This window comes from Herpailurus yagouaroundi, unplaced genomic scaffold, assembly GCF_014898765.1.
Source record: "Herpailurus yagouaroundi ecotype Mexico unplaced genomic scaffold, PumYag 355, whole genome shotgun sequence".
NCBI lineage: Eukaryota > Metazoa > Chordata > Mammalia > Carnivora > Felidae > Herpailurus > Herpailurus yagouaroundi.
In genome coordinates, this window is record NW_024412572.1 from 136,432 (window position 1) to 198,164 (window position 61,733).

Here is a 61,733-nt window from a genome sequence, read left to right on the forward strand (position 1 = left end):
AAAAAAAAAAAAAAAAAAAAAAAAAAAGTTAAGCATATACCTACCATGTGATCTGGTCACTCCACCTCCTAAGTACTTCCTCAAGAGAAAAGAAAGCCTGTGTCCCTACTAAGATTGGTTCCCCAATCTTCATAACAACTTTATTTTTATTATTTTTTTAATTTTCTGTATTTACTTTGAGAGAGAGAGGGTGTATGTGTGCACGAGCAGGGGAGGGGCAGAGAGACAGGGAGAGAGAGAATCCCAAGCAGGTTCCACACTGTCAGTGCAGAGCCCACGGCAGGGCTCAATCCCACGAACCGTGAGATCACAACCTGAGCAGAAATCAAGAGTCGGTCACTTAACCAAAGGAGCAACCCAGGCACCCATAACAGCTTTTTTTAAACAGCCCCAAACTGAAACAACCAAAATGTCAATCAATAAGTGAATGAATAAACAAATTATGGCACACCCATATAGTGGAATATTAGCAATAAAGAAGGGTAAACCATTGATACGTACGACACTACACGAATGAATCTCAAAATAATTATTCTGAGTGAAAAAAGACAGGGGAAAAAAAAAAGAGCACATACTTAATGACTCTGTAAAACTCTATGTACTGTAAAACGCTAGATGTAATCTCATCTATAGTGACATAAAGTATACCAGAGTTTCCTGAAGATGGGGGAGTGTTGGGTGACAGGGAGGAGAGAAAAGGCCTGAGGAACCTTTTCAGGATAGTTGCTATTTCACTATCTTGATTACGGTGACATTATTTTCATGGGCATATACATATGTCAAAACTGATCAAATTTTACTCTTTAACATGGGGCTCAAACTCACGACCCCAAGATCAAGAGTTGCATGCTCCTCCAACCGAGACAGCCAGGTGCCCCTCAATAAAACTATTTTTAAAGGGGGTAGGAACAAAAGAAGCTGTCACAGTCGTCTAATGAACAATGACAGAGGCTGGGACTGGAGTTAAAAGTGGAGATGGAAAGAAGAGATTAGATTTAGAATATAGTTGGCTGGTGGAGGTGATAAATTTGTTGGAGGTCAAAAAATAAATAAATCAGAAAACTCTCCAGTTTGAGAAAGAAAGAAAGAAAGAAAGAAAGAAAGAAAGAAAGAAAGAAAGAAAAGGAAAAAGAAAGAGACAGGAAACAAGACAAGAAAGGAAGGAAGGGAGGGAGGGGAATAGGAAGCGAGGAAGGAAGGGGGAAGGCAAGTTCTTCAGGTTGGAACCTGAACAACACAATGGACGCAGGGCCATTTCCTAAGATGGGGAAGACTTTGGAGGAGGGATATAGAAGAGAATATCTATCCCATCACTGTGTTAGTGGGGAAACAAAGGCAAACCGGGTGTCCATCATTAAAAGAATGGATATATAAAATGGGGTTCATGTGCCACCTAAAAGGATGCACTACATGTACATAGTTCAACATGAATAGATCTCAACAATATAATGCTCATGGAAAAAGTAAAACAATGAAATATATACAAATAATTATTTAAATATGAAACAAAGAACACTACATAGCTTCTACGGGTATGTATAAAACAAGCTGAAGGAATATATCAAACATCAACGTATGTTCCTGTGGAGGAAAGATAAATGAAAGTAGGGATGCAGGACAAAGGGGAAATGTAAATGGGCTGCAAGAGAGGCAAATATGGACTAATGAAGATGATGACCTTTGAACCGAGGAGTTTGAGGGACTCTAATCACTGTCCTCTAAACTGCAAGACACTGATGAAATAAATTGAAGATGACACAAATGGAAAGATATTCCATGAATTGGAAGAATAACTATTGGGAGCACCTGGCTGGCTCAGTCAGTAGAGCCATGTGACCGTTGACCTCAGGGTTGTAAGTTCGAGCCCCACCTTGGGTGTAGAGATTACTTAAAAATAATAAATAATCCAAAAAAACCCCTCAAATATTCTTTTTTAATTTTTTTTTCAATGTTTTTTATTTATTTTTTTGGGGACAGAGAGAGACAGAGCATGAACGGGGGAGGGGCAGAGAGAGAGGGAGACACAGAATCGGAAACAGGTTCCAGGCTCTGAGCCATCAGCCCAGAGCCCGACGCGGGGCTCGAACTCGCGGACCGCGAGATCGTGACCTGGCTGAAGTCGGACGCTTAACCGACTGCGCCACCCAGGCGCCCCCCCCCACAAATATTCTTAAAATGTCCATGCTACCCTACAAATCTGCAAAGCAATCTACAAATTCAGTGCAATCCCTATCCAAATACCAACAGCATTTTCAAAGAACTAGAACAATCCTAAAATCTGTATAGAACCACAAAAGACCCTAAGTAGCCAGAGCAATCTTAAAAAAGGAAAACAAAACTGGAGGTATCACAACCCCAGATTTCAAGATATACTACAAAGCTGTAGTAATCCAACAGTATGGTACTGGTACAAAAACAGACACATAGATCAATGAAACAGAAGAGAAACCCCGGAAATAAACCCACAATTATTTTGTCAATTAATGGTCAACAAAGGAGGCAAGAATATTCAACGGGGAAAAACATCTCTGCGATAAATGGTGTTGGAGCTAGCGTTAAGTGGTTATTTCTTTCGAGGATGTTTTTAGTTCTTAAATGTTATGCTTGTATTTGATTATAGACATTAGTGACATTTCATAGATTGAAAAGTCCTTGCTGCTCTGAGAAGTATAGATTCTAGTGAAAATTACACAGTCATAAGAGAAATGTGTTCTGTTTTTGTTTCCTTTTCTATTTTTTAAATCTTTTTTAAGTTTATTTATTTATTTTGAGAGAGAGAGAGAGAGAGAGAGAGAGAGAGAGAGAGAGGGATAGAGACAGAATCCCAACAGGCTTCACACTGTCAGCACAGAGCCTGGCACAGGGCTTGAACTTACGGAACTGTGAAATCATGACCTGAGTCTAAACCAAGAGTCAGACGCTTAACTGACTGAGCCACGCAGGTGCCCCTTGTTTCCATTAAAAAAAAAAAAAATTAATGTTTATTTATTTTTGAAAGAGAGCACAGCAGGGGAGGGGCAGAGAGAGAGAGGGAGACACAGAATCCGAAGCAGGCTCCAGGTTCCAAGCTGTCAGCACAGAGCGTGACGCCCGGCTCGAACCCACCAACCCGTGAGATCATGCCCTAGGCCAAAGTTGGACACTTAACTGAATGAACCACCCAGGGGCCCCCCCCCACCTTGTTTTCTTTTTTAAAGGTTCTATTATGGGGGGGTTGGGGGGGGAGAATTTTTTTTCAAACTTTTATTTAAATTCTAGTTAATTAACATATGGTGTAATATTGGTTTCAAGAGTGGAATTTAAGTGATTTATCACTACAACACCCAGTGCTCATCACAAGTGCCCTCCTTAAAGCCCATCACCCATTCAGCCCATTCTCCCCCACCTCCCTCCATCAACCCTCAGTAGTTCTCTATCATTAAGAGGCTTACAGTTTGCTTCTCTCTCTTTTTTTTCTCCCTTTCCATATGTTCACACATTTTGTTTCCTAAATTCCACATATGAGTGAAATCATATGGTATCTGCCTTTCTGTGACTGACTTATGTTGCTCAGCATAATACATTCTAGCCCCATCATTGCAAATGGCAAGATTTCATTCTTTTTGGCTCTTTGTTCTATGTTCCCTGGAATATTACTCCTTTGTCGAAGTCCAGACTGAACACAGTACCCTGTGTCGAAGTCCAGACAGAACACAGTACTGAACACAGTACTAAACACTAGTACATTTATAGACCTGGATCTCTCACTACTTAATATTTTGGAATTAGTTAAGACAGAAATTTGATAGCTTGGTTAGAGGAAAGGGGAAACCCGTGGCTTGATATGTCTGAACTGAGCGCCATAGTCGTCTGGGTAAGAGTTGTGAAACAATCTCTGTGCATAAAAAAAAAAAAAAAAAACTAGTTGAACATCACACAGACAACAATTAAATCATAAGAAACAATTGATATGTGGAGAAAGATCTTTGGTACAGATTGAAAAACATCTTTTCATGGCGATATCTATATGATCAAGAGAGTTAATTTTTTGTTTTTGTTTTACTACTGCCGGAAACTTGCCAGTGGTAACTTATTCATCCCATTTAAGGTCACTCTGTAGTTTCCTTTCCCAGGTCTTATTGTTAAATACCAAAAGACATTTTTGAACCGTACATTTGATCAGATCGCTAGCTTTTCCTGCTTTATTTGTCTTGAACGCCTTTGAAGAAAACAAAACACCTGAATGTTTTTAATAGTGTTGGGAAAACTGGACAGCTACATGCAAAAGAATGAAAGTGGACAATTTTCTTACACCATATCCAAAAGTAAACCCAAAATGGATGACAGACCTTAAAGTGAGACCTGAAACCAGAAAAATCCTAAAAGAGAGCACAGACAATAATTTCTTTGACATTGACCACAGCAACACCTTTCTAGATAGGTCTCTTGGGGCAAAGGAAACAAAAGCCAAATGAACTATTGGGACTTCATCAAGATAAAAAGCTTCTGCACAGCGAAGGAAAAAAGAAACCATCAACAAAACTAAAATACAACCTACTGAATAGAAGATATCGTGACGTATATGATAAAGGGGTTAGTATCCAAAATACGTAAAGAACTGATACAACTCAACACCCAAAAACCAAATAATCCAATTTAAAAATGAACAGGAGACATGAACGGACATTTATTTCTCCAGTTAAGACATACCGATGGCCAACGTCAATCATCACCAGGGAAATACAAATCAAAACCACAATGAGATGGGTATTGAGCAGGGCACCTGCTGGGATGAGCACCGGGTGTTGTATGGAAACCAATTTGGCAATAAATTTCATATAAAAAAAACCCACAATGAGATATCACCTCACACCTGTCAGAATAGCTAACATCAAAAACACAAGAAACAAGTGTTGGCAAGGCTGTGGAGAAAAAAGAACCCTGTTGGTGGAAATTCAAACTAATGAAGTCACTGTAGAAAACAGTATGGAGTTTTCCCAAAAAGTTTAAAATAGAACTACCCTGGGGCGCCTGGGTGGCGCAGTCGGTTAAGCGTCCGACTTCAGCCAGGTCACGATCTCGCGGTCCGTGGGTTCGAGCCCCGCGTCAGGCTCTGGGCTGATGGCTCCGAGCCTGGAGCCTGTTTCCGATTCTGTGTCTCCCTCTCTCTCTGCCCCTCCCCTGTTGATGCTGTGTCTCTCTCTGTCCCAAAAATAAAATAAACGTTGAAAAAAAAAATTTTTTTTAAACAAAACAAAATAAAATAGAACTACCCTATGATCCGGCAATTGCACTACTGGGTTTTACGCCAAAAATACAAAAATATTATTCAAAGGGATACATGCACCCCAATGTTTATAGCAGAATCATTTACAATAGCCAAACTATGGAAGCCGCCCAAGAATCCGTCAACTGAGAGATGGTATGTATATACACGATGGAATATTATTCAGCCATAAAAAGAATGAAATCTTGCCATTTGTGACAACATGGATGGAGCTAGAGGGTATAATGTTAAGTGAAATAAGTCAGCCAGAGAAAGACAAATACCGTATGATTTCACTCATATGTGAAATTTTCACTCATATGTGGAATTTAAAAAAACAAATGAGCAAAAGAAACAGAAAAGAGGGGTGCCTGGGTGGGTCAGTTGATTGAGTATCCGACTTCAGCTCAGGTCATGTTCGCACAGTTTGTGGGTTCGAGCCCCATGTCAGGCTGATAGCTCAGAGCCTGGAGACTGCTTTGGATTCCTTGTCTCCCCCTCTCTCTCTGCCCCTCCCCTACTCATGCACGCGCTCTCTCTCTCAAAAATAAAAAATAAAATAAAAAATGGGGGTGCCTGGGTGGCTCAGTCTGTTAAGCATCCAACTCTCCATTTCGGCTCAGGTCATGATTTCACGGGATTCACGGGTTCAAGCCCCATGTCAGGTTGCATGCTGACACTGCAGAGCCTGCTGGGGATTCTCTGTCTCCCTCTCTCTCTGCCCTTCCCCCACTTGTGCTATCTCTGTCTCTCTCAAAATAAGTAAATAAGCTTAAAAAAAATAAATTAAAAAAATAAAAAATAAAATAAATATGTATTTTTTTAATTTTAAAAAGAGGGGCTCTTGGGTGGCTCAGTTGGTTAAGTGTCCAACTTCAGCTCAGGTCATGATCTCACTTTCATGGGTTCAAGCCCTGCATCTGGCTCTGTGCTGACCGCTCAGAGCCTGGAGCCTGCTTCGGGTTCTGTGTCTCCCTCTCTCTCTGCCCCACCCCTGCTTGCACTCTGTCTCTCTCTGTCTCTCAAAAATGAATAAACGTTAAAAAAAATGTTTTTTTGCTTTAAATTAAAAAAAGAAAAATGTTAGTTTCTAATAGTTTTACCAAACTTTATTTCACAAGGCAAGGTAGAGGGATTGCGTTAATAACTGCCCCATGGCCCCTCATGAGTAAGATTAGGGAATAAATAAGTAAGTTATTTCTAATGTAACATCCTAAAGGGAGAAAGAGCAATGAACTAGATCCAATTCTGATGAGAGGTGGTGAGAAATCTTTGCAAGAACACTGAACCCTTGTCACGGAGAAGAGTTGCCCACATGCTTCCTGCTCAGGGGAGAATTCAGGAGTGCACCGGCCTCCTTGGTTTGTCCTTGAATAAGTCAATGAGATTGTGCGCCCCTTAGGAGCCAAGCCATGGGGGCCCAAGTGGAATCATTATCATTACATCCTTAACCAAGTGGGATCACTACCATCACATTCAGAATCAAGAGACACGCCCCTCCAACCCAGAGCCAAAGGTAAGAGATCATAAGGAGATGGGAGTTTGTTTCCACCACTTCCTTCTGTGAACAGTACATCTAGATTAACCTGACTCTTTGCCCTTTTCAAGTCAGTTACCGAATGCACACCTGGGGGGGGGGGGGGGGCGTTAGGGAAGGATTAGAAACTACTGTTTCTTGCCCTTAATTCTTCTAATTAACTCATGGGCTAACGCAAACTACCAGAAAAAGAATATCTTAATTTTTATTTTTTATTTGTCCATTTATTTATTTAATATTCACTGGTACAAGCACTATTTTAGGTGTGTGGGATACAATGGTGGATGAGATACAGTCCATTGCCCCCCCTCCCCCCAAAAAAGACTATGAAAGAGAAAGACAAGAGATTACAACTCGGTGTCATTGACAGTACAGACTGATGGTCCCCTTCAGTATTCCCTCCTACATCTTTTTTTTATTATTAAATATAATTTATTGTCAAATTGGTTTCCATACAACACCCAGTGCTCGTCCCAACGGGTGCCCTCCTCAATGCCCATCACCCACCTTCCCCTCTCCCCCCACACCCTCTGTCAACCCTCAGTTTGTTCTCAGTACTTAAGCGTCTCTTATGGTTTGCCTCCCTCCCTCTCTGTAACTTTCCCCCCTCCCCGCCCCCCGGCCCCTCCCCCATGGTTCTCTGTTAAGTCTCTCAGGATCTACATATGAGTGAAAACATATGGTGTCTGTCTTTCTCTGCCTGACTTATTTCACTTAGCATAATACCCACCAGTTCCATCCGCGTTGCTACAAATGGCAAGATTTCATTCTTTCTCACGGCCAACTAGTATTCCGTCGTGTATATAAACCACATCTTTATCCATTCGTCAGCTGATGGACATTTAGGCTCTTTCCATAATTTGGCTATTGTTGAGAGTGCTGCTATAAACATTGGGGTACAAGTGCCCCTATGCATCAGCCCTCCTATATCCCTTGGGTAAATTCCTGCATCTTTAAACAGCACCTTCTCTCCTCATCTATGTCCAAACCATACTTAAGAGAAATAATAAAGTTTTTCTTTATTTTTGAGGCATTCGTGCCTAATTTGGGAGTCAAGCACATAAACTGCTTCTGTAAATTTTCCTCTATCAGACTGACCATGATTGTGAAATTAGCATGCAGATCATGCACTCACAATATGGAAAAATATGCTCATACATTGGTTTATTCATCCACACGTACGCATACCCAGAACAATGAAATTCAGCCAAGGCCAAGTCTCTAAGTGGTAGAGAGCTGAGAAGCAGAAAGCATCACCCTGTTTTTATCCACTTTCTACGTGTCACTATTGGCAGTATTCTTTAGAATAAAGCTTTATTTGCAAAGGGCCATTGTTAGGAGAAAAACATATTATCAGGGATAAGTAACATGCCAGCCTATTAGCACACATCAAAACTCTGTAATACATTAGCAATAGTATATATTTGCATGGATATCGTCGGACCAGTTCAGACCATAACACAGAAAAGGTACATTTTTGACAGAGATGGTGGGAATGGGGGTGAAGAAGGCAGCATCAGTCACTACTGTGAGAAGTACAAAAACAATATTTTCTTTCACAAATTTTCCTAGATCTGATCTTTAAATTGTTAATATCTAACTGTTCTCAAAGAGAGTCCGGCAATAAACCATCAGTCCCAGGGAAATCGCATTAATCTTACATCTAATGCCATGTTCTAGAAGCTTCGGCTTTCACTAAATATACACTCATGACTATCCCAGCACCCAGAGGCTGGCTCCCCCTTTTTAGGGAGCCATATGACAGATCCACCCATCAAAGTCTGACCTTCTTACAGACCCACCGTAAAAGAGCCTCACAGCTAGAGCCTAGGAAACCACTTTTGCTGAAGGTACCACACTTCTGTATCAAGCTGTTTGAAATAATCCTGTAAGAAATCAGAAAAGCCAATCAATTAAGGTAACATGAGAGTAAAGGACTAGCAAGACATAAGGGATGAAAACTGAGCAAGTTCTTTCTCCCTATTCAGTTCCCACTTTTCTCGACTCCCAAAACAGCAGAATAAAAATTGTTCATTAGCCTCCCTTTAAACTATCATCTCTGATATGCGCCTGGGTGACTCAGTCGGTTAAGTGCCCCACTTCAGCTCAGGTCATGATCTCGCCATTGGTGGGTTCGAGCCCCGCGCCGGGCTCTGTGCTGACAGCTCAGAGCCTGGAGCCTGCTTCAGATTCTGTGTCTGCCTCTCTCTCTGCCCCTCCCCTGCTCGCGCCCTGTCTCTCTCTCTCTCTCTCTCAAAAATAATAAACATTAAACAAAAATGTTTTAATAAAAAAATTAAAAAATAAATAAAATGTCAACCTTTTTTTTTTTTTGCTCTTATCCACTGTTCATTTCCTTCCTTGTTCCCTATTTCCTTTCCTTACCCTTTCCTCTCCTCTTCCTCTCTTATCCTTGATCTATTTCCCTAGTCACATAATTTTTCTTCCCCTTTTCTCTTTTTCTTTCATTGTCTTGAACCCCCTTACCTTGAAAAGTTTAGGGTTGACCCATCTTCCCATCTCCAGCCAGAATTGTTCCTCAGACCAATCCAGTAAAAGTCCTCTTTGAGGAGAGGTTGAAGCAGGCTCTGAGAGAGAGATTCAAGGTGATGGAAAAAGATAAGAAAACGCAGAACACCAAAGAGGAGATTCAGTGTCATGATCAAACAATTATTCCTTATACACCCTCTCATTACATTATGGACTGAATATTTATTGCTCTCAAAATCCGTATGTCAAAGCTCTAACCTCCAACATGATGGCACCTGGGGGTGGGGCCTTTGGAAGGTAATTAGGTTCAGATGAGGTCACGGGGCCCTCACTACTGATGCAATTAGCGTCCTTGTAAGAAGAGGCCAGAGTTCAGTCTCTCTCCACGAGGAGAGGCCACAATGAGAGGGCAGTTGTCTGCATGTCAGAAAGAAGGTTCTCACCAGAAACCAAACCCGTCAACACCTTGATCTTGGACTTCCCAGCCTCCAGAACTGTGAGACGTAAATGCCTGTGGTTTAAACCACCCAGTGATACTCTGGTTAGCAGTTCAAGCTGCTTAAGACCACCACCTACTCCTAACAACTAATCTCTCTTTTAAATTCTAATTCTAGGGGCACCTAGATTCAGCTCTTGATTCAGCTCAGGTGTGATCTCACGGTTCATGGGATCGAGCCCCGCATCAGGCTCTGCACTCAGTGCACAGTCCTTCTCCCTGTTTCTGTGCCCCTCCCCTGCTTGTGCCCTCTCTCTTTCTCTCTCAAATAAATAAATATATAAATATTTAAAAAATTTGATAAGCCCTTAATTCTAGAGATGTGTTGCAAAGTGGAGCATTTCCTAGAATTAAACTTTATGTCTGTACTTGCATTCTTATAACATGAAAGATAATATTGGTATTCGTGTAATGAATATACTTTACAATAAATAAACAACACCTCGGCTTTGCAAACTGCTCTTGTTACAGAGGTTTGTCTTGTGATGCTGAATTTTCAACGTGACGTTAATGTTGACAAGTATTATGTTTCTTCAGGAGCAGGAAGGACAAAAGTGTAAGTCTGACCAACGTAGCTGTAAGACCAACCTACTGACAGGAAAGTTACCTATAAAATAAGAAGCTCAAGAGTTGTGTATGTTTCAGAGTACGAATGAACATGCAAAGGTATTCATATGTGTCTTAACAGATACCAAAGCGTCTGGGTTACAAGCGGTGGGCAAGTACAAATGTGTGCAGTAGCATCTGGGGACATCGATAACTGATATCTCTGTGTGTCCAGAAAGTATTGCATGTATAGTGAGATGATTACCTGGCATCCTCTCTATACTTCTTTTTTTTTTAAACATTGATTTATTTATTTAGGGGAGACTGGCGCAGAGAGAAAGGGGGAGACAGAGAATCTGAAGCAGGCTCTGAGCTGTCAGCACACAGCCAGATGCGGGGCCTGAACCCACAAACCATGAGATCATGACCTGAGCCAAAGTCAGACACCCAACTGACCGAGCCACCCAGGTGCCCCTCTATACTCTACTTCTTATTCTTAATCCTTGAGGTCACTACAAATCCTCGGTGAAAGAAAATGCAAAACTAATAAGAAGGCTTCAGATGAGACCTCCCTTCTATTTTGTTCCCAGGAATCTTGTGTTTTAGTGGTTTTGTTGGGTTACTTGGTTGGTTTGGTTTTTCTGAGTTAGAGTTTGACCTGATAGATGTTAAAGAAAAAGGCCGTATAACTTGTTCCCGTGATCACGTATTTCCTGACTGATCATTTGTCTCAAGCCTCCTTCCTCCTTCCTATTGTAGGAAGGTTTGAGATAACCTGCCATCGGCAGCCCATCAACAGATCACATCATATTCTCAAATTCAGTGGACGTGCTTTGATCCCTCACCTCACTCTGTAAACCTCTCCCCTTTGGAAGTACAGAAACTCAAAACATGAGCAGTGACAGATGTTATTCCACAGTAATTTAGTGCTAGAATTTGGACCAGAACCCAAGGTCTTGCCCTGGTACCCAAGGCCTTGGCATGACCTCTACTAAGATAATCCATCTCTCTGCAACTCATGTCTCTCTTTAAACTGTGCTTTCTCGGGGCGCCTGGGTGGCACAGTCGGTTAAGCGTCCGACTTCAGCCAGGTCACGATCTCGCGGTCCGTGAGTTTGAGCCCCGCGTCCGGCTCTGGGCTGATGGCTCAGAGCCTGGAGCCTGTTTCTGATTCTGTGTCTCCCTCTCTCTCTGCCCCTCCCCCGTTCATGCTCTGTCTCTCTCTGTCCCAAAAATAAATAAACGTTGAAAAAAAAATTTTTTTTTAAATAAATAAATAAATGAACTGTGCTTTCTCAGGGCACCTGGGTGGCTCAGTTGCTTAAACAGCCAACTCCTATTTCGGCTCAGCTCATGATCTCACAGTGCATGGGATCAAGCCCTGCACCAGGCTCCACGTTGATAGCACAGAACCTGCTTCACATTCTCTCTCTCTCTCTCCCTCTCTCTCACTGCCCCTCCCCTGCTCACACACATGCACTCTCTCTCTCCAAATAAATAAATAAACTTAACATAACATAAACTGTGCTTGGCTGGCTCAGTTGGTAGAGCATGCGACTCTTGACCTCAGGGTTGTAAATTTGAGCTCCGTGTTGGGTTTAGAAATTACTTTAAAAAAATAAAATAAAATAAAATGTGCTTTCTCTAGCCCTGAAAAAACCATGAGACTCCTAGGATGTGCCAAGAAACATGTACATTCAGCATGCTAGGCAACTGGACATTCTCTTTGATAAAATAGGCCAAGAAGACCGCTTAAGCTTATATTATAACATTAGATCCCAGTATGATTTACTTTCTTGGGATCCCAATGTTGTACAGAACGAGCTGATGTATGAATAAGAATGTTTATTAAAGCTAATATATCATGTTTGTTTCTCATGATACATAAAGGCAGATATCCTAACACCTGGGCTTATTTATATATATATATATATTTTTTCAACTTTTATTTACTTTTGGGACAGAGAGAGACAGAGCATGAACGGGGGAGGGGCAGAGAGAGAGGGAGACACAGAATCGGAAACAGGCTCCAGGCTCTGAGCCATCAGCCCAGAGCCCGACGCGGGGCTCGAACTCACGGACCGCGATATCGTGACCTGGCTGAAGTCGGACGCTTAACCGACTGCGCCACCCAGGCGCCCCCACCTGGGCTTATTTATAAGCCCATCTTGGGGAAGACCCAAGATGGCAGAGTACTCCTGGATTTCCTTCAGGCAATCTGAAAAACCTCCCCTAGATATCTTTGAAACGAAATCAAAGAAAATTACATTCTGCTTCAGGTTTCAGGAAAAAAAAACAACACATTTTTAAACTTCTTAATTTTCCTCCAAATTAGATATATAAATTTTTTTCATTTAAATGTATCAATAATTTCTAATCACAGCTGAATTCGATGAATGCTTTTTAAAGAAAATATGCTTTCTTTATCCAACAACTACGAAGACACCAGTTTCTACTAAGGAATTTCAACTCTGTGATTCTTACTATACTGCTAGATGTCCCATTTTGATGTCCTTGTTTTTATTCGAAGATGGTTGCTAAGGAGTAAAAATTCAAGGACTCTGCTCTTAACTGGGTCTGGATTAGCCCCCTTTACTTACTTGGAGACTATCACTGGCACAAATAAAGAGTTTCTCTTCTAAAAGCAAAGAGAAGCATAAGGTTCCTTTGCATTCCCAGTAAAAACATTAAAAGAGATGGTCTATAACAAATCACTATAGCCTGGGTGGCTTAACCAATGGGCATTTAATTCCCACAACTCTGGAGGCTGGGAAGTCCAAGATCAAGGTGTTGGCAAATCTGGCATCTGGTGAGGGCCTGCTTCCTGATTTGCAGATGGGCATCTTCTAGTTGTAGGCTCACATGGCAGAGAGCAGAGAGACAAGATCTCTCAATGTTCCTTCTACAAGGGCACTTATCCCATCATGAGGGCCCTACCGTCATGATCTAATTGTCTCCCAAAGGCTACATCTTCAAATATCTCCACGTTGAAGATTAGTATTTCAATGTATGAATTTTTGAGAGACACAAACATGCCGTCCATCACAGACAGAACGAGGCCATCGTGCTATTTCCCGCTTCCGAATAACTTCTAATTTCTCTTCATTGGATTTCGATCTTAGTTTCCACTGAAGAAACATGGTGGTGGGAGTAGCTTCTAGATGAAGCGCTTGAAAAATCTGTAAAAGTTGTTTCTCAACACTTCCTTCCCAAATAATCCATCTCCTGTGATCACTTTTTTCTCTCGGGGCAGAGTATCCTGAAGACAATTATGTCCTATATTCATACGGTACTTTAAGGTTTACAAAATACCTCTGCATTCATTCGTAATTCACTTGCAAGGTTCAACATGCAGTGCGGCATTTAGGAAAACAAAACAAAAACAATACACTACCGCCAGCTTTGTCCCTGCTCTCTGAAGATGAAAACTTTGCTTAATCTGCCTGAGTTGGAGTTTCCTTAAGAGGATTTAGTTCAGGTATTCGCAAGGATTTTTTCCAGTTATAAAATAAAGCCCCGAAAGATACACCAGAATTATCCTGTTCTTCTAACCAGAAGGGTAAAAAAGTTCACATGGGTGAACGGGCTGACCCAACGCTCCTTACTGAACACGCGTCCAAGTTTTCTCTCCTAGTGCTAAACTTCCGCGTTATAGGAGGCACTCCCCTTCTAGTAATAAATAAGATCACATTGTGCCCCTGATTCATGCTCTCTGATGATTTCCTCTTTCACATAGAATAAAACCTAAAATCTTCACTATGCATTACAAGGTTTTACACGATCTAGATCCTGCCAAGCATTTATTCAATTACTAGCTTCCAGCCGCCTGAAGCTTTTTTCTATTCTTTTAACATGCCAAGGTCATTTTTACTTTAGGGTCTTTATGTAGCTTTTCCCTCTGCCTGGAATACCCTTTCCTTAGATTTTTACATGGCTGTCATTCAGGCCTAGGTCTCAGCTCAAATGCTACCTCCTTGGGGAGGCCTTCCTTAGTTGGCCAATCTAAAGTAGTACCTACATTCACTATCACACGGTTTCATTTTCTTCAAGGCATATATCACCAAATTTATTTGTTATCTGTCTTTCCTCCAAAAGTAAGCACTACAATAGCAAGAATTTTTATTGATTACTACTCTATCCCTGCTACAATATTCAAAAGATATTGGAACTGCCCATTGACAGAGGAATGAATTAACAAAACGTGGTATATCCATGTCATTGAACACCATAACACCATTTGGCCAGAAAAGGAATGAAATTCTGCCACATGCCACAGCCTGAAAGGACCTTGAAAGCATGCTAAGTGAAATAAGCCAGATATGAAAGGACATAATGGGCAAAGAACAAAAAGAACAGTGGTTCCCAGCGGTTGGGGGGTAGGGGATGGGGGGAGAGGGAACGGGGAGTTATTGTTTAATGGGTACAGAGTTTTAGTTTGGGACGATGAAAAAGTTCTGGAGATGCACAGTGGTGACGGTTGCACAACAATGTGAAGGTACTTAATGCCACTTAATTGTACATTTGAAAATGGTTAAAATGGTTAATTTTACGTTAAGCATATTTTACCACAATTTTGTAAAATGTTAAAAAAAAAAAAAAACAAAGATAGCGAGAGATATCTTAACTGTCTACCACACCTACACTTTTGGTATGAAGGTCACAACTGCTGCTCAATCTGTTTATGAAGGAAGGGTGACAAAAAAAATACAGACGTTACGAGACTATCGGCATCTCCAGAGCAAAACAGTTCTCCTACCATCGACCCTGTGTTTCCAGCCATTTCTTTGAGTCTTCAAACATATTTCATATCTCCTGGTAAGGAACATATTCAATTCAACAAGTCACAACTTACTTTGTGATACATACTTGTTGAAATTTCATGTCTTGGGAGGCAGAAGAGAAAAATAAAAGTTATTGTGATGCTGAGCTTTATTTTGAGTGACAAGGAGAATTCGTTAAAGAATTGGAAAAGAAAAAAAAAAAAACTAAAATTAAGTGACTCCTACTACGGTAAAGAAACTTCCACACAGATTTTCTCATTTAATATCGTAACAGTTCTGGAATGTTTTTCCTCTTTGTCCCTGAGGCAACTGAGAGTCAAAGAGGTTAAGGAAACTTCACACAGCTAGCAAGCAATGTAGTAAAAACGAACTCAAGACTGTCTGAAAAAAAACCTATTAAAAAAACTATAAAAAAAAAACTTTCCGGGGGCGCCTGGGTGGCTCAGTCGGTAAGCGCCCAACTTCAGCTCAGGTCATGATCTCACGGTTCGTGAGTTCTAGCCTCACATCGGGCTCTGTGCTGACAGCTCGGAGCCTGGAGCCTGCTTCGGATTCTGTGTCTCCCTCTCTCTCTGCTCCTCCCCCACTCACACTCTGTCTCTCTCTCAAAAATAAATAAACATTAAAAAAAATTTTTTTTAAACTTTCTGTTACCTGATTCTACTTTAAAATAGGAGGGAGAGTGCCCATGATATCATAGTGTTTGTACCGCAGTATCCAAAGAAGGAAATCTTGAGAATATTTAGATGCAAACCCTAAACATAAGAGAAGCTAGTATTAAAAGTTCGGGAGGAAGACAGACAATCTCAAAGTCACAAACCCTGAGAGGGCAGATGGTTAAAGCTGAATGAGAGGTTGTTAAAAGAATAGAGTCTGATGATATAATCCCAAATGATGGTAATGAGGGAGAAAGGTATTACAGGGTGAGGGGCGTCAGGATAGATTTAAAGAAACCAAAGTATTCCCACCGGGTACTCTCTAGTCAAAATATATTTTAAAATAACACACCAACAACCATAAGAAACAAATGCTAACATCCTAAAAACGGAGCCTAGTGAAAAAAAATCAAGAATTTGGATGTATCTAAAGATCTAAAGAGCAATTCAAAGAGCAAGAAAAAGAACAAAGAGGAAGGGGCGCCTGGGTGGCGCAGTCGGTTAAGCTTCCGACTTCAGCCAGGTCACGATCTCGCGGTCCGTGAGTTCGAGCCCCGCGTCGGGCTCTGGGCTGATGGCTCAGAGCCTGGAGCCTGTTTCCGATTCTGTGTCTCCCTCTCTCTCTGCCCCTCCCCCGTTCATGCTCTGTCTCTCTCTGTCCCAAAAATAAATAAATAAATAAAAAAAAGTTGAAAAAAAAAGAAAAAAAAAAAAGAACAAAGAGGAAGTGTCATAATGTAAACGGAAAACCGAATTAACAGAGCAATTCCATTTCCATTTTGTTATTACTTTCTCAAAAATAAAATGTTTAAGTGCAAGATAGAAAAAAGAGATAATAAGTGAGCATCTCACTACTTTAAATATATTTAAGGGGCCCCTGGGTGGCTCAGTTGGTTAAGTGGCCGACTTCAGCTCAGGTCATGCATGATTCACGGGTCATGAGTTCAAGCCCTGCATTGGGCTCTCTGCTATCAGCCCAGGGCCCGCTTCAGATCTTCTGTCCGCCCCCCCCCCACCTCTGCCCCTCCCCTGCTTATGCTCACTCTCTCTCTCTCTCAAAAACAAACATTAAAAATGTTTCAAATAAAAAAATAATAAAAATTTAAAAAATATATTTCAATCCTAAGAGTCATGTATTGTACGTTCTGGATTTCAAATTCAAATACTTTTCTGAATGTGAATAGAAAAGGCACAGAATGGGGCACCTGGGTGGCTCAGTTGGTTAAACATCTGACTTCGACTCAGATCGTGATCGCACGGTTTGTGGGTTGGAGCCCCGCGTCCAGCTCTGTGCTGACAGCTCAGAGCCTGGAGCCTGTTTCAGATTCTGTGTCTCCCTCTCTCTCTCTCTGCCCCTCCCCTGCTCCTGCTCTCTCTCTCTCAAAACTAAATAAACATTTTAAAAAAAAAAGAAAGAAAAAGAAAAGGCACAGAAGACAATTAATAGGAAGAGTCATCTCATTCTTCACACACAGGATGGATCCGAAAGCCATCCAATACGATAATCCCATAAGTGACTTCAAAAGGTTGGCTGACGTGGAGGTTAAAATCCGACTCTGAAAAAAACGGTGTAGGTCTGCCAGATTTGTAGCCTTCTACTTGTTCACTAACTGTTATTCATCAAGTACGCACTCATCAGTAAATGGAGATGTTGAACTTGACCTCGTAGGATGGGCTATGAAGCTTGAGAATAATATACACAAAATATCTGGCACTTGGCAAAGCCTCAGTATATGTTAGTTTCTTCTTCTTCTTCTTCTTCTTATTATTATTATTATTATTATTATTCACTTTGCTGTAACTGATCTAAGACAGAAGGGCAAGCCAGATTCTGGTTCTATAGAATCTGACAACAGCTGGGGCCAAGAAAAAGAGACCCGAGAATCAAGCAAGGTTCCACAGGAATGTCAGAAGCGAAACTTCCCGGTGATTGCTACTAAATCTGCTAGGGGCCTTCTACCCTCTCTAGCGCGGACCTGAAACAAGGGGCCTTAAGAGAAAATAAGCCAGTTTTGGAAAGGTAGCCCATCTAACTCTGCTCAGCTCACTCAACAGCAGAGGCAGGATTCAAGGAAAGTAAAGACAGACAAAAATCCCTCTCATACCCCCTCTATTCCTTCGGGGGAGCACAGAGAAATAGAAATATCCCGAAGCCCCAGATATTCCGTGCCTTCGCCCTTTTCCTCCTCGGCTCGCATTACCACAGTGTCTCGTTTATAATAGCTGCCATATCACACTTCTCGGTGGCAGGGTCTCGCATTATGACTCACTACTCTATTTACCAGTCTCTGCCCTGCAATGTTGCAAGCTCTCTGCTCACTTCTGCTATTGACTTTAGTCAGCTCGAGTCCTCCGCTGCAGCTATATCACGGTGAGAACAGCGGTTGCTGCAAGAGGCCCAGAAAGCAAGGCTATTATTATCAGATGCCATAAAATCTCCTGTATCTCACGAATAGACCCCGGTGCATTCTGCCACGTGGTTTGGCAAAGGCATACAAGAAAGGGAAGTCACAGAGCGGGACTGATTTGGAGTTAGAGTCCACGCAGAATTTCAGAGGAATGACAGCATTCCTCACTTGACGGAAAACAAGGAATCTAGATGCTTCCGTCTTTTCTCAAAATAGGAAAGTAGAAAAATGTAGGGACTATATGTTCTCTTCAACAGCGTCAGAATGATTACCTCCCTGAATTTCCCTAAAGAATGTTTTCGTTTTTGTTTTTTAACTTGAAGTATAGTTGACACCCGATGTGACATTAGCTTCAGATGTACAGCACGGTGATCGGACAGCTCTACGTGGTACGTGATGCTACCAAAGTAGTTAGCGTGTGTCACCACACAACGTTATTTCCACAGGTATAGCTCAATTCTGAACAAACTGTTCTCTGGGACTTGATTCTACCCAAAAGAGAATACGTAAAACGATTACCACCACACAAAACTCAGGGGCGCTGGGGTGGCTCAGTCGGTTAAGCACCCGACTTCGGCCCAGGTCACGACCTCGTGGTACGTGGGTTCGAGTCCTGCGTCAGGCTTTCAAGTTACCTCAGGATGTCAACTCCCTCTATTACCTGGAGCTGCTCTAGGATTAACAATGAGCTCTCCTCCCGGAGACTCCTGGGTGGACAGAAAGGATCTGAGAGTCCAGTAGGAAGTGGAGGTTAGCCCAGCTTAGCCCTGCAAGGAGGTTAAGATCCCCGCCCCACCCCCCTCTCCTTTCTTCTTTCCCAGCTTTCTGGAACTGCTTCCTCCCCAAGCCCTCCCCGTCATTCCCAACCGTCTCCTAGCCTGGAACTTACTGGATTCCGATGAATGAAGGGAAATTCATGAAAAAGGCATGTAAGCCCTTGCCACTGTCTCTTTGTCCCCCATCATCTCTCTCCCCCACTCCCTTCGAAATTCCACCAGCTCCTGCATAGGACTCTGATGCCTCCTGGGTGCTGGACCCATCTGTTTCTGGATCTAATGCGTTCTTTTCCTTCGACCTGTATTTCAGGCCTAATTCCTGTCTGTAATACTCACCATCCTTCCTCCTCCAACACACACACCTGAGTCTGCAAACATCTAGGCGTCCACACCTGAGGGTTGCTGGGTCAGGGAGAGAAAGGGTAAGGAATACGAAGGAAAAGGAGGGAGGCAGGGGGAGAGGAGGAGGAAGGAAGGAATAGAAAGAGGAGAGGGCAGGAGAGAGAAAGAGAAGAATGGTCCTTCTGTTCCTCAAAAGAGGAGACATGATACACTGGAGCAGCACTCATCGACAACAACAAAAAAACCCTACATTTGCTAAGTGTTTTCATTTACCATTTCCTGGTTGCCTGTAAGCATAAGGAGATGGGAGTCTTCAGCTAAGCAGAAGTCCAGACTAGAATCCCAGTTGTTTTTCTCCACTGAGAAGTAGTAACAGTGGTCGCCATACCTCACCCAGAAGTCTGGGCAACTAGGACAACTGGCATGAGTGGAACCTGGAAAGGAAGAGGACCTGGTTCACATCTTTATAGACCACTTGGCCCCGGGGATGACATGGGAGATAAATAGAATATGGCGGCCCCACTGTCTTCCCTGCCCCACCGTCTTTCAGACTAAGGTTTAGAGAAACACATGCCTCACATGCATGGCCTCAAACTACAAACCTCGCAATGCCCAACTCCATCACTACTCCTGTCCGTTCCACGACAGAGGCATGGGACTATGGCTAAAGAAGCAGGTAGGGAAACACATACAACCTGGCTGAGGACCGTGGACAGAGTACCTTACTTGCGCTAGAGGTCTTTATGCCCTCATGCCATACACACACCGTATAAAATAACGATGCATCCACATTATCTGTACCAGTGCCTGTCTACGTAGGTTCAGTGCACACATGGTGTAGCTGCATAATATACATGGCTGAAATCAGGCAGAATCTTCCAGAATGCCCAACCTCAACCTGATACCCCAGGTTGAGTCAAAAGAAAAGGACAGAAGCTAGAAAAGGCAAGCTTACCTAGAGTGAAAGATAGAGGTTTTCTCTTTTAGCACCAACGCAAATATTTGGCACAAATCTCCAGTGATCTATCGTCACTGGATATCAGACAAAAGACTTCTACTTCAGCAAAATAATTTATCAAAAAAAATGTTTCCAACAGAGATGGATATCAAGATGCGAAAGTGAAAAGTGAACGCAATTCTCTTCACAGGACTCTTAAAAATTGTTTTGACTTTTTTAATGTGTATTTATTCTTGAGAGAGAGCAGGGGAGGGACAGAGAGAGAGGGAGACACAGAAGCTGAAGCAGGCTCCGGGCTCTGTGTTCGAACCATGAGATCACGACCTGAGCCGAAGTCAGATGCTTAACCAGACTGAGCGACCCAGGCGCCCCTCACAGGACTCTTTTTTTTTTTTTCTTTTTAATTTTTTTTTTCAACATTTATTTATTTTTGGGACAGAGAGAGACAGAGCATGAACGGGGGAGGGGCAGAGAGAGAGGGAGACACAGAATCGGAAACAGGCTCCAGGCTCCGAGCCATCAGCCCAGAGCCTGACGCGGGGCTCGAACTCCCGGACCGCGAGATCGTGACCTGGCTGAAGTCGGACGCTTAACCGACTGCGCCACCCAGGCGCCCCTCACAGGACTCTTTTAAATACAGAACACTCTCACCCCTTTAAAATGGTTCGATTACATTTTAACCATTTAACCATTTAACCATTTAACCCTGTGAAAATGAAAGGGAACTGAGCAAGCTTTCAAGGTAATTTCAGCCAAGATTCCATAATTCTATGGATTTTCTACTTCCACGTAAGGCATTTGTATAAACTCTGCAGAGGCACAATTCCACAGTAGGCAAGTATGAGCCATTATGTCAAATGAGCACATGTGTGGATATATAATTGCTTAGTAGGTTACATATCTAGTGTAGATTTGGGGAGTTAAAAGTAGGGAAGGCAATACTTTTCAATGTCAGCATTAGACAACTTTTCTGTGGCTTAGCATGGGACCCATATAGGGTTCTGGGGATCAAGCTATAGATCCCCAGCACCTTATAGATTTGTGCTTTTTCTGCACAACTGTGGCATTTCCCAGCCTGAATGAGAAAATTCCCAACTTCCCTTGGAGTCTCTTTCTGTCAAAAGACTTGGGTCTGAGGTAGGGGTCCTAGGGATGAACTCTTAGAGTCCTAATGAATAAAGTCTGTATATAACAATCGTCTGTCACTAACGATCATCTCGATAACATAACCTAAGTCAAAACCCTGCACTGTGAAACAGTAAACCCAGGGCTTTCTGGATCAGCACAGTTAATGACCTAGAAGAATTAAATCTAGAAAATTCCATTTTAGAAAATGTGAAAGCACTCTAATTGGAAAAAAAAAATCAGAATATATTTAATTAAATTTTGATGGATATATTATGTCAAAAGTCAAGCACAATTAATACAAAATTAATACCCAAATGATATAATTATGATTTGATTCTCATAAATATGGCAGTAGGTAGGAAAGTGTTTATGATATAATATAAAATTAAGAAAGCAATATACGAAATTACAAGCATATAACGATCAGAACTACACCCAGACCTACTTTAAAAAAAGAAAAAAGGTGGGGAAGATTTTAGAGGACTTGACAGAAGTTCTGTTAAAAGAATAAACATTTACATAAATGCTTGTAGTCAAAGACTAGGGGACTGTACCCAGGAAATGTTGTTTATACAAGTGGTGATTTATTTTGTTGGCATTACTTTGCATTTTTCAAAATTTCCGCTATGTTATGTTGCTTTTATAACACAAAATAAGTCAAATAGGGGGACCTGGCTGGTTCAACTTGAAGAGCACGGAGACCCCTGACGTCAGGGTCGTTGAGTTCAAGCCCCGTGTCGAGTGTAGCAATAACTTAAATCAATAAACTTTTTAAGCAGTAGGTAAAATAAAAGATGTTCACTTAAAGTTAGTACTCACCTTGGCACAGAATCCACGGGACAATCAGCAAACACATAAGAAGGGCGTTCAGAAGTCCCAAAGCTATCGCCACACGGCGCGAGAGAGGGGACCTGGGAGAAGACACTGCAAGCACAGAACCCAAAACAAAATCCTGAGTTACAATAAAGGTTGAAGGAAAAGGCCAAGGAAGGATATCTGAAGTCTTGAACAAATCTGGCCTAGTTTCTTTGCTGGATATCAGGGACTTGCTCTAAAGTCTAGAGTAACAACCCACATCTTTATCAAACAACATACTACATTTGTTAAGTTAAGAATGCTTTCTTCTTGGGGTGCCTGGGTGGCTCAGTCGGTTAAGCATCCAACTTCCGCCAAGGTCATGATCTTACAGTCTGAGTTCAAGCCCCGCATCAGGCTCTGTGCTGACAGCTCAGAGCCTGGAGCCTGCTTAGGATTCTGTCTCCCTCTCTCTCCATCCCTCCCCTGTTCGTGCTCTCTGTCTCTGTCTCTCTCTGTCTCTCTCTCTCAAAATGAATAAACATTAAAAAAAAAAAAAAAGAATACTTTCTTCTTGGGCACCTGGGTGGCTCAGTTGGTTGAGCGTCCAACTCTTGATTTCAGCTCAGGTCACGATCTCACCGTTCTTGGGTTCAAGCCCCCAGTTGGGCTCTGTGCTGACAGCAAAGAGCCTACATAGGATTCTCTCTCTCTCCCTCTCTCTCTCTCTCTGCCCCTCCCCTCTCTTCTCTCTCAGAATAAATAACTAAACTTTAAAAAAAGAATATTTTTTTCTTTCGAAATTGTGGCTTACATAGTCTCATGCTTTAGCAGTGAAAATATTAATTGGTACAACCACTTTGAAGGGCAACTTGGCAATGTCTACAAAAATTGCAAAGGCATTTATCCTTTGGTCCAGCAAATTCTCTCGGAGGATATTTTCCCACAGATCCTCACCCATGTGCAAAATGTCGTATTTATAAGGCAGTTCATGGCAATAGTATTTGCAGAAGAAAACAACTAAATTCAATCTAAAGGGCTACCAATAAAAGACCGGTCAAATACATTTTCTTTTTTAAAATTTTTTTTTTCAACTTTTATTTATTTTTAGGACAGAGAGAGACAGAGCATGAACGGGGGAGGGGCAGAGAGAGAGGGAGACACAGAATCAGAAACAGGCTCCAGGCTCTGAGCCATCAGCCCAGAGCCCGACGTGGGGCTCGAACCCACGGACCGCGAGATCGTGACCTGGCTGAAGTCGGATGCTTAACCGACTGCGCCACCCAGGCGCCCCTACATTTTCTTTTTTAAAATACATTTTGATATATCCATAAAACGAATATTCTAAAAAAGGAATAAAGACATGCTTTGTTTACAGGTACGGAGTGATTTTCAAGATATATAGGTAAGGGAAAGAAATATTTGACAGAACAACGTATGCTCATATTTCTGAAAGTACACACAAGAATCTGATAACGTTGTCTGTCTCTAGGGAGGGGAATTAGGTCGCTGAGGATAGAAATAGGAGGGAGGCGTTTTTACCTTGTTTTCTTTTGCACCTTCTGAACTTGGAACCATGTGGGGTATTACCCAGTCAAAATTTACTTATTTATTTATTTTTAATTTTTTTTTCAACGTTTATTTATTTTTGGGACAGAGAGAGACAGAGCATGAACGGGGGAGGGGCAGAGAGAGAGGGAGACACAGAACTGGAAACAAGCTCCAGGCTCTGAGCCATCAGCCCAGAGCCCGACGCGGGGCTCGAACTCACGGACCGCGAGATCGTGACCTGGCTGAAGTCGGACGCTTAACCAACTGCGCCACCCAGGCGCCCCTACCCAGTCAAAATTTAAGTAGCTACAATTTAAATGAAAATAAAATAAAGTACATCTCAGAAGTGCTTTGTAAACTGTCGTTTCTGAGAGAACAATGGGTTGTGCTCGCTTCAGCAGCACGTATACTGAAAGAACAATGAGTTTAGGTTGATATGTTTAAGAACAGTGCACCACTCCATATTAACTAGGTTACATATAACCTATGTCTAGGAATGGTACTTTCCTCCCTTTGGAAAATGCAAATTTTTCTTAACCCAGACTTTTATCTCAAAATCGCAGCGGTTTCCTAGTCTGACAGTGTATGGGTTAGTGTAAAGAACAAAAATGTCTCAAGTTAGGAATTTAAGTGCTATGTTTGATCCCTTTATTTGGTCGTCTTTAAACTTGGAAATTTGGAAATTAACTCTACTTGGGGTCTCACTTTACCACTTAAATTTTAGACAAATTATCCTGTAGATGTGTGTATATCCATGAAGCATTCCGAACTTCTTAAAAGAAAGAAATTCATGGTGAGAGATATCTTTAAAATGAGAGGGTTCAGGGGTACCTGGGTGGCTCGGTCGGTTAAGCACCCGACTCTCGATTTTGGCTCAGGTCACGATCTCACAGTTTGTGAGTTTGAGCCCCGCATCAGGTTCTGCGCCGACAGTGTGGAGCCTGCTTGGGATTCTCTCTTTCTCCCTCTCTCTCTCCACCCCTTTTCTGCTCTCTCTCGCTCTCAAAATAAATAAATAAATAAATAAATAGCAAAAAAAAAAAAAAAGAAAAGAAATTTAAATAAACAAATAAAAATGAAATGAGAGAGTTCTGCATGATAAATATTTGGACGGACACACCCAAAAACACGAAAAAATACACTTGCACTATAGTAAAATACTTAATAAAATAAATGTTGATTTTAGATGTTATGCAAAATGAAAAATGGTATCAAAACACGGTTGTATTTGTGTAACCACAACCCAGTTCAAGAAATTAAGCGGAATTTAAAATGTGTTTTAATTTACTTTAAAAACATACATATTAAAAGCCTCTTAGTAGAGGACATAGAGTAGGCTCAGTATAGACAGGCAAAAATAGATCAAAATAGTAATCGTAACTATCGCCATGATGTGAAATTATTAGTGATGATTTTTATTTTCTATAATAAACATGTAAAATTTTGTACAGAGATTTTTAACGTCATTTGAAAGCTCCTAATCTATTATCCTATGGCCAAGGAGAGCACCCTGGAAAGCTAGGGTGGTAAGCAACACAGTGGCAGTAAATAAGAATGTGCAATATGTACTGTATATGAATAAAAAACCACTTGCCTAGAAATCAAGATAATTATATTCAGGTTTCAGCTTACCACTGTGTGACCTTGCACTCACACGTTAGTATATACATTCCTTTGCCTTAACATTTCTATTCCTTAGAAATCGGTACACATATAATCCAGAAGACAGAATTATATATACAAATGTAAAGGTTCAATGCCATATAATTTATAGTATGAGAAATAAACCTAAATGTCCAAGTATACTAGAATCGTTTAGCAAATTACAGCAATGCTTTCAAAGAACCACACTAAAAATTGTAATAATAAGAGAGAAAGTTTACTAAGCTCTGCTAAAAAACCTACTTTGTGGGAATTTATTGCCTAAGATATAAAGTCAAATACTAATTTTGGCTCTTACACTATTATCTGCCTGTCTCAGCGCAGGGCTCCACGTAAAAATGTCTTTTTCATCCTCAAGTCCCCAAAGAGTCACTGAATATTTATCGGTAGTATTCTCGATACCTTTTTCCTACCCCTGTCACCACTCGGGTGCAATACTGGGGGGGATGGGGATCTAGACATGTGAGTCAGTTTCTTTCCTAACAAACTCTTACTGCTATCCATTAGCAACATTATTGGTGTCTTTCTCTTGATTTCGTAGTCAGGAAACAAAATAGAGATGCTTAGAATTTAAACAGCTGGTCCAAGATTACTCCAAACATTACTAAAGAGATAAACTTCTCCCAAAGAAGTCCTTGCTTTAGTTCAGGAGCAATAAAGAGTAACAGAATTGCCTTAGCTTGGGTTTCACAGATGTTTCACAAAAGTGAACAGTTGGGGAAAAAAAAAAAATGTACCTGAGACCTAGCTAAGATCAGATCCTTGACCATAGAGCAGATTTTCATATTTCAAGTCTGCACTTCCAACTGAACCAAAAGTACCCTTCAAATTGCCCTCGATTTTTCTGCATCCTCAACTCTAAACCTACTCTGCATCCCATTCATTCCTTAGTCTAAGGTCACTTCCATGGTTTTGCACACTAACTTGATTAACTCACCTTTTTCCTGTGGTCTGTAGTCATTCTGGGCTGGAGGTTCAGTAGACAACTGTAATACAGAATAAACATCATTGTCAATCATCTTTATCTAATGTCATTCACATTCAGCTGAGAGAGTAAAATTATACACTTGATCTTGGCCAAAAGGCTGAGAAGCGATCGAGAGAGTACAATTATAGAAGTATGAAGAGGCACATGTCAATAAGGAAACAGCCCAATGTCTTAACTGCTAGCAGGAAATTTGGAGGTTTTCAAGTTGTTTTTTTTTTTTTTTTTTTAAAAAAAAAAAAAAAAGTTCAACATTAAAAAAACCCAATTAAATTTTTAAGAATATTTTAAAAAATTGGGTTTCGTCAAAAAATTTAATTTTTAAAAACTTGGTTTTTCTTTTTTTTTTTTTTTTTTTTTGTCTTACCATACGCTCTAGATACTCATTAAATACATATTAAATTGATTCCCATCTCACATAATTCTACAACAAGGAAAAGTTGCTCTGAAGTCCAGCAATTTCAGTGATGGAAACAAATGAAAACAAGAGCGGTTCTTAGGTACAGATGTTGTATTTGCTTTATTTCCTTTTGAGAAAATGGATGCATGCCAAATGGGACCAATTTCATTGTTTCTTGGAGTCTTTGGTTAGTGACATATGACAAGAGAAATGGACTGCTGGGTGTATGTGCCTGGCATCATGGGGAAAATGAACTACTTCCCAGATACATGTTTTGTGAAAATGCTGTACCCACCCCCCACGTGCCCCCAAACATCTTCCCACTTGTGCTTCAGTCTTTACGCGTCACAGGGTCAGAAATTACATTAAATTTTCTCTCCTTGTTCTCGTATTTTTATATTCAACAACAACTACAAAGGGGGAATGAATTACATAAATATATACTAAAGTGTGAATAACGTGTTTCTAATGGGTGAAACGTTAATAAAAAGTCAAAGTAGGGAAAACAGAAATGGAATTGAAACTCTACGTAAGAGTATGCCAAAACATAACGTATACAGAGAGAAGAAAGAGAAGAGAAGCAGGGAGAGGATATTAATAAAAACTGGTATAGCTGTGGGGCACCTGGCTAGCTCGGTTGGTAGAGCATGTGATTCATGATCTCGGGGTCATGAGTTTGAGCCCCACGTTGAGCACAGAGATTACTTTAAAAAAGAAAAACGGGGCGCCTGGGTGGCTCAGTCGGTTAAGCGTCCAACTTCAGCTCAGGTCATGATCTCGGGGTCCGTGAGTTCGAGCCCCGCGTTGGGCTCTGTGCTGACCGCTCAGAGCCTGGAGCCTGTTTTGGATTCTGTGTCTCCCTCTCTCTCTGACCCTCTCCCATTCATGCTCTGTCTCTCTCTGTCTCAAAAATAAATAAACGTTTAAAAAAATTTAAAAAAAAAAAAAGAAAAACTTTAAAAATCTAAAAAAAAAACACAAAAACTAACATAGCTCTGCTTCCCACAAGGGTAAGACTGGACTTGCTCTTCAGCCAAAAAACTATATATAACAAACTACACGAGGCAACTGTTTTCAGGCACAGGAGTACGGGCAGCACCGCGATCCCGGAGAGAACAGAATATACAAAGGCGAGCACTGGGGCCACCGGCATTCTACCCAGGGCCACCTTCCGGCACAAAGCAGGACAACGAATTCTAAACAGAGCAGCAGTTTAAGTGGAGGAGGCAGAGAGGCACAGTTTTGAGCTGTGTGTGTGGCTGGGGCGTGCAGGGCAGGGTAACTGGCAAGAGAGGGCTACAGAGCGAGGTGCCCCAAAAACCACATGGGAATTCACCATGGTCAAGGTGGGCCGCACAAACAGAGGACGAGACCCTGCAAGCCGCTGCTGAGGGGCGGTGTGGTGCTGACCAGAATCAAAAAGATCTACCAGTAATTTAGCTGCCTGTGAGAGCAAATTCGGACGCCCTGACATAGGGGGTCTATACATAAAATGGGATATAATTCAATCATAAAAAGGAAGCAGACCCTATCACACTCTACAGCATGGATGGACCTCGAAGACATTATGATGAGTGAAATATGCCCATCACACACACACACACACACACACACACACACACACACACACACAAAAGACAAATACTCTATGATTTTACTTATATGAGGTCTCTACAGTAGTCAATTCATCGAAACAGAAAATAGAATGGTGATGGCTGGAGTGACTGGGGGAAGGAGAAGTGGGGGACTGTTTAATGGTTCTAGAGTTTCAGTGCTGCAAGATGAAAAACGTCTGGAGATCTGTCGTACAACAGTGTGAACAGGCTTGCGTTAGTCTGCCTAGGCTCTCATAACAAAAGACGCCAGACGGCGTAGCTTAAACGACAGAAATTTATTTGCTCACAGTTCCGGACACAGGAAGTCCAAGATTATGGTGCCTGCAGAGTTGGTGAGAACTCCCCCCCGGGGGGGGGGGGGGGGGCAGCAGTGTCCTTCCTACCCTGGTCTCACATGGCCTTTCCTCAGTGCATGTGTGCAAGAGAGCTAGCAGGTAACCTTTCTGATGGCTCTTCTCATAAGGATGCCAATTCTCTCGGATCAGGGCCCCACCATGATGACCACATTTCACTTTAATTACTTCCTTAAAGACCCCATCACGAAAGAAAGAATAAAGCCACGCTGGAGATTAAGGTTTCAGCATAGGACTCTGGGGGGTGGAAGGGGACACAAATACTAAGTCCGTAACAATGAACATTTTGACACTCCTGAACCGCACCCTTAAAAATGGTTAAGATGCTTGGGGCGCCTGGGTGGCTCAGTCGGTTAAGCGTCCGACTTCGGCTCAGGTCACGATCTCACAATCCGTGGGTTCGAGCCCCGCGTCGGGCTCTGTGCTGACAGCTCAGAGCCTGGAGCCCATTTCAGATTCTGTGTCTCCCTCTTTCTCTGACCCTCCCTGTTCATGCTCTCTCTCTCTGTGTCTCACAAATAAATAAATGTTAAAAAAAAATTTTTTTTTTAAAAAATGGTTAAGATGGTTGAAGACGAAGAAGAAAGAGGAGGAGAAGGTGGCCGTGGCAGCAACATAAGAACAGGGCTTCTTGAGGAAATGACTCATTCTAGGGTCAGGGCACAGAAAATCCAAGATAAGCCTGGAGCATCTTTTAGTGCTAGAAAAGGAGGAGGTACTCAAAAACTAAAACCAAAAAAAAAAAAAAAAAAAAAAAAAAAGGCAAGATGAGGTCATGTCAGAAGGACACGGGAACCAACCTGACAATGCTCCCGATGGCCAAAAATGAAACAATTAGGGCAAGAAAACGAATAAACCGTATGGGATTATAACTCAGAGAAAGAAAACACAGCTATGAATTCATACTCACGGATTTTTAATCTGCATGTATCTTTAATTAAAATTGTATATACTTAAAGCATATATATGTGGAACTTTTGATATAAACATTGTGAAATGATTGCCGCAAACGAATTTACACATCCAACACTTCCAATAGTTACCATTCGTGTGGGAGGGCGGGGGGTGGTGAGAACACTTGAAATCTACTCTCTCAGCAAATTTCAAGTATACATTTTTTTATTTCATTTCATTTTATTACTTTTTGTAAGTAGGCTCCACACTGTACATGGGGCTTGAACTCACGACCCCCAGATCAAGAGTCACATGCTCTGCTGACTGAGCCAGCCAGGCATCCCCCGAGTATATGTTTTTATTTTTTTTTAATAATTTTTTTCATGTTTATTTTTTTATTTTGAGAGAGAGACACACAGCAAGAGCAGGGGAGGGGCAAACAGGGAGGGAGAGAGAATTCCAAGCAGGCTCCCTACTGCCAGCACAGAGCCCAGTGCGGGGCTAGAACCCACGAACTGTGAGATCATGTTCTGAGTCAAAATTAGGAGCCAGACGCTTACCTGACTGAGCCACCCAGGCACCCCTATGTTATTTTCTTAATAGCTTATATTTTTTTAATTTTTAAAGTTTTTTAATGTTTATTTATTTTTGAGAGACAGAGAAACAGAGGGGGAGGGGCAGAGAGAGAGGGAGACACAGAATCTGATCCAGGCTCCAGGTTCCGAGCAGTCAGCAGAGAGCCTGACTTGGGGCTCGAACTCACAGACTGTAAGATCGTGACCTGAGCTGAAGTTGGACACATAACCGACTGAGCCACCCAGGTGTCCCTGTTTTTTTAATTTTTTTTAATGTTTATTTACTTATTTTGAGAAGGAGAGGGAGAGAAGGAGGGGCAGAGAAAGAGGGAAAAAGAATCCAAAGCAGGCTCCTCACCGTCAGCTCGAAGCCAGATGAAGGTCTCCATCTCACAGTTCGTGAGGTCATGGCCTGAGCGGAAATTATAGGAGTCAGAGGCTTAACCAACTGAACCGCCCAGGTGCCCCTTTAATAGCTTTATTGATGTATAAATAACATACATGCATGCACCAGTGAAAACATCACCACCACCTAGGAAATAAACATATTCATCACCCCCAAAAGTTTACTTGTGCACTCTGTACTATTCCTCTGCCCCTCCCATTCACCTTTCTCTAGGCGTCCACTGATCTGCCTTTTTTATAAAAACAGAAGTTTATTTATTTATTTTGAGAAAGAGAGAGAGAGAGAGAGAAAGAGATTCCCAAGCAGGCTCTACACCATCAGCACAAAGCCCAATACAGGGCTCAAACTCACAAACCATAAGATCATGACCCGAGCTGAAATCCAGAGTCGGGTGTTTAACTGACTGCACCACCCAGGCACCTACTAATCTGTCTTTTACCACTGTAGATTAGTTTGCATCTTTCCCAAGTTGTGAATGAAAGGAGACTCATCCCTGTTGTAGTATATATCAATAATTCATTGCTTTTTATTGCTGAATATATTCCACTATACAGACAGACCAGTTTGTTTATCCATTCTCTTAATATATTAGTGTTAACCATAGTCACCGAGCTATATGTGCAATATGTCTCCAGAACTTAGTCATCTTATAACTGAAAATTCATACCCTTTGATCAATAATGTCTCCCCTTTTCCCGCATTCACTAGCCTCTGCTAATGACCATTCTACTCTGTTACGATGAACTCGACATTTTTTTTTAGATTCCACAATAGTGATATCATGAGAAATTTCTTTCTGGTCTGGCTTATTTCACATAGATAATGTCCTCTAGTTTCATCTGTGTTGTTGCAAATGGCAGGATTTCTTTTTTTAAGGCTGAATAATTTTGTATATCACACACACACACACACACACACACACACACACACGTTTGTAAAACTTTGGTTTGTGAGGATAATTCGTTCCAGAAATATGCTTGTAATCCAAAGCACTTGTATATCAAAGAGAATTTCCCCATAAGAAATCATGGAAACTCAGATGATTCCATTCCACAACCCAAAAAATAGTCATATAAAAATGATTACAATCCTGTAATAGAATACAAAATAATAAAGAACATACAAAATATAAAGAAAAATAAACAAATTAACCTGAACTTACCTTTGAAAACCTTCGTGGCTGGTGAGAAGGAGACAAGAGAGTGGAGGGTTATTGTGTAGGACAACTTTAACTACCACTAATGGAATCACTGCTATCTATTGGCTCAATGGAATCTTTCTTTCTGTGCCTCTTTAACAAGGAACCTATCCAATGACACTTGCTTTTGCCTCCTTTTGAGGATTTCGGGGAAATGTGATGCTGCATTGTCGTTAAACAGATACATCGCTCGCACTGCTCCAGCTTTATTTGGGTGGTGCTTTTCCACAAAATTTTGCACTGTTTCCCACATTTGACACATCTCCCTAATGTCATTGGAAGTGAGGGATTCCTTCCGCCTTTTCCTCCTCCTCCTCTGCTGACAAGATGCAGACATAGACTTCTTTACAAAGTCTTCCAATTCTGGCCACGCACGTACCTCGTTCATACTTCCCGATAATTCCCTTAACTTCCACCGTAATCATCTCCTTTTTCTTACCGCCTTTATTTCCAACCTTTTTCTGCATGGGGGCCACTGTATATGCTTGCATGGGTGTTGACTACAGGGCAGTATTAATAAACTCTTGTCACAGACTGTATTTAATGTAACTGACAATAAGGCAGCAGAGGAAAGGGTCTATATGTGCAGGCAGCCTGACCTAGGAAAAGCAAAGCATTCCTAAACTTACTCTTGGTATGGAAAAGTAAAGGACTGTCCATAGGTGCTTTGAAGTGACAAAAAATACACTAGTGTTCAGGTATGGGCACCTTCCACGTGCTGAAAAATCACTGAAAAACACCTCGGCCTGGAACTGAGCATCTGAGCACGGGACACCATCACCCATGATCCCACAGCAAGAGAGAGAGAGAGAAGAGCCATTGGCTCAGTTGTAATCATATGATATTGCTCGGTCATCAAGTTAAAATTTATTAGAAATGTTTGCTTATCTTGCAGAACACTTGCAGAATAAGTGACTCACCATCCAAGGTTATACTGTATATCATATTTTCTCTATCCACAGATACTAAGGTTGTTCCGTATTATGATTACTATGACAGTGCACTGTGACGGTGCAGATACCTCTTTAAAACAGTGATTTTACTTCCTTTGGATATATACTCGGAAGTGGGATTGCTGGATCATTTGGTAGTTCCATTTTTAATGTTTTGAGGGGTCTCCATACTGTTTTTGGTAGTGGCTGTACCAATTTATATCCTCATTCATTTTGTTGATTGTTTCCTCTGCTGGGCAAAAACGACCTAATCTGATCTAGCCTCCCTTGTTTATTTTTGCTTTTGTTGCCTGTGCTTTTAGTGCACATTGCAAAAAAACATTGTCGAGGCCAACGTCAAGGACCTTTTCCCTGACGTTTTCTACCAGGAGTTTTAGTTTCAGGTCTCCCTTTCAAATTTTGTTTTAATATTTATTTTTGAGAGAGAGACAGAACCAGAGAGCGAGTGGGGTAGGGGCAGAGAGAGGGGGAGACACAGAATCCGAAGCAGGCTCCAGGCTCCGAGCTGTCAGCACAGAGCCCGACGTGGGGCTCGAATTCACGAACTGTGTGATCATGACCTGAGCTGAAGTCTGAAGCTTCACTGACTGAGCCACTCAGGCACCCCTTTCAGGTCTTACTTTTTAAGTCTTCAATTTATTTTGGTTGCTTTTATATACGGTATTAAAAAAGGGCACAATGTCATTCTTTGGCATGTGGATATAGTTTTCCCAACATCACTTATTTAAGGGCCCATCCTTTCCCAATTGTTTATTCTTGATGCCTTTGTCAGAAATTAGTTGACTGTATATATGTGGGTGATGGAACTGTTCTTCCTACCTTCTTTGTGTGGTTATTCTCAAGTGTTTTTGCCCCACTGGGTTGCTGATGCTTTCCTAAGTGGCCTCTTAGAATCTTTCAGAGATATTTTCATTAGTGGCAACTGTCTAATTGTTCTTCTTTGGAGGGGGGAGAGAGGGGATAGAGGCTGGGGTCTGTCTCATAGTCTGCCATCATGGTGATATCACTCCTCTGAATCCACACTAATTAAAATACATGATTGAATAAATAAATGAGGAAGAAGTTATAAATCTTTCATACAGAGATTACACATAATATATGCAGGCATTCCCCATCATGATATTCAACTTAATTCTCTTCCTCTTAAGTGTTGGAAAGACTTAGTGACTCGCTTCCAAAGAATAACATACGGGTAGTGGAATACAGTAACCTTCCATTGGAGAAACCTGGCAAACACAACCTTTATCATGTAAACAGGGTTAATCATGTAAACCACCAGTAATAAGTCTTGTTGCTATCATGTACCCCCAATATGATGCAATGAAAAAGCTACTTTAATTACTGTGGTACATTGTACCAAAACCCATAGTTACAGTCTAAAGATTAAAAAAAAAAAAAAAATCAGGTAACTTCAAATTGAGAAGTATTCTACTAAGTATTTGAGTAGTACCCTTTAAATATATCAACATTACGAAAAAGAAATACTGAGAAACTGCCACAGCCCAGAGAAAACTAAGGAAATATAAAACCTAAATGCATGGGCACCTGGGTGGCTCAGTCAGCTAAGTGACCGACTCTTGATTTCAGCTCAGGTCATGATCTCACGGGTCGCGAGATCAAGCCTCACATTAGGCTCCCCATCGGGCACGGAGCCTACTTACAATTCTCTCTTTCCCTTTCCCTCTGCCCCTACCCCACTGCACGTACATGCACATGAGCTCTCTCTCTCTTAAAAAAAAAAAAAAAACAGAAACACCTAGGGGCACCTAGGTGGCTCAGTCGGTTGAGCTTCCGACTTCGGCTCAGGTCACTATCTCGCGGTTGATGAGTTTGAGCCCCATGTCGGGCTCTGTGCTGACAGCTCGGAGCCTGGAGCCTGCTTGGGATTCTGTGTGTGTGTGTCTCTCTCTCTGCCCCTCCCCCGCTCATGCTCTGTCTCTCTCTGTCTCAAAAATAAAATAAACATTAAAGAAAAAAAAAAAAACCCACCTAAATGCCACGGGGTATCCTGGATTAGATCCTGAAACAGAAAAAGGGCCTTAATAAAAAAACTGGTGACATTCAAAGAAAATCTGCAGTTAGTCAATAATAGTAGACCAGTTATTATTACTTAGTTTTGACAAAAGTACCACACTTACTTAAAACATTAACATTAGAAGAAATGGAGTGAAGGGCATGAAAAAAATGCTATGTACCATCTTTGAAACTTTTCTATAAATATCACTTTATTTCCAAATAAAAATTTCACTTAAAGGAGACAACATAACTCAGACTCCCTATAACACAATATATTTAATTTCCAACATGCAGTAAAAGAGTATTACAACGCAAAGAAATAAGGAAATGTGGGTCACGGCCCAGAGAAAAGTAAAAAACTAGAAAAGAAATTTAAGATGACATGGGTGTTGGAATTAGCAAAGACTTTAATAGCCATATAAATATGCTCAAAGGCAAGAGGAAAATATAGTCCCAGTGAATAAAAAGACGAAGAACCTTAGTGGGGAAATAGAAACTGTAAAAAAGAGCCAAGTAAAATTCTAAGTCAGAAAAGAATAATACCCATAATTTTAAAAAACTAAAATTAAAAAACCCAACTGAATGGCATTAACAGCACACTGAAGAGGACAGAAGAAAAGGTCAGTGGAATGTGAAGACAGATGGCTAGAAATTACCCCAATATAAAGAAAACAATATAGGGGCGCCTGGGTGGCGCAGTCAGTTAAGCGTCCGACTTCAGCCAGGTCACGATCTCGCAGTCTGTGAGTTCGAGCCCCGCGTCAGGCTCTGGGCTGATGGCTCAGAGCCTGGAGCCTGTTTCCGATTCTGTGTCTCCCTCTCTCTCTGCCCCTCCCCCGTTCATGCTCTGTCTCTCTCTGTCCCAAAAATAAATAAACGTTGAAAAAAAAAGAAAGAAAACAATATATAAATAAACAGAGCCTCCGTGACCTGTGGGACAACACCAATGCCTGTACGTGAAGCCCCAGAAATACAGGAGAAAATAGTGGAGCAGAAAAAGAACTTGAAGAATTAATGATCGAATATTTCCCAAACTTAGTGCAAAATGGACAGATAGGAGAAATGCAACGAACCCCAAACAGGATAAATATAAGGAAAATCACACCTAAGAACATCATAACAAAACTGCCGAAAGCCAGATAAAAAGCAAATACTGCAAGCAGAGAGAGAAAAACAACGTATTAACAAAGAGGAACAATGACATGAATGGTAGCTGAATTCTCATCAGAAACCAAGAAGGAGAAAGACAACGGAATGCCATTTTTAAATTATTCTATTCTATTCTATTCTATTCTATTCTATTCTATTCTATTCTATTCCATTCCATTCTAATCTATTTAGAGAGAGCACACACAAGAAGATCGGGGCAGAGAGAGAGAGAGGGTAGAAGGTCGAAAGAGGGCTCTGCGCTGACAGCAGCGACCCCGATATGAGACCATGACCTGAGCCAAAGTCAGACACTCAACCTACTAAGCCACCCAGGACCCCTGCCATTTTTTTAAAGACAAAATAATAATACCGTGGGTACAAACACAATGGAAAACAATACGGACGTTGCTCAGAAAATCAAAACTAGAACTACCATTTGATGCAGCAATTCCACTTCTGGGTGTGTAGCTTAAGGAAATTCAATCACAATGTCAAAGAGGTATCTACACCCCCTTGTTCACTGCAGCATTATTCCCAATAGTGCAGACATGGAAACAGCCTAGGTCCCTTCAATGGATGAATGCACAAAGAAAATGTGGTATATAGATACAGTGGAATATTATTAAGCCATATAAATGAAGGAAACCCTGCCATTTATGACAATACGGACAGACCTTGAGGGCATTATGCCAAGGGAAATGTCAGAGAAAAACAAATGCTGTATGATCTCATTTATATGTAGTTTTTTTTTTTAATTTTTTTTTCAATGTTATTTATTTTTGGGACAGAGAGAGACAGAGCATGAACGGGGGAGGGGCAGAGAGAGAGGGAGACACAGAATCGGAAACAGGCTCCAGGCTCTGAGCCATCAGCCCAGAGCCTGACGCGGGGCTCGAACTCACGGACCGCGAGATCGTGACCTGGCTGAAGTCGGACGCTTAACCGACTGCGCCACCCAGGCGCCCCTATATGTAGTTTTTTAATGTTTACTTCTTTTTGAGAGACAGAGGGGCGAGCAGGGGAGGGGCAGAAAGAGAAGGAGACACAGAATCCGACGCAGGCTCCAGGATCTGAGCTGTCAGCACAGAGCCCGACGCGGGGCTCGAACTCACAGACTGCGAGATCATGACCTGAGCCAAAGAGTCGCTCAACCGAATGAGCCACCCAGGCACCTCATTAATTTCTTTATTTTTAAGTTTATTTATTTTGAGAGAGAGTGCATACACTAGCAGGGGAGGGGCAGAGAGAAAGGGAGAGAGAGAATCTCAAGCAGGTCGATTTGGGGCTCAATCCCAGGAACTGCAAGATCATGACCTGAGTAGAAGTTAAGAGCTGGACACTTAACCAACTGAGCCACTCAGGCACCCCCAAAAAACACTTTTATATAAAGAAAATGGAACTGTTTAGCAGTCCAGCGCGACAAGAAATGCTCGAAGAAGCTCTTCATACTTAAAAGCAACGTCACGAGATGAAAACTTAGACCTACAAGACTGAAGAACAGAAATGGTAAATATATAGGTGCATATAAAAGATGGTGTCCTTTTTCCCCCTGAATTTCTTTAAAGGAAAGAAGAAACAAAGGGAAATAAAAACATGTAAGACAGACTGTAAACAAATAGCAAAATGATAGACCTAAAGCCAACCACATCAATAAGTGAATTCATCATAAATGGACTAAACACATCAAATCAATGGCAGAGGTTGTAACACAAGGAGGAAAAAAAAAGCAAAAAACAAACAAAAAAAAACTACAACTATATGCTGTGTATAACACACGCACTTTAAGTATGATGACACAAACAGGTCGAAGGAAAGTACAGAAAAAGATACATGCAAACAGTAAACTAAAGAAACCTGAAGTGGTAACCACGGTGTAATCAAGATTTAGATTTTCGTCACCCAGGAACATTTCCTTGTGTCCCTTTCCAGTCCTGTCTAGGATTTTCAGTATAGCGTTGAATAGAAATGGTAAAGTTAGACATCATCACCTTGCTCCTGGGTGGCTTATAAACCACTTCTGAATTTTATTTGCTGACAGTTTTTTTAGTGAATTATATAGTTAAGAGTTGTGCATTTTATTATTTATAAAACTTACCTCAACAACAAAAAAAATGAAACTTTAAACAAACATTGAACTCTAATTAGTAGGCTTGCTTTATACAACAGTATGGTTTATCGGTTATGAAACTACTTTCTGCAGGGTGCCTGGGTGGCTCAGTCTGTTAGGCATCTGACCTTGGCTCAGGTCATGATCTCACAGTTCGTGGGTTCAAACCTCATGTTGGGTTCTGCTGGAGCCTGGTCTCCCTCTCTCTCTCTCTCTCTCTGCCCCTCCCCTGCTCATGCGCGCGCCCGTGTGTGTGTGTGTGTGTGTGTGTGTGTGTGTGTGTGTGCGCGCGCGCGCATTCTCTCTCAAAAATAAACAAACATTAAAAAAATTTTTAAACTACTTTCTGTGTTTCCTTATGCGTGAACAAAGGTGAAATATATTGAGTACGATGGGAGCCTGGTTGCTTACTCTTGGAAAGATACATTGATTTCCTAACTGTGTCTGCTAAGGGGCATTAACGCAGTCACCGTAAGTAGCAAGAAACACATCTTGCTTTCTCAATACCATTCTCCACTAAATGGAACAAGTCTGCCTTGAAGAAACGATTGATTCTAAGGTAATTAAAACACAAGATAAACATGGAATATCTGTGTACCCAAAAGCAAAGAATTGGCTCAAACAATGATGGGACCTGTCAAAATGACAAAGGAGCCACCATAAAGAGGCTCCCACTACCAGTTCAAAATCAACCCACACCCTCCAGCAATTTATCTGTTACCTTATCAGTGGGCTGCACATTCTGCGGCAGGAACCACACCCTCTCTTCAGAGGTCTGAATCTCTACCTTGTGGTTGGGGAAGGGAGCACTTCCTTTAAGTTTCTAAGGTACTTGCTTAACTCTTCTTCAGCCCAGAAGTAGTAGCTGCATCCTGTAGTTGCTACTTCTGTGTAATTTCTGTAACTTCGAGTCCTTGTTTGCCTCCTCTTAGTAATGATTTACTAGAAAACCAGTCTACATTAATTGTTTCCTTAAAATCACTGGTGTGGTATCTGTCTTCCAATTGGATCCCAACTGATACAAGAACACATCACTTGTCTCTTAGCCCTACTGAAAAAATTCATTCCTAAATATAATCATCAGGAAACATCAGACATACCCAAAATGAGAGACACTCTACAATTTAAGTAACATGTATGTTTCAAAATTTCACGGGCAAATAAGGTAAAAATGACAACTAACCTCACTGTGTGACCCCTGCTTGGCTTCTGTGGTTGGGGAATGGGAAATCATTATAAAGCATATTTCCTGGGACAATGGATGAAATGTGAATATGGACCATGGATTAGGTAATAATATTGTATCAATGGTACAGTGTCTAATCTTGACAATTACACAGTGATAAGGTAAAAGAATGTCTTTATTCTTAGGAAATACACACTGATGTGTGTAATGGTAATAGGGAACTTTCAAATTGTTCAAAATAAACTAGCGTCGGGTGGGAGCAGACTAATAAAGCAAACGGGGCAACTTGTAAAGGACTGGCAAATCCGGGTAAAGTGAATACCGGAGTTCTAAAACAAGGGGCACCTGGCTGGCTTAGTTGGTTAAGCTTCCGACTCTTGACTTCGGCTCAGGTCATAATCCCCCGGTTCAAGTTTATGGGTTTGAGCCCGAATACGGCTCTGTACTGACAGTGCAGCAGAGCCTGCTTGCGATTCTCTCCCTCTCTGCCCCTCTCTCTCCCAAAAACAAACACTTTAAAAAGAATGCAAATTACCAAAACCAAAAAAATACGCTGAGTCCTTGAAATATGTTAAATATTTTAAAAAGAAGTCATCAATAAAAATTCAAAACTGAAATCTAGTTCAAGATGGCAAGTCGAATACATGCATATCAGGACTGAGAAACTACCAAACAAATTTCAAAGATCCCTGAGCAAGTGCACATGGGTAGCTCAGTCAGTTAAGCGTCCAACTCTTGGTTTCAACTCAGGTCATGATCTCACAGTTCGTGGGTTTGAGCCCCGTGTTAGGCTCTGCGCTGACAGCGTGGAGTTCAAACCTCATGGTTGGGAGAGGGTTGGGAGCCCTCTCTCTGTGCCCTTTCCCGGCTCTCTATCTCTCAAAATAAATAAATAAACTTAAAAAAAAAAATCCCTGAGTAGATCAGAAAATTGTGAGCAGGTAGGATTTATTTGATAGTGAAACCAGAGCAACACGTGTAACGCAAAACTCATAACTGAAGGAAGCTGTTGAGAGATTTTAAAAAGCCATTCCCAACCAAGCTTCCAGCTCAGAGTTAACAAAAAAGCATACCCGGGAGAATTCTCAAAGCAACAAACTGAAGGAAGAATTCAGAATATAGTGGTCTCCCCTAACCCATGGTTTCGCTTTCTATGGCATCAGTTACTCAAGGTCAACCACATCCTGGAAGCAAATGATCCTCTTTTGACTTACCAGCAAAAGGTCAATAGTAATCTATCATCAAATCACAACATATATGTCACTGACCTCCCTTCGTCTCATCATGTAGGCATGTTATCTCACACCATCACAAGAGGAAGGGTGAGTACCTTCGGGTAAGATATTTTGACAGGGACCACATTCACTTGTTGTTATAACTGCTCTAATTTATTATTAGTTATTGTTGTTAGTCTCGTACTGTTGTTATGCCCAGAATTCGTGATCCCCAAAGACCACCAGGGAGCCGAGTCCGATGCAAAAGCAAAGAGCCTTTATTCGAGCTAGCTCAAGCTCAATCTCCTACCTGCACCGACAAAGCGGTGAGATACCAGAGAGAGAGAGAGAGAGAGAGAGAGAGAGAGAGCGAGTTTCAAAAGCACAAAGGTTTTATAGGGGTCTAGGGGCAGTTGGTGAGGTAATGGCTGTGGCCTCAGCCGATTGGCTGGGGAAGGGTCGTAGCCTCGGCCGATTGGCTGGGGAAGGGTCGGAGTCCTGTTAACGCAGGTCGCCAGGCTGTTTTGATCGGGAAGTTTGAACGGGTGAGCGGGAGGTTACTCAAGGGGAGGAGGCGTGGTTCTGCAATTTTCCCGGAAAGGGGGCATGTCGGGGACATAGTCACTCAAGGTGGAGGACACCGAACAAGATGGAGTCAGCTGGCGTAGGTCCACTCTTTCACTGTGCCTCGCTTATAAATTAAACTTTATCATAGGTATGTATGTATAAGAAAAAACACAGGCTTCAGTACTATTTGCAGTTTCTAGGGGTCTTGGAATATATCCCCCGTGGATGAGGGGTACTAGATCTTTCAAATACCTTTCCTTCTTCTGCTTATACTACACAGGAGGTATTTTTGCGCATTTGATTTTAGCACAAAACTGCTAAAAGGACTGCTTTCTAAACAAACTGAGCAATTTACCTTGTATGTGGGAAGCGGGTATGGGTGTGGGTATTACGTGCAGGGGGGTGTCCTTGTTAATGATGCGGCTACAGACAGGCAGAGCAGAAAGGCAAAAAAGAACTGCTAATTTCAGTTTTTGTCCCTGGCACAGATAGTTTCCACAATGGGCACTGAAGCATGAGAAGCAGGGAAGTAGCCCAGGTTAGTTGTGAGTGGACGGAAAGAGACGTCTCTCCCTCCTTCTCACTCCTACAGAAGACAAGTTATTCACCCTACTCAACTGCATTGCTGGACCTTTTGTGACTTCCAACATGCACCCTTCCCTGCCTCCAGTCCAATGTGGCCCTAGGCAATGACCAAGAGGCAAGATTTCTGAATTCACCAACAAATGAACATCAGTTCCAGAATGAAAGCTTATTGTAAAAGGGATTTTTGTCTCCCCCCGCCCCGTGCACCCCCAAATCTGTAACAGTATATTGCTCAGTAAATATTTGTTGAATGAACTGATAAAAGCAGTTCAATAGAAATAAATACCTAATTCTAATGGACTTGCTCAAGCGGCAATCCATACACCTAAGTATTACGCAACCATTAAAAAGTTTATTTATAAAGTTAGTGATATGGAGAAACATTTGAGGATATTAAATCTTTTTTAAAAAGGAAATGGAGAACATGTTCTCTGTATTTTCTGATTACAAATTACTTTTATTGTTAAAAAATTTTTTAATTTTATTTTTTTTGAGAACACACCTGAACCCAACCCACCCTGCCTGAACTGAACGTACCAATTAATAAACAAACAGTATCCTACACAGTCAATGTACTGCTTGAGAGCGTGGACTCTGAAGACTATCTGCATACCTAATTAACGCCTAAATTATGGGAACTGAATACTGACACCGTAACTTAAATAGCTGCGGGACCCAGAGCAGGTTATTTAGCCTCTAGAAGCTTTAAAATTCAAGGTTACTTGTGAAGACTAAGCGAATCAGTATCCACTTCAAGCACGGACAACAGTGCCGGCACTGCAGAACTATACACGTATTAGCTTCTATTACTGTTGGATTCAAAACATTGTGCTAACTCTGGCGAGGAGAATGACGAATCAAAATCCAGTCTCTATCCGCAAAGATGGGAGGGGGAGGGACACACACAAAAGCCACGTAGGCGTCACAGCGGCATGAAAACGCGCTAAAACCGGGGATGGGCAACAAGTGTGCATTTAGAAGGAGTTATTTATTCCGAAGAGAGTCGAGCCGGGACACCACCGGAGCAAACAGCATTTGAACCACGTTCTAGGAACGCGCAGGACCTCCCCGAGCGACGAATAAGACAGACACGAGGGAAACCACAGAGGATCTTGGCAAAGGCACAAAGACAAACATTGACCTGCTCTTTCCCCAGGACGCCAGAAACGCGGGACAGGCTGGAGGACAGAACTGGTTACAGAGTGCTCATCACGCAAAGGGCCACGAGACCGCAAAATGCCAAGAGATCTCTGGCGAACTGAACTGGTTGCAGTGTTCCACGCAAAACGCCACGACACCGGGATGACACGGTTAACAAAAACAGTATCGGTTAACAACAGACCCCAAGGTACTAAGCTGTAGAAAGGAAATAAAGAACAAAGGTGTCGTGAAGAATGCCAGGACTACCACGACCCAGTCGCTGTCCACTGTCTTCTAGGCGCCGGGCTTGGAGACAACGCGACTCGGGGCCAGCAGACGGCAAAACAGCGCCTCCCGCAGGCGGCAAGCGAGCTGGGGAAGCGCGGAGAGGAAGAAACCTGCGGTGAGAACTACAGCTCCCACTGAGGCCTGGCCGACAGCACCCTCCCCATATTTCCGCTTCCGCCGCCCGCTCTTACGTACGGTCCGCTTGGGGACCTACCGGGGAGCGGGCCTGGCGCGTGACCGCGCGTGACCCCGCGTGACCGCGCGTGACTCCGCGAGCCGAGAGGCCGGGAGGCGGGATTCTGGGGCCCCATTGGTAGAAAGGCGACCCGAAAAGGTGGAACCCAACTTGAAAATCTCTATGGGGATTGGAGTTGACAAGACAAGGGCGGAGCTAAATGCCCGGATCCTGGCCAATCAGAGTCTGGGATCCGCCGGGAGACCGGGAAGGGGAAAGGGGCGAAATGGTTCTGTGGTCACATGCCGCGGGGTCTAGTGGGAGGAGCAGTTGCCCAGAGGACGCCTGGTGCTTCCTGTTTCCGGTTCCCGGAGTGGTGCACAGCGAGGCGTCTTGGGGAACGCTGGCCTTTGACACGAGTTGTGGGTCGGGGGCCTGCGGCTGGCCCCTCGCTGGCCCTGTCTCCCATCCCCAGGCAGGTATTCAGCCGGGGATTCTGCGCCTTGGCTACTCCCTTTGCCCGTGACACGTGAGTATGAGGGGCGTGGAGGAAGAGAGGAGCTGGAGAGCGCTCACACCTCGGCGTCCGTGACAGGGGCTGGGATCCCGAAGTCAGCTTTGGCCAAGGTTCTAGCCCAAAATGCAGCTAAAGAGCCCTAGGGCAGCGTGGAGGCGCAGGCGCAGGCGTGAGGGCAGGGAGTTACGAGTCCCGAAGGGAGCGAGGGAGAAAAGACCTACCCAGACCCGAGAGGGAATTGACGGGTATTGGAAAGCAGAGAAAGGAAGGACCCTAGGTATGGAGTCGTTTGAGGGATTACTGGCTACCTGGAGAAGGAATTTTTGGCCTGCATCGAGAAGGAAGCCAAAGTGGCATCATTTGGAGAGGATACGGCCCTAAGCGGTTGGAAAGTCAGGAGACGAAGACGGAACGAGAATTTCTAGAACCCTGGCAGAAGTTTGAAGGGGATGCGTGTGTGATACGGAGAAGCTCATGGAGGGCTTATCTAGGGTTTCGCTTTGTAGGGAGCTTCCGCTCTTGGGACACAGAGCTACTTCTCTAAGGCTTTGCAGCGTTGGGCCTTTTAGCTAATTAGGTTCGCTCTTCCAACGGTGTAGGCTGCTGGAGACAGGCGATAAGGGCTGCTACCTCGGGAGTGAGCCAGAGAGCAGAAAGTAGAAATTCCACTGAAAAATGGAAAGTGCTCGTGGCTAGTCTTGAGGGGTGGGAAAGAGTGGGACAGAGCCCCAGCGATGTGAACTGCTTCCCAATTCCTGCCTCCGTCATTGGTCATCCCATTAAAGAGAATTTTTTTTTTTTTTTTTTTTGCATTACCGAAATAGATCTGTCCCAGAACAGGACAATTGAAGGGGGGTTTTTCAAAATCTTAAAAGTCCTACTCTTTATTTCCAAAGTATCTAGACAAACTATGGCGCCTCAAGAATCTAATTGTAGCACACTCAAAGGGAACTACGCAGCCCTTGGATTTTAAACTCTTCCTAACAAATTTTTGCCCCTCTGTACTTTCCAGAAAATTGCCAGCAAGTAGCTTTGTGCCATGAATCCTCCAGGTTGTCCCACTAATTTCATACATGTTTAATACTTGTACAGCTTAGGGCAAATCATTTAACCTCTGTAAGCATCAGTTTCCTCATCTGTAAAACGAGAGAAATCATACCTGCTCTTCTGGGTTGTGAAGATTGCCAAAACGTAATCTAGATTAAAAACACTTAGAGCATTTGCCACTGAATCAAAAGAAGCAGTTCAAACACACAGATAAACCTTACACAGAAAAGAAATAATGTAAGTTTGGCATCCTAACTTCCTAAACCAATAAGCAAATGAAAGAGAGTTCAACTCAACTATTGCAGACCTCAGGGTGTTTAACCCTTCATCCTATTCTTTGTTCTAATTTGGGAAAAGAAATCATTAACTGTTAACAAATAAGGAACTGATTCTGAGGCCAAAGGACACCGCCTTCTGTGTGAGCATCCCTCCAGAAAACTGGTCCTGGGGGGAAGAAAAAAAAATCTCGAAAGTCCAGAATGTTGAAATTTTAAGTTAGATCCTGAGACCATATAAGGAAAATGGCATGTTCAATCAGTCCCATGAAAAGGGTCTCTTATTAATAGTTTTTTTTTTTTTTTTTAAGAACTCAGCTGGTTACGTAGTGTGCTGAGCAATGAATTTAGGGAAGGCGGGAGTCTGAGGTTTGAGTTCTTTATTCCAGCCTCTGAACTGTGTGAGGAGTCACTTCCCCCTGCTTTGTCAGAAAGAAAGCAGAGCTTTGGCTGCCGGCTCTGATCCCCAGAAAACTAATGTGAAAGGAGGTAACATGAACATGTGGTCCAGTGTAGACCGTGAGCTCTGGAGTCAGACTTTTCTGGTCCATCCACTAGCTGTGCCTCAGCTTTTTCATCTGTAAAATAAAGACAACAGTTGTATTCACTGCGTAGAGTTTTTGTAAGGATTAATTAGTTAATGCATGATAAGTGCCTTTAACAGTAGAAGGCAGGCACTCTATTAAGTTTCCTATTGGTGTTTTAAATGTGTATGGGGCCTCAGACTTTATGGCTGGTGATAATTATTCTATGGAAACATTTTATTAATATTACTACAGTGAATTGATGTTGGAAATAGTACAGAGTCAGAGAGACAAGACACCTTCCCCAGCATTTGTTGCCCTAGTGGAACGTGGAGAACAGAAGGCCAGATGTAAGTTGGTTTAGGGGAGTGGAGAAAATTCAGGGCTCAGAGCTTCCATTTTCCTGTTTTTAAACTTCTTAGTACCCATTAAATCCTGCCTAGCGTATTAACCAAAGTTCAGACTTGTGGTATGGAAGCATGCGTGAGGAAAGTTTGGAAGAATTCAATCTTTGTACCATAACAGTGAGAGTTATGAAATTAACAAGTAGCAGTGGCCTGAACGATCATCAGCTAAGAATGGATACCAGCGTGAAGTCTTCTGCAAGGGTAAATCAGAATGCCCTTGGGTGTGGGGATGGATTAGAGAAAAGGCGTCTGGGAAACGGAGCCAAGTGTTTCCATTCCTAGAACAGTACAAGGAACAGGTGAATTGGAAAGTGACTTAGTGATTCCCAAGAATTGCCAGCAATTTGGAGGATACAAAGACAACTGTCCTGGACATTTAGAAACTCTTGGGATTTGTGACATGTAGAGCCTGAGGTGGGTTTTGGAAGACTTCTTCAAACCACTCTCTCTCTGACCTCGTGAATTTTCTTCTTCCTATAATTTGAGTGACCAAATATTTTTTCAGACCTGAGACATCAGAGTAGATAAATGTCAAGGTTTAGGTGCTGTGGCTGTGTTTATCTCCATTCATCATTCTTAGGGCGAATATGAACAAAGATTGGTGGATGCTCCTGACTACTGATAGGAGAAGTTAGGGCCCAAAGTGTTCGAGTCTCTTTCTTTGTTTTACATCTTTCTCAATAACTTTCAACTGGACTTTATCAAGTGTTAAGTGAAAATTTGAGTGTTCTCTTAGGGTGGGTCACAGGTTGAAGCAGGTTTGTTTTTTTGTTTTTGTTTTTGTTTTTTTTTAATTTTTGTTTATTTTGAGAGAGCAAAAATCCCAAGCGGGCTCCATATTCAATGCAGAGCCCGATGCGGGGGTTCCATCTCATGACCGCAAGATCATGACCTGAGCCGATAGCAAGAGTTGAGCTCATCTGAGCCACCCAGATGCCCCTGAAGCAGCTTTTATGAACTGTATTAAACTATTAAACTTTAAATATGAGATATCGCAATCTAACTTTTCCCAAAAGCGTAAAGAAGCAAGGATGTCTCCACCCAAGTTGTCATAATTAAGTAATTCCTTTTTGTTCTTTCCTTTCCAACTCTTCGCACCCCCAGAGTTTGTTGTGAAGGACTCACCTGTGAATGACACAGAAAGCTACATGTCTGTATGGGTTTCCTATTACAGGTGCTCTTGGCACAAAGATACTAAGATGTACTATTTGTTGCATGTGCCAGAGAATCTTGGACATTCTGAAGAATCCCACTACCATTCCTTGGTGTCAGCTAGGTATTTCCTAGGCCATTGGTTGGTCCTTCTGACAGTTTCTAGGATGGAAAATACGCCTTTCTCCGTAGAGCTGAGGAGTTGGTAAATCGCCTCGGAAATTGAGACATTCCTGTTGTAGGGCACACCTATGCCGAAATCATCAGCAACAATCCGTAGACACTGACTCTTCACCAAGGCCAGTGCCGTCCTCTTTGCTGAACACACAGTGTGCCCCTTTCCTGAAGGCACCCAGGCAGGACAGGAGGTGAGCAACAGTGTCAGGCAAGAGAGTCCGCTAGGAAAAGACTTGCAAAATAAGTTTTATTTATTTATTTTTTTTAATTTTTTTAACGTTTTTATTTATTTTTGAGACAGAGAGAGACAGAGCATGAACGGGGGAGGGTCAGAGAGAGGGAGACACAGAATCTGAAACAGGCTCCAGGCTCTGAGCTGTCAGCACAGAGCCCGACGCGGGGCTCGAACTCACGGACCGCGAGATCGTGACCTGAGCCGAAGTCGGCCGCTTAACCGACTGAGCCACCCAGGCGCCCCGCAAAATAAGTTTTAAAAAGAAAAAAAACCTAGAGAGTAAGAATCCAATTCTGAACGTTAAAGGATGGGAAAAAAATAATGGGTGAAAGCCAAAAGCTTGAAACAGACACAAGAAAATGAACCCCAACTTCCTGATAAGGAGGAAGACTGACTAGCGTAAAATAAGTGACGGACGGGAGATGAAATGGTAAAAACAAAAACACATTCACTTATTACACGTTGCTGTGTTTTATCTCTCTCTCCCTTCTTTCCTGATCCTACCCCGCTTCCTCCACACACACACACCGTCTCCCAAAAGGATGTTCCCCTTCTGCAGCTGCTGGAGGACTGGACTGCTCCTGCCACTGCTCCTGGCTGTGGCAGTAAGAGAATCCTGGCAGACAGAAGAAAAAACCTGCGACCTGGTGGGAGACAAGGGTAGAGAGTCAGAGACAGAGTTGGCTCTACTGAAGAGGCTGCAACCACTGTATAACAAAAGGTAAAGAGTCTTTTCCTCCACTTACTGACGTTATTCTCCTGTTACTACTCTGTACGGAGGGAATACGTGTATAAGAACCTCCTCTGGGAGACGGTTCTAACTTGAACTTCAGTAGTATTGGTCTTATTTGGCCATGGTAGCTTGCCTTTTTTTTTTTTTTTTTTTTTTTTTTTTTATAATACAGAGCAAATTCTCAGCCCAGTTTTTACTAGCAATGTGCAGTTCTCTTATGCAGAAGGGTAGCTATTTCCGAGACTGGATCCAAGAGACCAACTTGTAGGAATTAAAAAGCATTATTTGATACCTCCATTTAGTGGGACTTTAGAAGAATCAGATGAACATTGAGGCCTACACACATCATCTTAACTGTTAGGAATCTTCAGGTATGTAAATCTGGAAATGATCTTCGAGGGACAAGGGATACTTCCTGTGAACACAGATCCTTATTCGCGGGGAAATAGCAACTAACACTTTAGCATAATCTGGAACAGGTGTTCTAGAATATCTAGGCGTCTTGAGTGTCGTGTCTTAATCAGTCATCATCAACAATTAGGATTGTCTCATGGTTCAGTAAATATGATTCACTCTTAACGTGGATATCTCATGATTCATGGATGTCGCGTGATGCGACGAATGTTATTCACTATTACGTTTAGTTGTGACATCAAATAAATAAATGGATCACACTTTCGGGGGACCGGTGTTAAAGGAAGAGAGGCCGCTTGTCCTAAGGCTGATAGCCAGTAACTCTCCTCTTCCTTCTTTCTCCACGCTTCTCCTTGCAGCTTTGAGAGCACTGTGGGCCAGGGCCCAGATACATATATCTACATGTTCAGGGTGTGCCGAGAAGCTGGCAACCGTACCTCTGGGGCAGGCCTGGTGCAGATCAACAAAAGTAACGGCAAGGAGACAGTGGTAGGGAGACTCAACGAGACCCACATCTTCAATGGAAGTAAGAGTCTCCCTGTTGATTGATTGATCCCAAGTCAATCCCTCTGACAGTCCTGTATATGTCAGCCTTTCTCAGTGTCTTTGGAGCATCCTACGGCATGTGGGCTTCAGTTCACCTGAGACTGTAAACCACAGGATACCTAGTTCCCCAGCTCCTCTGGAGCCATGGCTCAGGACCTCTGTGTGCTTGTTTTAAAGTTAATGAAAAGCTTCGGCAAAAAGAAGAATCTAGCTGGGATTCTGTAGCTTAATGCGTTTTTCGTGCTAGTCACGAAAATACCAACCGTGACCATTTCGCATTGAAATAGTCCAACTCTGCCAGTTAAATTTTAAGAGATTAAGTTAAGCTCTTTTGCAAACCAGTCTGCAGAAACTTCCCCACCAACTTGTGGTGTGGTGGTTATGTTTCTCAAAAGTCCTAAAATCATTATTGCCGAAAGGACTCTTTGAGCACCTGTGGTCTGATTCCCTCCTTTAAGTGGATGGCTGTATTTTCCAGTGCAGGCATTTGCTCCGATCAGTAATATAATAAAACGACATCGAGAGTTTAGGCCTCGGGGTTGGAAGACTGGGTTTCCGACCCAGCTTATGTTTACTTGTCCTGTGACTTGGAGGAATCATTTCATCTTACTGTGTTTTTTGTATCGGAAGCGGAATCTTTTACCTTGTTCACCCGGTAAACCAAAGGATATTTTGCAAAAGAAATTTGAATGTGGTAAACATTAAAGAAGAAATGGCAGCATGTCCAGGTGGCTCCGTCAGTTCAGTGTCCGACTCTTGATTTCGGCTTAGGTCATGACCTCACAGTGCATGAATTCGAGCCCGGCACAGGGGTCTGCTCTGACGGTGCCGACCCTGCTTGGGATTCTCTCTGTCTGCCCCTCCGTGCCTTGCGCTCTCTTTCTCTCTCAAAATAAGTAAATAAGCTTTAGAAAATAAAAACGGGGGGACCTGGGTGGCTCAGCAGGTTAATCATCCGACTTCAGCTCAGGTCATGATCTCACGGTCTGTGGGTGTGAGCCCCGCGTCGGGCTCTGGGTTGGTAACTCAGAGCCTGGAGCCTGCTTTAGTGTCTGTGTCTCCCTTTCTCTCTGTCCCTCCCCTGCTTGTGGGCGTGCACGCTCTCTCAAAAATGAGTAAACATTGAAAAAAAAAAAAAAAAGAATAAATGGCTCCCAACCTTAAAAATCATCCACTTTGAGGGGTGCCTGGGTGACTCAGTCGGTTAAGTGTCCAACTTCTGCTCAGGTCATGGTCTCGCCATTTAGGAATTGCGACCCCCACATCGGGCTCTGTGCTGACAGCTCAGAGCCTGGAGCCTGCTTCAGAGTCTGTGTCTCCCTCTCTCTATGCCCTTCCCCTGCTCACGCTCTCTCTCAAAAATAAATAAACATTAAAATTTTTTTCAGTCATCCACTTTGAATTTATCTGTGGCTAATTTTAAATCGTAGGCATTCCCCTGCCAGCTGCTAATTTTATGGAACCTCTTCTTTCGATGTTAGCAGGTGTTCCGAAAATGTGAATCATTGTCACAGTGTGGTTCATAATTGTTTTTTCACTATCAATTGCCTGCCTTTTATTGTGGAAAATTAAGATTATCATATGAATATCTGGATCTCAGTTGTCTTAAGGGAACACAAAGCTGTTACAAAGAAGCCAGTTTTAGCTTGGTATTTGGTATACAGAGCCCATACTGATTAGGATTATTTGAATTAAAACCAGTTTCATTGAACTTCTCAGTTCCTTTCTACCATAGTACCTAGGCCCGCCTCTGCTTTCCCCCCACCCCAAAGCTCCACTTTCCTGGTCTCTCTCAGGTAATTGGATCATGCTGACCTATAAAGGGGGTGATGAATACGACAGGCACTGCGGCATGGAGCAGCGTCGTGCAGTGGTGATGATCTCCTGCAATCGACACACCCTAGCGGTGAGGCGTCCTGGGGCACACGGGCCTAGAGAGCACATGCAAGGACTGACCCGAGGTGGGAGAGTCTCCAGAGGGGACGAGAAAACACTGGGATGGATCAGAAGTCTGGTGTCGCCCTGCACCACAGACACCTTGTCTTCCATCATATGTGGAAAATAAGTTATTGAACCAAGAGAAAGCAACTGGTTTTTTTGGCTTGTGGGTTTTTTTCTTTTTTTAATAAGAGCCCAAAGGAAACCGTTCACCACATAACTGTTGCGTTCTGGCCTTTCATCATCAGGACAATTTTAACCCTGTGTCTGAGGAGCGAGGCAAAGTCCAAGATTGTTTCTACCTCTTCGAGATGGACAGCAGCCTGGCCTGTGCCCCGGAGATCTCCCGCCTCAGTGTGGGTTCTATCTTACTAGTCACGTGAGTGCTTTTTCCTCTGTCAGTCCAAGCAGTCTTTTTTTTTCTCCTCTCAACTCAATTCCTTGGTGCTATTTAGATACAAATTGTGTTTGTAGGGAGGGTGGGGGTGGGCGGGGAGCTTCGCATGAAAATCCTCTTTAAACTCTGACTATGCAAGTTTTTTTCAAAACGAGTAAGAAGTATTTGCATTGGGAGGTGCTTTTTATCCCCCTACAGGAGGACCGGACTCTTCTTAAATCTATCCCATTAGACTATTAGAACTTTGGGAGAAATGGAACTGTAGATCTGTAACTATTCTTGGCTTTAGGTGAGAGTCATACACTAGGGTCTTGTTTTTTCTGAGCCTTTTGCTTTTAGACAATGTTAATTGGCTTTTTAAAGAGGCTAACCCTCCCCCTCCCCCTTTTTTCCCCCATTTTTACAGAATACAGCCTAGGAAACAGCTAGTGAATACAAAGATCATCTTTATTATTGAAGCTTTACTCTTCCTTGGTCTTTAAGCAGAGAGGTCTTTATTCCTCAACAGGTTTGCATCACTGGTCGCAGTCTACGTCATCGGGGGGTTCCTATACCAGCGACTGGTGGTGGGAGCCAAGGGAATGGAGCAGTTTCCTCACCTCGCCTTCTGGCAAGATCTTGGCAACCTGGTAGCAGTAAGTAACAGGACTGCTGGCTGAGTCTGTAGCCTGCATACGAGACTGAGTCACCAACCATCTCGGTTTACCCAGACTGAGGGATCTCTCGAGACACAGGACTTTGGGTGCTAAAACTACAAAAGCCCCAGCAAACCCAGTACAAAGTACCTGCTGGCCCTAGCACAAAGCAGTAAGTAGCGTAGCATCTTAGTGCCTGGCCTTTGCCAAAGACGTGGCTGGGAGAACAACACCGTTGCTTAGATTTAGGAATCTGAGAAAGCTTTGCAGGGGCCTAGATGGCGAGATGAGATGTGATTAGAATTTTTCTCCGGTTAGCCCCAAATTCAATTCAGGCTGATGCTTAGAGCATCTAGGTTTTCTCCTCATCCCTGAAGAAACCTAGTTCTTGCCACATTCTTGGCCCATGGGTACATTTTGCCTCCCCCTAAAGTTGGTTATTCCAAATTATCATTTCCTTCCTTTGCTTGTCTCTCTACAGGATGGTTGTGACTTTGTGTGCCGTTCTAAACCCCGAAATGTGCCTGCTGCATATCGTGGTGTGGGGGATGATCAGCTGGGGGAAGAGTCAGAAGAAAGGGATGATCATTTATTACCAATGTGATTGCACTTTAAATGCCCGGCTGCTTCTTCGGTCCCCCAAACCAAAGCATACTCAGCCAGATTTCTTAAGCAGCGTCCACTCCAGTCTCTCATCCCACCCTTAATATTGCTCTTGCTTTCCAGTTTGCTTTTGGTTTGCATTCTCTTCTCACTAGCAGAAATGCCTTTCCTTTTTCCCCGATCTGTTCTTTCTCTAGAGAGGTACAGTTACAGGACAGATAAAATGATAGGGCCTGTGCACAAGAGGCTATTACACTATCTCTTGGTGTCAGAAGGTACAAATAGGATAGTTCTAGTGAGCAAAAAAGCGTGGCAGCCTCCCTGACCTTTTTAAACACATTTTCACAAGTTTTTGAGACACTGGATTTGTTTAATTAAAAAAAAAAAAAAAAAAAAAAGGCAAGAAACATTATTTATACAAGGTTTGATTGCTTTCATGCCATTACTCTGCACCCTGCAGTGGTCTCCGTGAGAATCTGGATGTGGTCTCTTGCTGCTTGAAACTACTCTACAGCGATCCTTTGGTTGCAGTCCAAGTATTGCCATTTGGTCTGAGCCCGGAGATGTTGCAGACTTCTCCCACCTCTGGGATTAGGATGGGGAAGATGATTCATTTCCCACTTAGAGGATTATAAAATACCATCCCATCAGTTGTTGGCATTGGAGTGACCTTCTAGCTGGAACTGGGCCCTGGATTCCGGGTTCATGGTCATTAGTCCCCATGTGGCTGGAAGTCTAGTCTGTTGAAAAGGGAAAGTGAATCAGACCCCGTGTGCTACAGGGGTTCCAGAAAAGGAAGTCTGTTTACCTGTAGTGGGACGTCCTCAGTGGCTTTCTTCTCCCACTTGCAGTAAAAGCTGGTAGAGCTTTTCTTCTAAGATGTTTCCCTCTGCTGATATTTCTAAGTATGTTGCACTTTCTTCGCAGGCATGTCAACCTTCCCCCACCCGACCCTACCCCCCAAAATCTTCTGGAAAGGGAATGAAAGCAGAGGTGGGACATCTAGGGCTCTGCCGTCCTGTGCTCTGGGTGTGGAATGCTGCGGCGCTTGTCCCTTCTGGCTCAGGGAAGGACCTTCTTGCCCACAGCAGTTCTGTGGGGGGAGGTTTGGAATCCTCTGATGCTTCCTTTCTTGTTTAGGCCATGTGCCCACAAGCCTGGCCCGATCTTTCTGTGATAGTGAACTTGGGCCAGTGAAGAGTAACATGGCTCCACTGGACACAAGAGGACGGAGTCAACAGGCAGGGGCCTTTTACAGCCTTTAGGGAAGAAAATGAAATTATTTCATCTTTGGACTTTTGAATACTTTTGGAATGATTTTTTTTCCTTCTTTCTAAAACAGGGAAAATAATGTTATAAAAACATCTTTTTTGTTATTTGTTTGCATCCCTCCCCCACACCTGGTGTTTTAAAAACGCAAAAAAAAAAAAAAGGAAACTACATTCTTTTGTACAAAAACACTTAAAAGATTAAAAAAACAAACAAACAACTTGCCCTAGTCTTTTGTATGAAAGAAGAGGGTAGAGACGCTGGAATGGAGTAAGAGACAACTGAGACCAATTTTTATCCTTTTACTGAGGAGGAAAAAAATATTTAATATTTTTGTTGTATAAGGAATAGCGCCTAAGGCAGGTACTTACACTCCTGACCTCAGCCCCACACACTCCTGTTTGAATAAAGCTATAGGACAGAGCAGAGTTGGAACTGAAAAGAAAGGGAGGGTAGAAGACACACAGACTGAAGGGAGCACGGGGATGCGGAACGAATGACGGCCACACGCGTGCCCAACACCTTTTAGCCCCTGCAGCGGGTCAGAATGACGCCGACCGAGTCTCTGCGCGGGCTGGTGACCCTGCCAGGAACGCAGGAGAAAACGTTCAGTACCGAGGGAGCGACGACAAAGACCCCGGGCCACGGCCAGGCGGTCCAGAGGGAAGAGGGGCCGCCAGATTTGGCCGCTCGTGTCACGCCAGCTAGAAAAACCCCACCTCGCTCTCCCGCTGCGGAGGCGCACCCGCGTTCCACCCACTTCCTTAACGGTTCCACACGGTCTGTTCCTCCTCCCGGAGAGCTGAGGCCCTGGCTATGTGCTCCACTCCAGGATAAGGCGGAGCAGTCCTACTTCTCTAGACTGCCTCTTTTTATAAAGATTGGATCAGGGGAAGTGAGAAAAGCGAGAACCGTAACTTTTAAAAATGAAGGTAGAACCCGGAGAAAATGTCACAGCTGCCGCCATGTAGCACCAGCAACCAATTCTTGCACTTTTCTTCCCTGTCTCGGTAATCCCCTCTCCAGAAGATTCACGTAATTGGAACAGCTCTTTCTTCCCTGTAAAGTCTGCTGCTACCAGGTTATAACCTGGACAGTGGAGAGTGTCCGCCTTCGGCTCGTGTGTGCGAGAGGGCCACCTTAGGTCTCCTTGAGGACGTTTATCTTGGCGCAGATCTTGAGGGCAGGGCCCAACTTGATGTTCATGGCACTCATGAGATGTTCCTCTTTAAGTAATAAAAGGGCCTGTCCATCAATCTCCTGGGAACGGAACTCCTCTGCAATCTCTTGGCAGCCTAGAAGGAAATGGGGGGAATACACATGAGAAACCCCATAGGGGCACCCGAGGATACGAGGGAGAAACTAAAGATGAAAACGGGCGCCCGGGTGGCTCAGTCGGTTAAGCATCCAACTTGGGCTCAGGTCATGATCTCACGGTCCGTGGGGTCAAGCCCTGCTTCAGGTCCTGTGTCTCCCTCTCCCTCTGCCCCTCCCCTGCCCATGCTCTGTCTCTCTCCAAGATAAATAAACATTAAAAAATTTTTAAGTAAAAATTAAAAAAAATAAATATGAACACAAAAAGCCTCGGGGCCCCTGGCTGGCTGTCGGTTGAGCATCAGACTCGCGATTTCAGCTCAGGTCATGATCTCGCAGTTCGTGAGTTCAAGCCCCCCGTCTGACTCTGCATATACAGCATGGAAACCGCTTAGGATCCTCTCTCTCCTCGCTGCCTGTCCACCATTTGCACGCGCTCTTTCTCTTTCTCTCCCAAAAATGAACATTTAAAAAAGCCGAGATAAAAGAAGAATGACAAAGTTGTCCAATCATAGAAATAACTTCATTCAAATAGCTTGAGCAAGGAGGAAAAAAAGGAAGGAGCGAGATCAACCTGTTTTCTTTCATAATAGCAAAAAGCAAAGTTCGGAGCCTTTGTGGCAGTTTCGCTTAAGGACCCATAATTCACACAAATGGCAAAACGGGTACAGTGATTTTGTTTTCTGGAGAAAACCATCCTTTTTCCAGAGTAGCTGATAAACAATCCTGCCTTGAAGAGCGTGGAGTTAACAACGGCCCCTCATTTCCTAGTCCCTTTAGTGGGAAAAAGTCTTCCATCCGTGACAGGTATCACAGTCACACACAAAAAATATACTTTATCCAAAAATTACCGGCAAGAAACATGAAGGTGAAAATCAAACACTGCAAGACTGCTGACACAGTTGAGGACAATCAACACAGAAGGAAATTAAGAAACCAGGCTGTGGACAAGTAACTTGGGCCAACGATCAAGAGTAGAGCCTTCATCATCCCGTACTTCAGTCCCTACTGCTTAAGAGTCAGTCACGTTCCGTGTCACCAAGGCCCACACTGGGTGACCTAAGGAAACTCTCAACCTGTATGGGATCCGGGTTCTGCCGGATAGATCCTCAGTACCTTGTAGAGAAGCGATGAACTCATACACCTCTTCTACGCTCCAGCGGCTCGGGTTGCTGGACAGGAACACAGGGTTGATGCCATGTAATTCTGGTGTCGGTGGTACCGTATTGGGGGTCCCCAGGTCACGTTCTCCATGCCCAGTTCTCACAGATAAAGGCCCAGGAGATGTCGGAGAGAGTGCTTCATCGTAACTGGAATTATCCGAACCCCTGCTAGAGTCCTCTTGACCCTAAGGAGAGAATCCCAAAGCAGTGAGATCATGAATACGGGGCGTGAGGTGTCCCCCTGCCCTCCCCAGCCATTGGGGTTTGAGCCAATAATTGTGCAGAGAGGAAAACCTAGCATCACCGCGAGGGAAAAACCCGCGCTTGGTTTGCAAATGCCCAGTCACTAGCCCACTCTCAAGTCGCTTTCAAGTATATGCTATCACTTCCTCGATTCTCCCTTCTTCCAACAATTTGGGTTTTCCCAAATGTGATGTCGAGATTAACGGATACGTGAACCAGTCATCAGGTGAAAGGAGACCAGAGGTCAGGATCTCTTGGGATTTCAAGTGATGCAATCAATACAAAAATGAGTTCTGGTCTCCTGCTGTCTTTCACCTGGGCAAAGGAATCGCCCGGTAGGGGAGGACCAAGGGAAAAGGACCACTTGAAAAGGGAGCCGGCTCTGCACCGGCAGCTCACCCGGTGGCGCTTGCCCTGGATCTTGGCGCGGGCGATGTCGGAGGAGCTACGGCGGGGTCCACGCCGACGAACACGAGCATAGTTGGCTTCTTGGAACTCTTTCATTTTTTTCCTCTTCAGCCGGAACTGGTGACTACAGCTCACGTTATACCTACAGGTCAGGGCACGCGCCAGACGTCAAAGGTGCTACAAAGACTACCCTGCTACCTTTCGCTAAACGTGAATCGGTGTCTTAAGAACCGACTCGGGGACGAACGGGCCAGCAGACAGGCAAGGAGACTCATTGAACGATCAGCTGTGAGATGATCCCAGGGAAGGAAGGGGGGGGCGCCCTGTTAGACGGAGGAACGGGTGCAGAAGGTGAGGAAGGGGTGCCCGTGGTACCTCTTAGCGCAAGTCATGGAGCAGAACCTCTTGGAGCCGCGAAACTGCTCTGCGGGAGCATACTTCCCGCAGTACTCACACTTCAGGAGATTCGCCTTCTTATCCAGCTCTGGAAAACAAGGCCTCGTTGGAGAGCGGTCACCGGTTCCGCTGCCGCTCAGGCCGTCGTGCGGCCCACAGTTGACCAATCACTCTCAGGGTTCGCCCCCACGGAGCTACGCGACCTAAGTCAGAATCCCTACAACCTGAAGTTCAGAATCCAAAACCATAAAGGTGTGTCCCTCAGGAACGTCCCCGGGCTTCGGACTTCAGGCCGACTGTTTCCGTTTTCGATGACTAGCTTTGGCCTTTTTTTCCTTGTAATGTTTTTTTTAACGTTTCTTTGTTTTGAGAGAGTGCGCTTAAGAGTGGGGGAGAAGCAGAGAGAGAGGAGAGGGAGAATCCCACGCGAGCTCCACGCCACCGGCGCAGAGCCCGATTCGGGGCTCGAACTCCGGAACCGTGTGATCAAGACCTGAGCCTAAACCAAGAGTCGGACGCTTAACCAACTGAGCCACCCAGGTGCCCCGAAGACGAACTTTATCCTAATTCATACTCTCAGATTTCAGATAAGACTGCCTTGGCGAGCAGGACAGAGGAACTAATTACTAACTACAAAGATACAAGATCCCTCTCCCAACAACAGTTTACAAAAGCCGTGGGGGAAATGTAAACAGAGTCCATAATGTACGTTATAAAATCTAGACTAAGGTGAACTAGGGGTGCCTGGGTGACTCAGTCGGTTAAGCGTCCAACTTCAGCTCAGGTCACGACCTCACGGTTCCGGAGTTCGAGCCCCATATCGGGCTCCCTGCTATCAGTGCAGAGCCGGCTTCAGATCCTCTCTCTGCCCTTCCCCCACTCCACGCTCACGCTCTCTATGTCTCTCAAAAGTAAACGTAAACTTTTTTTTTACAAAAATAAGTATCCTATTTTATTTTTTTAAATGTTTTTATTATTTATTTCTGAAGAGACAGTGAGAGACAGAGAGAGAGAGTACAAGCCGGGATGGGGCAGAGAGAGAGGGAGACACAGAATCTGAAGCAGCCCCAGGCTCTGAGCTGTTGGCACAGAGCCCCACACGGGGCTTGAGCTCACAGACCATGAGCTCATGACCTGAGCCAAAGTCGGAGAAGTCTCCTCTTGGAGATCTTTTGAAAAATATATCCTTACAGTAAATAATTCAAGAGGTTAGCTGGAAAAAACTACCCTAATCCTCTGGAACTCCTTTCGTGTGATTCTACACATTCTGGTATTGAATATAGTTGCTGTGTGTGAATGGACTTCACCTAATTCCCACCTTAAATAATCACTATTTTACACTGAGTCAAACACATCTCCGTGAGCCTCCTTCCCCAGAGGGGTCTCTAAATTAATACTCACCAGCCGATGGGCTGTCCCCTCCCAAGGGGCCACCTGACTGATTCTCATTCAGCCCCGTCGGGAGGCCGGTCTGCAGCGGCTTCTCAGACTCTTTCAGTAACTGAGAACAACCCACCTGTGCCAGACAAAGTTTACAGGGAAGTCAGCCCGACTCCCTTCTGCTTCTCGATAGCTTTCCCCAGCGTTCCTCAGCCGTCTCTGCCTGGTTCTCTGAGTTAACCCAACCCTGGTGCAGAGAAACCTGTTCAAGAGGACAATCAGGAGTGCCTAACTGGCTCTTCTCCCATAAGCCCCTGGGAGACAGGTTTCTACCTCGGCTGTCCTCTGCCTTCCAAAGTCGCAGAACACCGGCATTCTGGTCCTGGTTCTGCAAGGGCTGGCAACCTAGAAAAAGTCCCTTAACTTCTTCACCACACGTCTCTTCGTTCTCATACAACCCAGTTTGTGGAGCTAAACATGAACAGCTTTTTCCTTTTCTTCTCCTCACCCAACACTGCCGTTTCTTCTGGTCTACACATAACCTTCCCACTTCCCTTCCTTCTTTTCCTTCACAACTCACTATGCGCACAACAGAACTGGACCATTCTCTAGCAATTAAACGGTTCTGAGACCGTTGATTTTAGCGGACTTTGGAAAGACAGTAATCAGACCACGCCTCCACTTGAAAGTCCCACCTTATGGCCCTGCCCTCACCGGGAAAGGCTCTGCTCCTTCCTGGATAACGAAGCCTTCAATGATGTGGGTGAGAATCTGGGGCTTCACGATGGCCTGTGGGGGTTTTGAGTCACCCATCTGTCTGGACACCATGGCTAGCGTAGGAGGGGGTGCTGACGGGGCAGGAGCCAAGGCTACTAGTTCACTGCTTGGAGTATTAGCATTCACACCGGTCACTGGTTCAGCTTTCTCTGGAAAACAAACACAGACTAAGGAGCAGACCGGGGATGACATAACCGGTCCGTCTGTTCGCCAAGCCAGTGCGATCTTCCACAATGATACACGTTCACCTCTGAGCATTCACCCTGGTGTCCCTATTTTAGGATCCACTCATTCATCCAAGTTCAGGCCCGTATTCCCGTATTCTCCGGAACCAGATTTATCTTTCGGCCCGCTCCGAACATTTCTCTAATCTCTGCACTGCACAAGTCAGTTACTCACCTCCAAGACTGCTCTTCTCCTCCAGGGCCTTTGGGCTCTCTGCTGCTGGAGATGCCTTGGCAGGAAGCATTGAACCCAATGTGGAGACATCGTCTCTCTCCTCCTCAGATTCTGCCTTCCGTTTGACAGCCAACGTCTGGGGTTTGCTCTGTCAAGTGAAGAACAGGAAAGAAATCAAGATATATGAGTGAAGGAGCATAAAGAACCTCAATTACTCCCATAATACCGGCGAAAATTTTCTCGTTTCCAGATTCCCCAATTGGTATACTCCCCACGGTACACTAAGATTTCCTGGCCATTCCCAAGAAGTGTATCTTCTACATCAGGACAAAAGAAAACGTCACATGTAGCCCTGACCTAGACCTCAGAACCCTGGATCCATTCTGGCCCAACCGAGAACTACTGTTTTTCCAAAGATCCATTTAAGTGATCAAGGCTATCTCGATCTAACTTAGTAGAGATCCAAAAACCCAGAATGAATTCAGTAGCAAACTCAGGAGTATGAAGTACAGACTATTACACACATTAACGTCTCTCTGTTACAAAAGGAACGAATAAGTACCAGCACCTTAACCTTCTATTAATGTCTCTCTTACAAAAGAAGCAAATACCAGTATCTTCTTCAGTTTTAGGGTTTGTAACAAGTAACGGTCACCGATGAAACAAGACGATGATTAACAGAGCAACTGATGCAGTAACTTATTCACACACGCGTGCTCACTCACTCACATGTATGAATTATGGATTTGTTATGGACTGAATGTGGTCTCCTCCTTCCCAATTCGTAAGTCCTAACCCCAGTGCAGCTGTATTGGGAGATGGGGTTTCCAGTGAAGAAGTTAAGGTTAAATGATAAATATCAGTATCTTAACTTTTCCAACTCTTTTTTTTTTTTTTTAAGAGAGAGAGAGAGAGAGAGTGCGAGTGGGGTCGGGGGACAGAGCGAGGGAGGGAGAGGGTCCCAAGCAGGCTCCATGCTCAGTGCAGAGCCCGTCACGGGGCTCCATCCCACAACCCGAGGATCGTGACCCGAGCCGAAACAAGAGTCGGATGCTCAACCCACTGAGCCACCAAGTCTCCCTTCTTTTCATTCCCCTCCTATGTTAAGCTCTGTTTCCGCTGAGCCCCAGGCCCACTGGAAGGTGACCGTGCCCTCAAAACCATCAGCTGGCACTCACCGGCAGGTGCACGGACTGCATGTAGAAGGCGGCAGGTACCTGGGCTACGACAGGTGAGGAGGTGGTAGCCCCACCCTTTACCACGTGCGCCGTCCCCTGCACAGGAGCAAGGGTCATCCCGGAGGCCAAGGCGGGAGGGCACTCTTGCGGCGCGCCAGGAGCCTGGGACGAAGGTGGCGAGGAGGCCAAGTGGGCCTGACCAGGCTGCGCTGTGCTGGGCATCCCCCGGGAAGTAGGTACGGCGGCCGCCAGCTGTGCCAACCCCAGGGCCTGCGCCTGGGCTGTCCCCGGCTGCCGGGTGCCCACGACTTGCACGGGGATATGGGGTGGTGGTTGCTGGGTGGCCGCCATCTTCGCAGCCCCTAACTGAGGCGGCTTGATAGGTGCTCCCGGCGGCTTGGACTGGATGGGGATGGGCGGCTTGGGGG

The 61,733-nt window shown here is 43.6% G+C and overlaps 3 protein-coding genes across 15 annotated transcripts in view; 1 reads left to right on the top strand and 2 right to left on the bottom strand.

The window, feature by feature from the left end:
* Positions 1-7,921: 7,921 nt before the first annotated feature.
* KLRG1 (killer cell lectin like receptor G1) lies at positions 7,922-43,276 on the bottom strand. Of its 10 annotated transcripts, none has more exons than XM_040462694.1 (8): positions 43,218-43,250; positions 34,741-34,771; positions 31,763-31,780; positions 26,309-26,357; positions 22,183-22,287; positions 19,551-19,711; positions 9,270-9,370; positions 7,922-8,668 (listed from the first exon to the last, which is right to left on the bottom strand). In XM_040462694.1, the coding sequence occupies exons 5-8, from the start codon at positions 22,217-22,219 to the stop codon at positions 8,557-8,559; spliced, it is 411 nt and encodes a 136-aa protein (XP_040318628.1). In that variant the 5' UTR covers positions 22,220-22,287; positions 26,309-26,357; positions 31,763-31,780; positions 34,741-34,771; positions 43,218-43,250; the 3' UTR covers positions 7,922-8,556. The 10 variants fall into 10 exon arrangements, with proteins under 10 accessions (XP_040318628.1, XP_040318634.1, XP_040318629.1 ...); XM_040462700.1 differs by lacking the exon at positions 43,218-43,250 and adding an exon at positions 42,983-43,152; XM_040462695.1 differs by lacking the exon at positions 43,218-43,250 and adding an exon at positions 42,918-43,013.
* A 244-nt stretch (positions 43,277-43,520) lies between these two features.
* Positions 43,521-53,213, top strand: M6PR (mannose-6-phosphate receptor, cation dependent). Of its 4 annotated transcripts, none has more exons than XM_040462687.1 (7): positions 43,521-43,707; positions 48,054-48,233; positions 49,019-49,185; positions 51,002-51,111; positions 51,392-51,522; positions 52,049-52,175; positions 52,657-53,213. In XM_040462687.1, exons 2-7 carry the CDS (start codon positions 48,055-48,057, stop codon positions 52,777-52,779), a joined length of 837 nt encoding a protein of 278 aa, XP_040318621.1. In that variant the 5' UTR covers positions 43,521-43,707; position 48,054; the 3' UTR covers positions 52,780-53,213. The 4 variants fall into 4 exon arrangements, with proteins under 4 accessions (XP_040318621.1, XP_040318622.1, XP_040318623.1 ...); XM_040462688.1 differs by having other exon boundaries at positions 43,522-43,653; XM_040462689.1 differs by having other exon boundaries at positions 43,546-43,657.
* Positions 53,214-54,334: 1,121 nt separating this feature from the next.
* The window catches only part of PHC1 (polyhomeotic homolog 1), a 25,600-nt gene continuing 18,201 nt past the window's right edge, over positions 54,335-61,733 (bottom strand). Inside the window, exons 8-15 of the mRNA XM_040462632.1 lie at positions 61,306-61,725; positions 60,128-60,275; positions 59,666-59,877; positions 58,973-59,087; positions 57,551-57,659; positions 57,167-57,317; positions 56,478-56,709; positions 54,335-55,342 (exon numbers count right to left, since the gene is read on the bottom strand). Coding sequence (XP_040318566.1) covers positions 55,188-55,342; positions 56,478-56,709; positions 57,167-57,317; positions 57,551-57,659; positions 58,973-59,087; positions 59,666-59,877; positions 60,128-60,275; positions 61,306-61,725 — 1,542 coding nt within the window. The 3' untranslated portion in view covers positions 54,335-55,187. The remainder of the gene's footprint in view (positions 55,343-56,477; positions 56,710-57,166; positions 57,318-57,550; positions 57,660-58,972; positions 59,088-59,665; positions 59,878-60,127; positions 60,276-61,305; positions 61,726-61,733) is intronic.

Excerpts from the sequence above, each read along its gene's own strand:
- KLRG1 (XM_040462691.1), bottom strand. The coding sequence starts at position 26,390 with ATGATTGACAATGATGTTTATTCTGTATTACAGTTGTCTACTGAACCT. Across the intron at positions 9,371-19,550 it reads TTACAGGCAACCAGGAAATG|AGCCTGCTTCAACCTCTCCT; the intron begins GTAAATGAAAAC and ends TCTCTCTCTCAG. Across the intron at positions 8,669-9,269 it reads TCAACCCTAAACTTTTCAAG|GATTATTTCAAACAGCTTGA; the intron begins GTAAGGGGGTTC and ends GATTTCTTACAG.
- M6PR (XM_040462687.1), top strand. The coding sequence starts at position 48,055 with ATGTTCCCCTTCTGCAGCTGCTGGAGGACTGGACTGCTCCTGCCACTG. Across the intron at positions 48,234-49,018 it reads CAACCACTGTATAACAAAAG|CTTTGAGAGCACTGTGGGCC; the intron begins GTAAAGAGTCTT and ends TTCTCCTTGCAG. Across the intron at positions 49,186-51,001 it reads GACCCACATCTTCAATGGAA|GTAATTGGATCATGCTGACC; the intron begins GTAAGAGTCTCC and ends GGTCTCTCTCAG.